This window comes from Vidua chalybeata, chromosome 2 (assembly GCF_026979565.1).
Source record: "Vidua chalybeata isolate OUT-0048 chromosome 2, bVidCha1 merged haplotype, whole genome shotgun sequence".
NCBI lineage: Eukaryota > Metazoa > Chordata > Aves > Passeriformes > Viduidae > Vidua > Vidua chalybeata.
In genome coordinates this window covers 12,808,254-12,880,342 of record NC_071531.1, presented here as the reverse complement: position 1 = coordinate 12,880,342, position 72,089 = coordinate 12,808,254, and the positions used below count along the sequence as shown (strand labels likewise).

General features: G+C 38.6%; 1 long non-coding RNA gene across 1 annotated transcript; it reads left to right on the top strand.

Moving 5' to 3' along the window:
- Positions 1-25,348: 25,348 nt before the first annotated feature.
- On the top strand, positions 25,349-47,333 carry LOC128784105 (uncharacterized). Its single transcript, XR_008429363.1, has 3 exons — positions 25,349-25,429; positions 26,229-26,314; positions 46,761-47,333. It is a non-coding gene; the product is annotated as an uncharacterized LOC128784105 (long non-coding RNA).
- Positions 47,334-72,089: the final 24,756 nt, after the last annotated feature.

The following is a 72,089-nucleotide window of genomic DNA, read 5'->3' as shown; positions in this document are numbered from 1 at the left end:
TCTCTCAGTTGTCATCCACAGACTTCAGAGCCATACCATCTATTTATAACACCTTTTTTTTTTTTTTTTTTTCTTCTTAACTTTCTCTGTTAGACAAGGTTACTCAGGTGACCAGTTTCCCATTTGTTGTGACCTACAGGCATAAGTCATCGTCAGTATTGGCTGCCACAGGATAAGGACAAAGAGAGATGGAGGGAATTGCTTTCCACTGCTGAAAAAGGAATGCCACCAGAATTCAGTAAAATTAATAAAGAATGTAATGGCGCTGTGAAATTTTAGGTATTCAAACCAGTCAGAAAATCCATGTGTTTAGGTTGCTGGTGAACTTTTAAAAATATGGAACTAGTTAATATATGACAATGTTTTTTCATATTCTGCCAGCCATTTTTCCTATTCTGCCAATCATTTTATGCTCTTTTACAAGCTTAGTGGTACCAACACTGATGATGACAGTCTGTAAGGATTATTTCTGTTTGTCATTCTGATCGAAAGTTTTTGGCAAATGATAGCCATTAAGACATGGACAAGACATTTGTACAATTTTTTTTTACCTTGTGAGGGTTATAAAAAGCCCTCATCATAAAAATGAGGGACATTCAACATTTCTGATTCCTGAATGACCCAGGAGTAGTGGAAATAAAGGATATCTCAGTGGTATTGCATGCTATGTCTGACCCTGAAAACTGCAGCCCCTTTCCAAAGATGTTTTTAGAGTGTCATTATTGAATGCTGTGTTGCCACAAATTCTCAATTGAACTGTCAATCCATGGCTGTGAAATACCATGGTTAGCAGGCTCTGTTCTCTTAGGCAAAATGCTTAAATCCTGTTTGGAGCATCATCACTTAAGCACCATTCCAGAAACAGTAGTGGCATTTCCCCCCAGCTGGTGGTAGGATGTTCAGGCAGGGCAGGAGAGGTTCATAGGCAGACACCCTCTTTTCCCTGAGGCATTTCAAGATTCCAGCTGCATCTCCTAAAGGGAAGGTCCATGGGGATTGCTTTCACTGGTCTAGGCTGTCAGCTGAAATACATGCTCACAAAACGGGTCATGATTTTTTGATGATTTATATGTTCCAAAATTAATCCCAAGCTTATTTTTTTTTTGTTTTGTTTTTGGTTTTGTGGTTTTTTTTTTAGTTTGTTTTGCCTGATGAACAAACACACATGCTTACATTTCTTGTTTTCAGTGTGAATCACTCTCCTTTTGTGTTTTACTCCCAACAGATTTTTTTGACAGCATCAGGTGATAAGAAACTCAGGCCATGTTTATTCCCTGATGCACTGCTACTTTGTTTTTAATGATAAATGTCAGGTATCTGCCCTTTTAAGAAAACCGTGTGAAAAATTATAATTCTCCATATCAGTAGGGGAAATACTTTGCATCTTTTAGGAGTGTGGTTCTTCAGTTTTTCAAAAATTAAAAGCTTGACCTTTAATAATGGCATCTTTTATTTGAGTTCCCCAGCTTGCCTTGAGTTTATTCTAGTAACAATGCACTCAGCATTGAGATACCCTGTGTTAAATGAACATTGAGAACTCTCATTTGAGCAGAAATACTGTAAAGCAAATATTGCTAAGGACCATTTGCTATGGAAAAATAGTTATTGGTAAGCACTCTGTATCAGCTTAGCTTGTTTCCCCTCTTTTCATGCTTTCATCTGAATTCTTTCCACTGAACTTTGGCTGAAGCTGAAAAACTTGTATGGCACAGACAACCTCACTTAAACTATGCCTTGTAACTACCTCAGCCTAGTGTATCTCAAAACTCCACTAAAATAGCTCCCAGGAGTTTCAAAAATTAGTATGATTGAAATAATGTTATTACATCTTGCTCTTTAAGGAAGGCAATGTCAAGTACATCTTGACTATGTTCCTTCTGAGTTATTTTCCCTAAATACTCCAAGGATGCTAGTCCCTGACTGTTCTCTTGCCTTCTCTTGTACTACTTAGTTATCTCAGAGTTTTTAAAGCGGCAAATTCCTGCGTGGAATTTGACCTTTCTATTAATGTCAACTCTGTCTTCATGGAGCCACTAGTCCATTTTGTTTAAGAGGGAGCAAGTAAGCCAGATACTGCCTGGGTGTCCATTTTTTGCCTATTTTCCATTTAAACTTCAATTTCTTATATAAGATGAAGGGTAATTGTGCACTTTATATGTTTCTTCATTAATACATGGTGTAATAGTAGTAATTGTGGGAAAAAGGATAAAAAATATTCCGGCTGAACTTTAGACCAAAGCTGAAATTATACTTTCTTATTTGGCCTCATAACCTTGTAGTTGGAATCTTTGTCTTTTGAAAGTGAGACAGTAAGGAGGTGGTGCAGTGAACTGCAAAAAGAATATCAGTGTGTATAAGAGATATAGTTTCTGAAACTGCAAGTGACTGCAAATACTGATGTTTCTGTACCTCTATTGAGTCAATTGCAGGATAAAAATCTGAAAGTAAAGGGGGAGTGAGAAACACAAACTGAAAGAGAACATATGTTTTTCACAAGTGCAGAGTCACTGACAATGTCAACAGTTGTTGAGAAACAAAAAGCTTTTATGAAAACATCAATTTGTTTATTTAGGAAAATAAATATGTGCTTAGGAGCTGAAGATTAGCCATCAGTTTTTGAAAGGTGTCCCCCATGGTCCATGCAGCTCTGTTCAGAGAACTGTGGCCTTCAGCATGCACTTCAAAGTATGGACAGCTCTACTCTGCTACAGACAGCAGAAGCTCAGTTGCAGTGGTACTCTGCCATTTCCCTCTGTGATATTTCCTTAAGCAACCCAGAATTCACAAGCAGTCTGAGTCTCAATAGGATGAGTTTGACATATATTTTTATGGATAATGATAACTTTGTATTCTCACGGGTTAGAGGGAAAAACAGTGGGCTTATGCTTCAGGGTTCAAAACGCTGGAGAATTTGCCTCTCTCTTGCTTAGAGGTACCTTGCATTTTTGGAAGAAAGTGGTTGCTGATCTGAGCTGAACACACAGATTTTCTACAAAGCATAACTGCAGCATCTTACCCCAAAGGACTGCACAGAATAAAAAGTGCTGGTATGCTGTATGTCTCATACTGCTCCACCTCAAATTTTGTATATTTATCAAGCTGGTGAAGAGGTGGGACAATATTTTTAATAGGTCACATCTCTTTTTACTATATTGGCTCTTTGGATTTTTATCCCATTATTTGAGACAGCTAAGAGCTCAGACATCTCATTGAACAAGACTTTAAATGTCTTACAATTCAGTTTTAATATCATATAAAAGCCTTGATAAATGTTCCAAATTAGGTTATTGCTTCCTTCATGACACTCATAGCCAAGTTACCTTGTCCTGTAAAACAGCTGCTGAGATTTGTGGTGGCCACAATCCTGTAGCAGAAAATTTGCCTGGATAGGCTGATAGGATATTGCTGCTTTTTGCAAAGTCATACCTATGTCCATTCAATTTCTTATGGAAATAACAGGAATTAACAACCCCCCAGCACCATCAGGTTTATATGAGTAGCATTTTGAATCTGGAAGTAGAGGAAGTGTCTTAGGTCTAATGTTCCCCTTCCCTTCTGCAGCAGAACTCCTATCAATAGCAATAAGTTCAGAAATCACTTGGAATTTTTTTATCCAGCAAGGAATCTGGAAAGTGTTTAGGGGCCCATTTGGAGATAGGCTCCTGCCAAGTCAAGAGTGGAGCATTTGCCTTCTGGAAAAGAGTTTGAAAAGGTCACAGAAAAGCTCCATTCTTCCTCCCCACTCCCATTTATTTTTAAGTATATTTGATCCTGCTGTGCATGAAGCCTCAAATCTATAAACAAGATTGAATGCTCTTAGACTCACTTTTCCTAACAGTAAGCTTTGGGTGGATTGAATTGACAGAGAGGTTTATTCAGAATAGCTCAGTATGAGATTCAGTTCTCAGATTAATGATTTAATTTCACTGAGGGACATGGAAGATCTTTTAAAATGTGTGTTCAGGCTCACAGGTAGCAGTAGGTCAAAGTATACTCAGGGCAGTTTCTAAACAACTCCTCCATGGTTTAAATTAAGCCATTTTACTGTGAATTGAAGGTACTATTACAAACCCTCATATTAAGGTGAGGAGCTTTCAGACCCGCTCCTAAATGAAAAAATTGACTTCAGAAAACCTGAAGAATCATGAAAGGACATCAGAGTGGGAGTACTGGGTGAAGGCAGTGTCAAAGAGAAAGAAAAGTAAGAATGAGCATTGTACTTTGATTAAACTTTTCTTCCCCTGCAGTGTTGAGGGCATATTGTGAAAAGAGCATCTCTGTAGGTGGGTTTTTTTTTTGTCCTGCAAGCTCTCACAGCCTGTGTTTAAAAATACCAGCTTTTACTTTAGGCAAAAGAAGAAGTATTTATGCTGTTAAAAAGATGAGTAAAAATTGTTGCTAGCGGAACAGACCTGAGCCATATCTCAGCAATGCAGCATCTGGTTTAAGTATAATAGTTAATGTGCTGGCTGTGTTAGTGGAGCTGCCTTCTGTACTGAAATGCTTGAGCACTTGCTTTAAATCTCAGACATCCCTGGGTGTTTTGAGCAGCAACATCTTCCATAATTAATTGCATGTGTAATGTAGCCCATTTGGGAGGTCTGTCATTAGTTGCCCGTATGTTCTTGAACATATTACAATACCAATAACTAATAATTTTAATTAAAACTTTGAAATGTCTGTGGGTTGAAATATTCATTAATATCACTTGATTATGTTGTTTTGTAATCTTCTGCACTCTCTTCATTACTGATTATCAAGACTATGCAAAAATATGACACTTCAAAGCACATACCTCCCCTGTAAGGGCAACAGTCTTCAGAGATGTGTTTTAATTTTGTTTTTGTTAAGAGAGAAAATAATCTCCTCCTTCTCAAAATACTAAGTCTCTGTAACACAGAGACAAACCCACCATCTGTCATGGCCTCAATCCTACAGTTCAAATGATCTTCAAAGGCTGACTGAAATGTAAGGCTCATGCAGTGGCTTGCTCATTTATCCTTTATCTCTAGATTTTTAAAAATTTAGATCTACCTGATGGAGATGGGACTGAAATGCTCATACAACCCAAGCCCTAATTTAAGTTAGTGTAATCTGAAATTCCACTTTCTTACCCTTAAACAAAAAGTCTTTGATTTCAAGACAGTACTTGGGCATCCACTTTTTTTCTTTTTTTTTGCTACCAGTGGCCCAAAGTCTCATTTTCTGAAAACTTTCCGGCTCCTTCCCTTGGATTTCTTCTTTTCCTTGAAGAAACCTTCTGTCAAACTTTTAGGATGGAAAAGAAAGTTTCAGTGAGTTCTGGAATCAGAAATTATTTAGAAATCATCAGAAATTTTCTCAAACACTAAACACTTATTCAACTAGAGTCATGAGAAGTTTTTAAAGAAGCATTTAGCCTATGACCACCCACAATGGTGGGTGGCACTCCATGGGCATTATCTAACAGATCATGGGCATCTAGAAAGCAACACAAAAGTAAAACTCCAACATAAATGGTCTGAGAAAAATGTTTTGAATAACTGCTGCCAATAAATAGCAGCTCTTTTGGAAGGAAGAATGACCTCAAAGATAGAAACAAAATGTGCTGATGCTCTACACCACAGAAGGTAAGAATCAGTTTGTCAGCACTACAGAAAATTCTGTAGCAGCTGATATTTTTATATGCCATATAAAAATAACTGCCATGGTTTCTTTGTCTCATCAGTAATTTTATTGCTTTAATTGTGATCATCTTGATAGCAGTTATTTCCACAGTGACCTGTGCAACAAAATATTAGGAAGATGTTTTTTCAGACTATTAAAGAGATAATTTAATAAGAATTGTCCACTGCCATGGCTTCGATACATAATATTGATAGAGTCAGCAACTATCAGATCTTAAGAGATGACCCAGGGCACATCACGCTGCCCCCAGACTACTCTCAAGGAAGGAATCTTCCTTGCAAGTAGTGTGGATATGTCCAGCCTGATGATATGCCTCACTTTTGGACAATCACCCTAATTTTTTTTGGCAATTTGGGATGAGCTGTAAGACATATTGACTATCCCAGAAAGCCAAGAACTTTTATGACTTGCCACAGTGCTCAAGGCTTCATGATGCAAGCAGCAGCTCATTGAGAGCCCGTGACAGTGGGGACACTGGTGCCCCTCTGGGGGTGGTGCATGGTCTGTCAGGCCCTTGCTTGAAAAGCAGGGCTGTGGATCTGAAGGCAATAGCCTGTAACAATCCCACTTAGACTTAAAATTGTCCAAAGTCAACATATTCACTGCAACACTATATTTCTGAGTACAGGTCAGAAATTTTGCCATAATGTATCGTTAGTTTTAATTTCCAACTATTGAATCTTGTATCATTGCCAGGTAGACAGGACAACCAGGTATTGTCAAATGCCTCTTAGGCACTTACATCTTTCAGATTGCCAAGTAACTTCCAAGGAGATGAATTGTGAGATTCAGGTTGTGAGTACTTAGACAGAGTTTGAATGCTCTCATATATCTTGCCACGCCTCCAGCTGCTCATTCAGTAAAGCACTGCTCTCCTGTAAGTACTGTGTTACTTCTGCCATCTCCTTCCAGGCATCTTGCATGGTACCCTGGCCAGCAGCACTTGTTTAGGACAGGTGTCACTGCATGGCTGAGATGTTCCTCTCCACCCCAGCCAGGCCTGTTGGATCTCTTCCAGATTCAGTCAAAATAAGGTGCTCACAATATTTCTCAATTTTGAACACCAGCTGAGGAATGAGAGGAATTATAATTTATGCAATAATGAATATTACTGAAAATGGAAGTAGCCTGCTAAAATGAGATTAAAAGCTACAGGCAAAAGGTTAAAATACTTGCAGTTGGTATGGTGATACTAAAAGAGAGTCAGAGATACCAACTGTATTCTGTGTGTATCAAAAAGTATTTGAAAAGGCCAAAAACTCCCCAAATATGGCTGAACAGCAGAGGTGGCTAGAAAATAGCAGGCATTAGACCAGGTTAAAAACAAAAGTAAAAAAAAAAAGCAGAAGTGGAATAAGAAAGAAGATTTTGAATGAGCTACCCAGGTTAAAATATACAGTTCTTTTTTTTTTTTTTCCCTCTTCAAACTGGTCAAAATGAAGCTTATCAGAGCACTTGTAGGTCAGACAGATTTTCAGGGCATAAATGGTCAGCCTATAGCAGAAAAGCCAAATTAGTTATTTGCCTTTATGCTTTCTACAAGACTACAAAGGGGATTTCTTGCAAAGAAAGAGTATGAGAAACCTTCTCAAAATGAAGTGAAGTGTCAAGTTGAATTTCTCAAACTGAAAAGGCTTTAGACAAATAGGTAAAATGATCAGGAATAAATAAAAAAACCCAGATGATATTCTTTCAAGCATTTGAACAGAAATTTGAAATTAAATAGAGAATCAATCCCAATCGTAGACATTATAATTTATATTTGACTAAATAATTTCCTACCCTAAAGAGCCATAAAGTAGCAAATGACAAAGGCAATGTAGAAGACTACAGACTAGACTTTGATATAAAAGCCATAATAAACAGCTGACTTAGGTAAATAGAATTCAAGAATGCAGCCTTTCTTGTATAGATATAAGAATGTGACACATGGCAAAAAATTAGCAAAGTTTCATACAGGGAAGGAATGCCTCAAAAATAACCCAGAACTCTTTGAAGGAGTCAGTGATATATGAATATAATTACCAAGCTGGTCTGCTTGGAGTTCCAAATAGCTTTTGACATGATCCTTCATCAAAAAGGTTTAAGAAAACTAAGCTGTCTTGAGATTAAAGATAATTTTCTCTTCTGGCTTAATAAAAGCAAAATTGATAGAAAAAGCAGAGATGGGAAAATGTGGTTATATGATTACGTCAAGGGAAACAAAAGGTACAGATAAGGAGAGGAATTACAATGGATGCTGCATTTCAGGAAGTTTAGCTGTTCCATATATTCATAAGTGACCTAGAAAAGAAAGTAAATACAGGGTGACAAAATTTGCTGCTGATGAGATACTACTTAAGGCATTCAACTCTCAAATTGAGTGCAAAGAATTACAGGAGGATTTCATGATACTGAATGACTGGACAGTAAAATAGCAGATGAAATTCAAGGTCAATATATGCAAAGAGATGCACATGGAGAAACACATCCTTAATTGTACATACAGAATGATGGTTTCTAAATTAGCTATTGCCTCTCAGGAGAGAGATATTGAAATTACTGTAGCTGGTGCTATTAAAACATCAGTTAAATTCTCAACAGTGGTCAAAGGAGCATAAAGTTTGATAGGAATGGTTAGGAAATTAAATGAGAACAAAATATAAAATATGATTAAGCCATTTGATAAATGTGTGGTGTACCACATCTTAAGCACTGTGTATAGTTTGTGTTTCTTGAAAAAGGGAAAGTGTAACAAAAAAGGTCAAGGGAATTTTATCACAGTGGTAGAATGGTTTCTTTCCAGGAAAAACTTAAACATGTTGGGAAGGAGATGACTCAGGAGGATATGAAATATATATATTTTAATGTGAAATTATAAATGTAATGGACAAGAATGGAGCAAGTTTATTTCTTTGCCTTCATAGTGCAAACAGCATAGTTTGCCTTCATATGATGGGCATGAATTAAAAATAGCAGCTAGAGACAGAAAATAAGCAAATGGAAGTACCTTTTTACACTGTGTGTAATTAAACTGCAGCAGTCCTTGCAGGGGAAGTTGTGATGATCACATGTGAAGTTGGGTTCAAAACCCACTGGGAATGTGAGCTATTAAACACCAGGATGCATCTCATGAATTCCATCAAGTGCTCTTTGTTGGGGTGAGACGGAGGTAGAGAGACAACACAGTCCTTGACTGCTCCTTTCATAGTTCCCTAACCAGCCATCCTTGAAGGATAGTGAGGAAGGTGTAGTTTACTTCTTTTCTTCCCTAACTCTTATTATTTATCATCTGACAGTACCACGAAAACCCCTTCTTACTAAGCACTATGCACGTAAAGAGTGAGTGCCTCTCCTTGCCCCTAAGTGCTGACTTGAAGACCTTGTTAAAAAAAAGATAAGGAAGTTTGTCTCAGCAAGATTCTATACCTTGTCCAAGATCACACAGGGAGCCTGTTGCAGTGTGTAGCTGGAAAGATCATCCTTGTACTCCAAATGTGGTTAGGAAATATGTCACAGATTTTAGTCATGAGCGTTTTTAATTATCTGGGCCTTGCTTGGATTCATTATTCTGAGTCATTCTGGGCTGTGGTCTTATTAATTATACAGCAGCTTTCTGCATTAAGTAATTTAATTATAGAATATTACCTCATTAAAGACAACAAAACTGACCAAAATAAAGAATTATTTAATAAACATAATTGAATCCTTAAGCTTTTAATCAAATTAAACATTGATTACTAATTAAGTGAAATGGCAAGCATTGTCACCTTAACTGGAAAAAGTGGAGACAAATGAACTAAGGCTTTCCATAGGCTGTCTGAAGCTGGGGGTATTGGAAAACTCATAGGTGTACCCTAGTGGGAGTAGAGTTCTGATGCTGTTGAGGCAGGCACAGGTCCAAAATGGCATGACAGGCATGGCAACCCTTTCCAGGTTCTCCTCTGTCCAACCTAGTCCCAAGCTGAAAAGCAGGGATCATAATTTCCAGTTGTTTCATCAGTGTAGCGTGTTTGATGGCACTTCAGCTCTTACAGAAATTATTTAATGAAGATCAGCATTTTAATTTTAAATCATTAGTAGGCAGGCTGTGCTGTTAAAAATGTATCTTCAGTCTCTTTTACCATTTTTTTTTCTACTTTACTTAGCACAGCATGGTTGGGATCCTATAATATCCCACAGTTTCTTCAAACATACTGTGTGAATTTTTGACCTTTTCCTTTCTACAGTTTCTAAGGCTTTTCTAGGATAGTGTTATAGTCTTGAAATTTCCTGAAGATGTTTCTCATGATGGAACAACATAAAACTTTTTTCCCGCCTTTATCTCCTTTCTGGTCCTTTTCCTTGAATATGCCATTGTCAAAATCAGTTTAACTTACATTTTTTTTTCTTTCCTTCTTGCCTTTTTCCCTTTTCTGTAGCACACACACTGTGAAGTTCTTTCTCATCCCTTCTGTCTCCTATCTTTTTTACCTTTGTCCTGATGCTATGGGAGCCAAGTGTTCAGTCATTCCATACTGCCACAGTGTTTTTTCTCTCCTCTCAACTTTGTTGCTTTTGAGTGATGCAACAGCTGCTGCATGGTACCTTTGCCCCATGAACCTCAGTGACCCAAAACAGGCCAGGAGAACTTGACTAAAGGGAGCAGATAGCATTGTATACCACTTTATCAAACAATTGATGTGTATAATATGACTGCACATTCAGTTCCCCTGCAATTAATGATGCAGATCAGTATGTTGAAACACTCCCGAGGCAGTTTTTGAAGCCAAATGTTTCTCTCCCCAAAAAATCCTGACAGAAGCCCTGCATGAAATTATAGTAATTCCAATCACAAACCATATTTTACTTCCTTTGGTTCCTGAATATGGAGTGTTGCCCTTGGCTGGGTGACCGGTTGCTGCCAAAGCTGTTCTTTCACTCCCTTCCTCAGCAGGACACATGACAGAAAATATAATGAAAGGCTTGTAGATTGAAATAAGGATGGGGAGACATCAGTTACCAGTTACTGTCATGTGCAGAACAGACTCGACTTGGGGAACTTAATTTAATTTATTGTCAATTCAATTAGAGTAGGATAATGAGAACTAAAACCAAATCCTAAAAACACCTTCTTTCACCTCTTCACTTCTTCCCTGACTTCACTTCTGATTTTGTGTGCCTCCTCCTTCCCAGTTGCATTGGGGGATGGGGAATGGGGACTGTGGTTAGTTTACTACCTGTTATTTCTGCTGCTGCTTCCTCCTCAGGAGGAGGACTCCTCACACTCTTCTCTTGCTTCAGTGTGGAGCCTCTTTGAGGAGAGGCTTCATGACTGTGGGCTGAACACCAGGTTCAGATCTAAAGAGTGAACTTTTCCTGTGGTGTCTTCATGTTGTAAGGGGTCCCACTGTAAGAGATGTCGTTGTTGCCGTGATTAATGCTCGTAAAGAATGGACTCAAATTTTGGTCCTGGTGCAGGAGTCAACAGCAATGCCAAGCTCATCTATTTTCCTGCTCAGAAAAGCACTACCTGATTTCAAATCAGTTATAACTTAGGGCTGAGTTTTGATTTGTAACTATGAAGTATTACAATAACCAGGTTGAAAACTCAGAAGCCAGCTACTAATATGATGATACATGTGCAAAATAGTAGTTTAAGGATGACATTTTACCCATTTGTGATGGGTTATGGAAAATGAGAGACGTGTATACTGAAATATACTAAGAAACATAGGAGAGCAGCCAAAGACACAAAAAAGATCACAAAAGAGCTGTCTGTAATCCAACCCATATTCACTCAATGGACAATAAGGGGTTGTGACAAATCCCACATCCCTCTAGATGTGAGCGGTGCTCTCTGAAGCAGTTGTCTCACATCCTTCATCATTCCTCAATTTTTTGCTAATATTACTTTTGAGCTTTGGCTGCAAAACTCTGCAGGCTCACATTGTTTCTTATAGGCTCTGTTGTCATTTGAAGTAGATCTTCTGGCAGCCCATCAGCAGAATCAAAAGGGTTTGCTGAGCTCCAAGGGCAACCTCCTTGGTCTGGCTTCGTTGACAAGGTGGCAGGTTTGAGAGAGTTAAGGCAAAGAAAACTCTGGACTGTTCTGGAATTAGTCCCAGGTCTGGTTCTTAGACTGATACCTGTAAATTGCCTTGTAAGAGTTAATTTTACTTCTCTAAGCACACCTACTGAAGTTTTAGGTGAACAGACTTTTGTCTTTCAAAAAAATGAAGTTGCAGAAAGAAGTCAGAGATTCTCTTCGCTGCAAGTCAATCAAACTGTAAATAGGGATACTCTTCACCAACTCCAACTCAGCAAAACAACCCTTCCCTTGTTTGAGAATCTACTGAAGGCACAACTGCTCAGGAAAGGGGGAGTTATTCCCATACTACAGTCCAAAACCACGATTTATTTTAAGCATTAAACTTGAAGCACAGATACCTCTTTTCACATGGAATAATTGTTAATAACAATGAAAATGTGAAATTCATACTTTTTGCAAGAGTTCTGAATGACATAAATTAGAAATATGCATCTAAATAAAATACATTGTATTAATTTGATTACATTGATATAACATTATTTCATGAGTTATGCTATCATTCTAGTATGATTTTAACAGCACTTATTTTTATACATACATATAAGCATGATGCTGCTTTCCTGGCATAAATCATGTTTTTACATGCAATTTGTTCCATCCTGGTCTCTTATTTGTATGGATCTTAAAATTTTGATGTGATCATTTCTCAAGTTTAAAGAGGCCAGCTAATGTGCCCACACAATGAACTAAATTAGAAATAAATTAAATCCTCCACTGCTTGTCCTTCTCACCACTTCCTGCTATATTGTAATGGCAGCATGAAACTTATTTATCACTGTAAGGGAACATAAGCAGCTATTCAGAATAAAGGAGACACCCTCCTTACCTTTGTGCAAACACAATTGTTGTGCAGCGTAGAACTGAGCTTTCTGCTCTGCAGAGAGGTGAGTGAAATGATAATCCTTTCAAGGCTTCTGCAGAAAAGCAATTGAGGCACAAAGAAAAGGAACATATGCACATTATTTCCTTAGTTAATTTTGAATATTTTGTGGTAAACTATTTTCTCTTTATGAGTACTAGAAATGTTGTAGTGTTAGCACTGCTGGAGCTGTCTTTCACTAAAACCATCAAGCACAGTTCCTGGTCATTTAGGCAGAGGAGAAATTAAAGGGCAATTGTATTTTTTTGGAGAGACTTGCATCCCAGATTGAAAAAATCAATCCATAAAAAGATAAAATCTAAACATTTTCTGATGCTGTCTTGTTTTGTCATATCATGTAAGAAAATTACCAGGTTTTAGTGGCTGGTGACAACTGAGGAAAAGTAAGCATGTCCTCCTTGAGGTAGCCTCCGTAACAGAGATCAAGATTTTAAAATGTTAGCATCTCTTCTAGAAGTTGCTCCAAAAATTTAAAATTAGAAACATTTCTGAAAGTCACATTCATGATCTATTTAATTCCAGTAGGTGCATTTAAATATTGTTTGTTGTGAAAAAGCCCTGAAAACATTTCAGTTGAAAATATTAGTAGATTGATCTTTATTTCTGTGAATGTCAATTATTTATTTACCAGTCTTCACAAAATAACTTTCAGGCTGCAAGTTGTTTACAGATTCCTCTCTGTAATCTGAATCTAGTTGTGCTGGTTTTGCTTCTTGCTGTGTGAAGAAATGACAGGTGACAACACAAAGCCCCCTGTCCCCTAAGCACACAAGTGACCTTTCCTCACATTATACATCAGTATGAGGTTTTACACATTCCCAGTCCACTATATAAATTAAGCAAAAATACCAGGGAATAAACAATATGTAAACACAAGGCTGAACCAAGAATTCATCATCTGAAAGAGTCAAGACTAATGTGACGATATTTAACCTGTTTTAACACAATGTAATGCAACAAGGATGCAATTTCTTTTATTGCATTCTTGGTACTTTTGCAGATATTTTGCAATGTCATCAAAACATCTGTTTATAAAATGGTATCTAGACTACCTATACAAAATGCAAAATAAAACAAGATGATCTCAACCCATCAAATTTTATGAACTGAAATACAGAAGAACAGTTCTGAGGAATAGCTAGGAAATGTATGTACTTTGCTGAAGGCCATATGCAAAAATAGCAAACAGAATGATGAAAAGAAGAGCAGGATTATCAAAACACGTTTTCTTGCCTGAAGATCCTGAACTGTGCAAAACTATTTAAAAAATATGCTTCGCCTGTTGAGTGGAAAACCAAAACTTTGAGTAAAGCACTTTTGGAATCTTATTCTCAGAGCCAGTCATGTGAGAGACATGTTATCTCTAAGCAGAGGAGTGTTGGGGTGGGGGGCCTGTGTCTGCCAAAGAGCCCACAGGACCATGGGAGTGAGAGACAGGCATGAGTTGGGAAGGACAAATGAGGCAGGTGGGTGGAGGAGCCAGTGCTGGGAACGTGGCTGGAGACACCACTGGAAGGAGAGTCCCCTGAGAAACCCTGACTGAAGCTGGGACACTCTGGGGGACTGTGGCTGTGAGCACACAGGGTCAGGGACATCCCTGAGGGACTGCAGCCCAATGGGACCCATGCTGGGGCAGAAAAGCAGTGAGAAACCAGAGCAGGGGATCTGGGGTTGCTAAGTCAGGAGAAGAGAAAGCTCAGGGGAGACTTTACTGAGGCCTTTCAATAGCTGAAGGTGGGTACAAAAATGCTGGAGAGGGACTTTTTACAAAGGTATGTAGGGATAGGACAAGGAGAAATTTCTTTAAACTGAAAGAGGGCAGGTTTAGATGAGATATTGGGAGGAAATTCTTTACTGTGAGCATGGTGAGACACTGGAACAGGTTGCCCAGAGCACCTGTGGATATCCCATCCCAGGCTAGATGGACCTGATCCAGTGAAGGCTGCTCTTGCCCCTGACAGGGAGGTTGGAACTAGATGATCTTTAAGGTTCCTTCCAACTCAAACCATTCTGTGATTTTTCAATGATTCTAGGACGAGAGAGGAGGGGGGAGTAGTAGGAAATGTCTGTGTAGGGCCAGCAGTTTCCAGGGCAACCCACTGTCTCTCCAAAGGCAGCAATGGGGCCAGCACCATGGGCTGTGAGGACAAGGGAAGGCAGGAAAAGAGCCATTGGTCTGAAACTGAAAAGAGAGATGGGAATGAGAGATTTTTTTTTCCTCAGTGTTTGTTTAATTGTTTTTCTTAATACTCAAATCAGTAATTAAAAATTGATGTTAATTGGCAATAAATTACATTAAGTGCAATTCCCCAAGCTGAAACTGCTTTGCCCACAGCAGGTCCTTATCCTGAAACATTTACTTCTGATGGTGCTACTGAGGAGAGGTTTTAGTGATGCACAGGGCAGACATGCAAGGAGGAGGAAGCTTCTTCAGAAATGATATGGTGGAAGTCCTCAAAGTGTTGGCGGAACATGCCCTTGAAACTATTACAGTACATGGGGTAACCTTTGAGGAGGGCTGCCTGCTGACAGTATTATTTAGAGTTTTGTATCTTTATTTAAGCTACATTATCAAAATGAATGTAAAATAAACTACTAGAATGCCCTGTCCTTTTCTGCACCAAGTGCATTTGACAGGGGAAAAGGAATCCACCTATTATCCGTCTGATGAATAAATGCAAAAATAAATCCTTATTATGAAGCTTTCTTATATAGATCTGTTCCAGATACTAAGCCACTACATCTTGTCTCTAAACTGCATTATTCCCCAGCGCAAACTGAAATTTTCACGAGGTGGCATTTCCTACTACACATTTGAATTTATGTATATGCCTTGTATATAGTAAGGCACACAGCATTCAACATATATCAGTAAAAGCTTTGATTTATTTTTCCTACAACTAGGTCACATAAAGCATTCATTTTAGGATGAGGATATATATATACCCACTTTTACTGGCATCTTTGACTCTGAATGAGAATACCGAGCTGTGTTAAAGAGATATTTGTCAAGCAAAATAATGGCTTATTGTTTTTCTCTGAGTCAAAGGTGATAATTACTCATGGTTTATATGAAGCCATCAGTAATACAGAGCTTCTCTGATATTGCTATCTACCCTGTAGACACCCCTGTAAGTTCACCCCCAATGCCTGTTAATATTTTGGAAGTGGTTGATCATCCAGAGAAAAAATGAGTTATGGTGGGAAATGGCCTCCTGTGTCTCAGAGTTCAGAACATTACCACTGCAGATAGCCACACTAGGTAACATTCTTCCTCCATCTCATCACTCCCCAGATGAAAACTCCAGTTTTGCTGAAACTCATTATTCTTCAAGAAATTCTCTCACTTTGCTGAAGAATAGAGCCTTATCTGAATGGAGTTGTTGGATAAATGTCAATGCTCAGTTTATACTCATTAATTCATGCACCTACGGAGACCTTTGTTTTAAAGAGCTCCACTTATGGTTTACCTTAAATCATGTACTTAAAAAGCACAAAACAAATATACTTCCAAACTTTATAAAATTGTCTAAAACACCACTTTTTTTTTTTTTTTCAAATTGTCGTCTAATAAAGTAGGCTTTTAATTCCCCCAAATAACTTTATAGCCTTTATATTAGCAATTTGTAGCCTGCGTTCATCTTTGAACATTAATATTCACAGTATTGCAAATGAAGTCAAGGCAGTTTGACTGTTGCTGAAGAATTTCACCTGAACCTCATCAGAGGACCACTTTTGCTTTTTTTCTTGCCTGTGTTACAGAAGTAGTAATTTTACGACCGATTAAATCAGCAAATGCAAATGTTAGTAATTTTGCAACATTGAGGAGGTAATGGATTTTTAAGAGGCTAGATTTAATAAAGAGTTAGTTCAGCTGTTCTGATTTTTTTTTTTTTTTTGGGTCCCTTTGGTGCCAGACACAGATGGGACTAGGTGCAGACAACACTTTGTAGGAAAGCTTACACTGATTATAACTGACTGGCTGATCTCTGTTAGTTAAAAATCTGGAGCTTTTCTCTTTGAGTTACTGTGAGGCACAGAGAAAATAACAGAATGCTCCAGAAGAGGCACTTTCTCAGAGAAATGCAAACTCAATCACTTTCCTTAACTGACCCTTCAGCCATGAAATAACATTTCCAGTCTGTTTCTAGCTGTGTTTGGCTTCCAGTCTTGCACTGACGGGTGGAGCAAGGCCTGTTCCCGAGGGCTGTTAACTTCTGCTGGACTAGCTGGTTTTGGGCTCTGCAGATGGGAATGTGACAGTGACATGTGGTAGGTGTGAGTGGATAATGCAGTGAGGCAGGGCTCCCTTTAAACTGGGATGGAGCTGAATAAATTAGAGAGCATACTGTTAAAACTCTAGCTTGTGACCTATTTTTCCTCTTGCATTTCATCAAGCACAGGACTCTATGAGTCTTCTTCAAGCTTTAACGAGACCCTGCTTTCCACTAGTTGAACTCTAGGAGGAAAGAAATAGCTTAGTGAATAAGTGCCAGGAACCAAGCTTTACTAGACTGAGTGAACGTTAAACTCATTTTCCTAGAAGGATTGATATTAAATCTCTATCGGGCTGTAAGTCTATTCACACTGGCACAGAGAAATCCAAGGAATTTCTTTTATCTCAGAAGAGGCTGCAGTGCATTACAGGCACTAATTTCACAGGAATGTTTTTGGGCTCTGCCCTATGGATAGGCCTGGGTAGATATAGACAGCCTGAAGGATATCTGTAAAGCAGAGGTGGAGCTTGGGTGTCCCATTGGCAAGAGCAACTAGAACCTTTCATATTTGAAGACTCTCAGGATGGATCTCTTGCCATCAAGTTTTACAGTGCAGGCTGCTTCAGTGGCAGCAAACAATGGACACAATAAACAGTGCTTTTAAAAGGAAATTTACTGCCATTTAGGCATGTGGTTTTTGGAGGGGGATTGGGAGAGAGAGAAGTTTGGAGACTATGATGTGTCATGTAGATGACATATCAGATCTTGGAGCAGAGACTTCAGAACAAAGGACACAGGTTTTTCCTTGTGACCACAGGAGGTCTGACTGTTTTGGCTTCCTTATTCTCTTCAGTGAAAGGCAAAAGTGAGACTGAACACACCAACTAGTAAGCAACAGAATCCAGAAGGAATGAGCTCCAGGTTCCCTTCCAGTGCTCACCAGCTCACATGCAGCATCACTGATCTCAGATGTGCAGCTAAAGAAGAGTGATGCATAGGGAATGGGACTTTCTAGAAACTGGCTGAATGTGGCTTCTCTTGAAATTTAAAAGTTTCCTTGTTTATTTTTGTGTTACGTGCTCCTGCTGACATCACAGCTGAGCAAACACCCTCCTGTCAATAGGCACGTTCTTTCCTTTTCCTTGCAAGGTCTGAGCTGGGAGAAATCCATCTAGTTTGGGGACCCAAGGGAAACTAAGAGAGCAGACAGCCAGCTTGCTGAGCTGCTCTGTCTATATCTTGGCAACAAAGAACCTTTCCTTTGCAAATTAACACAATTTTTTTTATAAGGGAGGTATTACAGTTGAAGATGGATCAGATTAATGAGGGGACTACAAGCTATAAATACAAAATGCAGTGATTATAGGTGGGCAGCTCAGTACTGGTTGTATGTTTTGACAATGGATTTTCACATTTTGCTTGGCTCAAATAAGAACTATAAAACTTTGTTGTGGTTTTTGTTATTTTTGCATTTTCTTTATGGCTTAATTACTTTTCATGTCAGAAATAAAATAAGCAAGCTGACAACAAAAAAGTTTGAGGTTCTAGAAAGATTTAGATATGGTTTGATTTGAATTCAAAATGATGATACTTCTGGGAAAATGGTGCTGTTCTGGATTGAGATATTTCCTAGTCACATTCAGTCCTATGACAGAATCAAAAATTTACTTTCATTTTTTTTTCTGGATTGCAATATATGAGTTAAACAAGCTCTTGAGACCCATTGAAAGAGTGCTCATTATTAAAATCCATTAATATAATACATCCTTTTAAAAGGTCCTTAAGTTTGGAGCTTTGCCTGCAATCACTCTATTAAAATATCAACCTGGTGATTAATCCAAATGACACTAAGCAAATGATTGTTTGTGTCTCTTCCTCTGATGCCCACACATTTGCCTGTACTGCTCAAAATTAGAATATTTCTTTCTTCCTTCCCTTTGTAAAGGTAATTCCTTTGCCAGAGAATGCGTTTCTCAATTATGGACAAACAAAAATCTGAACTAGCTCTGAATACATTTAAAAGTTACACACAGAAAAAAACCCAAATCTCACTTTGGAAAGACTTTCCATATAAAAAAAGCACAAATCACAAGATTTTGAGGGGTGGAATAGGTCAGAGCAATTGCAGATGAAATTCAAAGGTTTGCAGAGGACTTTTGAAAGAAGTCAGGAGTTGTACCATAGAAATAATCTTCTACCTATTCCTTTTCTGTCACATAATTGTGCTCCTTGAATCACATGCTCTTGAATTGCTATATATCCTCACATTGTTCTCTTCTTCACTAGAATTTTAAAGCTTGTATTTCATGGGCACTTAGTGCCCATCCTCTCTCTTCTGATATTTTTACTGTAATTGTTATGGTTTTAGATGTGCTGATCACTTCAGAGGGCTGGTCTTAAAAGTGTGGGTACACACATTCAATATTTATATAGCCTTTTATCAGGAAACTGAATTTTTTCATTCACTTTCTGTATCAGTCTAGAAATGAGAGGAATATTATTGCAGGAGCATTGGCTTTCCTCTTGTGTTAAGATTTTTCAAATGGAAAACAGTTACCTTTTAAAACATACCCTTGATAAGAAATGAACTCCAGATCTGTGCCACTTGAATTATTTAGCCTGTCACATAACAAATAGAGCAGCTTAAGTTCTCCATGGAAGCAGTTTACTTAAGAAAGAGGACACAAATCAAACTAGTTGCATATTTAAGTGTGACTGCACCAGTGTGTAAACCTCACCACACTATCATGTTAACTTTTGATAGCCATTAAATGAAGATGACATCTTTTCTTTTACCTTTGGTCATTTAGAAGGTATGTAGAAGATTTCCTTCCCCCTGCAAGCCCACATTATACAGTCTTGGGGTTTTTTTGAATCCAATCTGTCTGTGTCAGAAGCACAGCAGTAAGTCTGCTTCTCTGTATGAGGGAAATTGTTTTCTACTAACTGATGACCTCAGCATAGCAGTTTCTTTTCCAGCACATCAAAGCTCACAGTCAGACTTGCTGCAGCAAGTGCACTTTTGAGTGGCTTTATGACATATAAAGACCCTCTTTGGCATTCATACTGTGCTTTTCTATTGTTTACAAGCTAGCGGTGAATTATTTATGGAACTTGCTGGAGATGCGACTCTCCTTTTGCCCAAAAGCTGTATTCTATCTTATGGTGAGATTTTATGTGAGAGCTATTTTAGGGGTTTATGCCCTCTTTACATTTATTTGACAGGTTTTATGGTACCAATCCCTTGATTCAGTTTTTGTTACTGATAAAATCATTCTCTGAAAACGATTATTAAAAGCAGCATAGCTTTAACTCAGCTGATGATCTTTTTCTTTGCTTTTCTGTTTTTGAGTGATTTCAGATGTGATCATATTGAACACACACATAAATATTCTCAGGAAAGGAGCAGCTATTTTGTTTCTTCCAATAAACTTTAGATCTTGGATTCCTTTATAGTCTATGGTAAAAAATAGCCATTGAAATTAATCTGACTCCAAGATACTCAGCTGTTGGCAGCAGCACTTCAATGTTCATAGTGAAATAGTGAAAAATATGGCATGATCACATGATTATGATCATGGCTGATTGGATCAAACTTTTTTTGGGGTTGGCATAGCTTTTCAGCTTATAGATGTAGAATTTTGTGTGGGAGGTGTTTTGAATATATATAACATGGGATTTTCAGAAGTGGGTAGGACCATTAAAAATCTGTTCAATTTCATTATAAGAGAGCTGGATTGGCACTGAATGCTTTAGGATATACTATTTTTAGTGTGAGCTGTTCCTTTTCAGGGTTAAGTATTTCTGTTGGTTGCTTCTTGTTTCTCTTCTTTGAGGAAATATGTGATCTTTTGAAATACATCATGGCTGCCAAATTTTAATCTGAAGGACTCGGCTGAGCTGCCTAAACATTGGCATTTAGTCTTATCTGAGAGGCCAGAGGGCATCCCTGACATCTGAACAGGGTTGACAGATTAGTCAAGAAAGAAGGGAACTAGATGTACTGCTGGTTGAGCAGCTGAAGGCTGGCCAGCATGCCCTAGAACATCTCAGATGGCATTAGCAGGCTGTGCTTAGGATGTGAATCATGCCTTAATTTCCTTTGTGGTTTCCTTCAACTGTCCAGGTATGGTACTGAGGGAAAAGAAATTGGAATCAGCTTTGCTAATTACTTTTGCTGTAACAGAGGCTTAGTGGAGACATGACGCTTCCCATTTATTGTTACAGTAATTGCAGTTTCCTGTTTGACTGATGTCTTTACATGTAGCTTTAAAGATCTCCATGTGCAGGGACCTGTTTTATGGAAAGGCATTGGCACAGGTCTTGGCAACAGTACAGATATTCAAAAGCCAGAACATGCTCAACTGTACAGCATTGCATGTGTATTTGTCTCCAGAGGTAAAGACCCCACTCCTGCTTGTTTCTTCCTTTTGTACTTACATAGCCCAGCAAACAGAACTTGGTCTTTATCTCAGTAGCTCAGGGGCTGGCATTTTATAAAGACCTAGTGCCTCCTTGACTGACATTTTAAAATTTGCTTCTAAATCAAGGCCTCCCCACTCAGTCAACCACCCACAAAATGACATTTCAGAAATAAAAGTGTAACATCTCTGCACATATGTCCCTGGTTACTGAAGCATCTCTCTCAGTCTCCAAGATAATTACAGCTTTACCTGTGAGCTATGGTTCTATATGTGAAGCAGGACCTTGTCTCTCAAAATACCAAAGGCTTTGGAACCTCAAAAATGCAGATAAATTTTAGTCAGTGACTGTAAGACCTATTTTCTGCCTGAGTTAGGAGTCAATGTAGATATATGATGGAGCTAAACCCACTAAGGGATAAAGCTTTCTGGCCCTCAAGGGAAGTTTTCATGCTTGTTTATACCAAAGTTCTGCATACAGAGCTTCCACCACATTCAGCAGTAGCTGTATGTGAGGCAGATATCGATACAGTCAAATATTGCAACCAAAATTAAAAAATGACCAACCAGTGAAAAAAAGCTCAAAGTGAAGAGAAAAATACTGGGAAGCTAATTATTTCAAAGGAATTTTGAAATTCCAAAATAGTTAAAAAATTCCTTAGGAAAGCTATTTATTCTTTCCATAATGGGCAAAAGTATTCTTCATCTCAGCCAGTATTTGTCCTATCAGTACTACTACAATTACTATGTGCTACCACAAGTACTACAACAGCATACTAACTAGAAATATCCCTGGCTTAATTCACTTGATTTTCTGTACCTGTATGTTTTTCTTAAACACAGAAGGGCACAGTCAGGCCTATCATCTTAGAAAATCCTCTCAAGGTTTATCAGTAAAGAGTAGCCCTGTGTCCTTCACTGGAAAGCTGATTGTTTTGTTTAAACCACAGTCTATTGCTTTCCCCTTCCAGATTTCCACTGAAGAGCAGTGATGTTTTATTCTTAGTTCTTTAAATTCAGCAGACAAGCTTCTCACATCTGGTCAATTACCTGTGTCCTACTTGCCCTTTCTGTCTAATCCCCCTCTTATATACAAGTCCTTTATGATGTGACAGTTGAACATTAAAAACAATGTGAGGTTAGATCAGAGGCAAGCTGAAAGTAACCCCTGTCTGAATGACAGATGCCTGTACTGTACTTACATTTTGCTTCTCCAGCACAAATGCCCATGAAGATAATTCATATATGACTTTACAGAAATTTAATTTAGGATGAAATTTGTTAAGAGACCTTTTAAAAATTAAAAACATTGAAAAAATGAATTCTGCATAAATGAATTTGGTATTTATTGGCAATGTTTGTTTAAAGCTATAAGATCTTGTAAAATTCTTGTTAGAAATGACTGAACAAACCCTGGATTTGATGCTTGGGCAGTGAAGTAAAAATAAAGCACCTTAAATGCCTTGCGCTGATGGATGACACCTTTGTGTTCTGTTTATGAGTGACTTTAGTGCTATAATTTTGTGACATTTCAATGTGGGACATTTTTTAACCCCATCCAGAGATAAGTTAATTTCTCTTTTTTTCCAGTCTTTGCTCTCTTCTGTACCTCAGCCTTTCATACTCACAGTAAAAGCAACAAAGACTGTATTCTAACATTTTAGTTATGACCAAAATGTGCTTGGACTGGGCATAACAGAAGTGACCAAGAACATGTGTCCATGGAATAAATATTTCTGAATATAAGTTTTTTCTGAGGGCCATGGAATAGACTTAGCCAATTTTCTGGTTCTGGCCTGGACAGGGTTAATTTTTGCAGTAGTGGGAGGGGGTATGGCCAAGACATGGAGGTTATTTGATACCACCTCACTCATTGTCTGTGTCAGGGGGAAAGGAGTCTCTTCTGGGTGAGAGATTATCTCTCATATGTCCCATAAATATGTCCCATGTTTATATATATTTACATTATATTTACCCAGGAAATGTGCTCCTGCGCCTAAGTCACAGATCTCCAGAGATTTGTCTTACTTCTTCTCTTTACTGTTTAGTTAATCATAAATGATTTAAAAAAGATTTTTCCAAATTGTAGTCTGAGGATGGCTAGTGGATTGCAAAGCTGTGGAAATTGTTTTCTGGGCTAATTAAACTGTGTTTTCAATAGCAGAATTTGAAACATAAAGTGTGCATGACTATCTACAAAAAATGAAGAGAGCAAACAATGGCCCACTCCTTATTACCACATTAGTGTGTGATATATTCTGTCATTAGTGCAGACAGGGTGAATGAAGACTGCAGGTACTGATTCCCAGTTACAACTAATTTTCATTCTGGCTATTCCAGTTTGCTTGGCTTGCTCATTCTTTCAAAAGCAGCAGTTTTTCAGGCACACTGCATAATACTCAAGACTAATCTAGCACATCAATAACTGAAAATGTTAAAAATATATTTTAATTTTTTGCCAACACCAAGTATAAACCTTATGATAAATGAAGAAAGGATATTTATATCTGTGTTTTCAGAGCTCTCAGAGAACAGAGGAAATCTGTACATTCGCACTACAGTCCCCAACCCTCTGCCATTTCCATGCCCTTAACATGATATTTATTCATTGCAAATTAAAGTCTTATCACTTCTGCTTTCAATTCCTCTGTAATAGCAGAAGCAGCAATCTAAATAGGCTGCTAGATTCCAATGACATATTCATTAGGACTGAATTATTAGTTTAGCACATCCTGAAAATAGGGACTGCTTACTACATTTGTGCAGATGTCATTTTGCTGTGGGCACAAACCAGGAAAAGAATGACTACAAAACAAGCTGCTACAATTCTGCGCATCCCAGTTGTTTTGGTAACCGCACCCTTCTTTCCTCCTCCAAATTGTATTCCTCTGACAGGGTTTGCCTGGCACAGCAAAGGCACAAGTTTATATCTGGAAGTCAAACTAAGAGAAAGAAGGGGATTCAAAACTGTTGGGTGGAATGTTCTCTGAACATAAGACACATCAGAGAATAAAACCCACTTTCTGCAATATAACTGCTGTTTTAAAATGGTAAAAAAACCACATAAGTTCACATCGCACCATATGGTGTTGAGTTAAATCTGCTTCATAGTTTTGAATCAAGAACATATGCACCCAATGAAGTGGCAGTTGTTATAGAAAATATGACTGTTTTGTTAGTAAATAACATTTGAAAGCTACAAACAGTCCCTAGTTTTTTTCTTCTGCAGTAGATTATTATGCAGAACAGCTACTACCAGGAATGAGCACTTAAAGTCTATTGACTCCTAATCACTTTAGAGAGTGAAGGAGCTGGCTCGGTGCGAATGAGTCTGCACAAACTTGCTTGTCAGAGGAGATCACATAAATACATTTGTTATACTGCAGGTGGCATTTTAATGTTTCAGTGCCACCTTTTTGAATGAGGAATGATCAGGCTGTCAATCAGAGTGGAGCAAGAGAAACAGCCCCTTTTTTGTCAGATGCATTTTCCCATTTCATCCCATATGTCTCACATGCGTAAATCAAGACATGAGTCATGCTAAGTGCAGGCTAAGCCAGGCTACTCAGCCTTTCATGTTTACTTATTCCACTGGGGCAAAACTGGAGCTGTCTTAACATGGTGCTCTGAACCTGGTGGACAGGTGCTGGTGCTCTGTACTGGGTGGTGGTGAGCCAGTGTGCCCCAGGCACCTGGCAAACTGGTGACTTTGTACGCTGTCAATACTTGGTGACAGCTCTGTGGAGGACTGGGAGAGGGACAGAGAGCTGTAGAGGAAAAGACATAGAAAGAGATTTTTGAGGATATAGCAAGGACTCAGACAAGTCTCTGCCTTCTTGTTAACTGGTTTTACTGTGTCTAGTCCCATTCTGAGTTTGGAAGCAGTAAGAGGATATTTTTTGGTCCCTGCCAGGATTCACATAAGGAACTGTCCACACTCAAATACTTCACTGGCTTCAGTGCTAGTGCTATCTAAAATAGCAGCTGCAGTTTCTGAAGAGCAGCATATCTGTGTGCTGTCAGGGATGTGATAAAGGTTTAGAGAGAAAAGCAGTGTGGGGAGCCCAGATAGCACCCTGCCCTGCCCAGCTGCTGCCAGGCTCAGCCCAGGAGCCATCAGCCCACCTTAGGCCCACTTGCACAAACCCAGAGGAGCACAGGGGCACAGTGGCAGGTAGGAGTGGACCTGAACTGAGGATTCCTTAGGGACCACCACCTGTCTGGGCCTCTCCCAGGGCTGCCCCAGCAAAGCTCAGCCCCAGTGTCCAGGTGTGAAGTCTGTTACCATGGGAGCAGGGCTCTGAATCACCTTTTGGACTAAGAAGGCTACTGCCCAGGGGCAAGACCCCTAGTGTGATGCAGGGGAAAGGCAATTTGGCATCTCACAAGATTTGGGGGGAGGAATCAAAGGTAGAAAAAGGGAAATGTTTAGATGATTCAGGGAGGAACAAAATGGGAAATTTGAGGGTTATGCAACAAAAAAGGGCTTGCTGTATGTAAATTGTGGGCTGGTCAGCCTGTATGTCTGGCCACACCCCATGCCTGGTCAGCAGTCAGTCCTGTCTTCTCGTTAAATTGCTTTCTAACTGGGTCAGTGACCCTTTGTTCTGTGCATATATGTGTGTACAAAGCTGTGTACATGCATGGGGGTGTGAGTGCAGTGACTGCAGTCAGACCATGGCCTGGAGCAGCTCTGTGTCCCTGGTGCCCTGGCTGTATGAGTGTGGTGTGTCACCAGTAATGAAGACCAAGTTGGTGAGCAGGTGAAGAGGCCTGGGAGCAAGGGGGTCTCTAAGGGCCAACTATGAGTGCAAGAGTGCCTGTGTATCTCTAAAAGCTGGAGAATGGCTACTGGGACCTGGGAAGTGCCAGCTCTTTGTGTTTGTGTTTATGTATGTGTTTGTATATGTGTGCATGGTGATTTGCACTAGGAACTGGAGTGGGATCACAGCTTTGGGGTTTTTTATGTCCAGGTTCCAGTAGCTGAGGAAGCTGAGATCAAGGGATAGCTACTTGTCATACTGTCTGAAACCAGCCACTGACACACAGAAACACACAGGTATATATGGATATATTTATGTGTATATAATTGTGCATGTAGGTATGTATGTGGGGTGTGTGTGTTCAGTGTGTGCATGTCCCTGCTGGGAATACATCTTCAGCTTCACTTTAAATTGAGCCATGGGACATGGAGCAGCCTTACCTCTATCAGGGTTCTGAATCCAACATGATCTATTTTACTCTAACATATTCATTCTGTATTATGTTTATTCAACTGTTTATTTTGTTTCCTCACTCATCAGTCATGTTAAAAACCCAGTGTTAAAAGGACAGCTTTCAAGTGCAGCAAATGTCTTACAGTAGTGCTAGTGCTGTATTTTAGTAACACATATCTCTTTCTGAACCCATGCCATTAGAAGCAATTATTTAAAGCCCATCCTGCTGGAGCACGTGGATGCTGGGATAGACCCATGTGGTACCAAGAAAATGAAACTTTTTCTTATCTCACGAGCCACTGACCAGGAACAGAGTGCATGGAAATAAGCTCATGGCAGCTGTGAGTCTCCACAACTTTTGCTCAGCTCTCCATGGGGAGGAATGACTACCTTTTCTCAATTAATCCTGACAGAAGAAGGATTGGACATGTGACAGCTGCCTTGACAAATATCTTGATCATAGTGCTTAATCTTTCCTTGACAGTCTTCACAACCAATGAAACATAACTCCTCTCTTTAAGCTTGACAAGATCCTGGAGAGCTCAAACTAATTGGTAATGTTGAAGTTTAAAACCTTTGAAAAAGTGTTTACAGGTTATAGTGGCATATATCTAAGTACAAAATTCTTTAACACCTCCAAGGCATTGTGTTATTCTGTTCTCTGCTGAGGGCAGTTGCTTTACTTCTGCTTTTGCTGACCTTCCTTTCTCTCATTTTTGCAGTGCTTGCTCAGGTCTTGTTTTTATAATTCCCCTCCTGTACTGTAGCATGACTGTGTTTGAATTTACAAGATGATATTTGGTGAGTAGCTGATCTCTAACTAACTGGGGTGCTCATCGTAGTCAGCATTTTAGCTTTTAGATGAATAAAGCATGAATTTGCCTTCAAGGTTCTGTGAAATTCTGACTGCAATATTTAAGAAAACATCTTTGGCTTCTTTCAGGTCCTTGCCCCCTTTTGCCCAAAAGAGGGCACTCTATACCTGACTTTCTTTCAATTCTTTTTACTCTTTTTTTTTTTTCTTCCTTGCGTTCAATCATTAATTGCACAAAAGACAGTGCCACTTTTTATTTAGTTCAAAATACGTGGCTCTCCCTTGTTCATCTCTAATGAGAATTATTCACAAAGTAGGGAAAAGAAAAACATTCACTGTAATGCAGTGAATAATAAAGTACTTATTTCTTTTCAGTTGTTCCCCACATGTAAAAAACAGAAATTGGCTCACAGTCTGACCTATAGTGCTAATGAGGAAGCAATTTCATTGGGGAAGCAGAATTTGGTCTTTCCCATTGTGGAAGCATAAAATAATCCAGTCTTATGCCTTTGTGTGGCATCATGCTGGGCTTCTCTCTCTTAATCTTAGTGCTTCTTGGGACAAATGTATCATAGAATTGTGGAATCAGAGTACCAAGCTGGAAAATGCCTCAAGGATCCTCTGGTCCAACATTTCTCAGTAAAAGAATGGTCTGGAAAGATGGGTAGGCACCCTATCTAACTGAATTGTAAAAGAATCCAGTGTTGGGGAATCCTCCGCTTCCTCGGGGAGATTATTCCAATGGCTGGTTGTTTTCACTGGGAAAATTTTTCATGTTATGTCCAGTAGAAATCACCCCAGGAGTGACTGGTACCCATTACCCTTTGCCTTTTCCCTGGGACTCTGTGTAAAGGAGGAAGTTTCCGCCTGTGGCCACCCTGTAAGTATTGGAGCATGGTGACAAGATTTCCCTTAGGCTTTCTTTTCTCAGGGCTGAGCAAACCCAGGTCTCTCAGCCTCTGCTCATACAACATTTCCTGTCCTTTGGTTGTCTTTGTGGCCTTTCCCTGGACTCTCTCTGCTGTGTCCACATCTTTTTTTGTATAGCAGGGACCAAAACTGAACATACTGTGATCTGATCATTAGGAGGGGGATAAGTATTTCTTTGCCTCTGCTGGTGGTGGCATATTATATTAGGGTTTTACCTCTATCTATCCCTAAACCTCTCTCTATCTTTCTAACACATCATCTGTATCTGCCACATTATCTCTATCTTTATCCATATTAATATAAACATACTTTTTCTTTGATTCAGTTTGAAGTCTTGCAGATCATACTCTTAGAAAATCAATTAAAGAAAAAAAACCTATTTTTATACACAAAAAAAGGAAAGTTATTTTTACTTATTGCTTAAAAAGATATCAGACCAAATGTTTAACTCCACATATTTTATCTGCTGACTTTGCTGCTTCTGAGCACCAATGCTGTCTTAATAGCTACTATTGCTCAGTTCTCAGGGTCAGGTTTAACCCACCTCTACATCTCTTCAAGCCTTCTTGATTTCCATTTAATTGTATGTATTTTAAATCAGCTCTGAACAGGTCTGCCTGACTTTCCATTTGATATTCTGGTAGTCAAATCTCTCCTATGACAAGTGCAGGTGAAGCAAACCCACTTCATGTCTTCATGAAAAAAAACTTTTGACTTCAGAAATTATATTTGTCAGTAAGAGATTCACATGTATTTATATATGAAGTCATAGTTATATACACTTTTAAAGACTATTTCAAGAGCTGTAAAACATTTTTAGAACTGTAGACTCCTATCTCTGGCTGCTCAGCTACATTTAAAAATTTACTGCTGATGCTTCAGTTAAAGAATCTTTACTTGGATCTCAGTTGAAGCACTTGAGGCTTGGCAATCTCTTCAAGGAGTCTTTGTTTATGCCAAAAGGATGTTGTTTCCTTAGCCCAACGTGATTTCAGCTAAATGGAATAATATGCAAATTCATCCATAATATGGAGCGTTACCACTCACCATATATGCAGAGAGTCTGCCTTTCTCTGTGGTCATAGGCCATTCCAGATTCCCTCATGGAATTTCAACACTGGGACAGGAGTTAATTTTTAATCTAAAATTTCTATCCCCAAGTTAAACATCCAGAGGGTGGTTGGGCATTAGAACAGGCTCCCCAGGGAAGTGGTCACAGCACCAAGCCTGACAGAGGTGAGAAGTGTTTGGACAATGCTCTTGGGCACACGAAGACTCTTGGGGATGGTCTTGTGCATGGCTGGGATTTGCATTTTATGATCTGCTGGGTCCTTTTCAACTCAGTTTATTCTGTGTTTCTGTGATCATATTTACCTGAATAGTCCTGAAACAAAGTACCTTATACAAAGAAAAGTTTAGAAACTGATTGAGTTGAGGTATTTTATGTGCATATGCATACACACACACACACACAGATGAACACAAAGACACATACATATGTATATTTGTACATATATACACATCTTCCTAGAAAGAAAAATCATCCCCAAAATTGTTCAAATTTGATTTTTTTTTCATGAAAGGACATTTTCTATGAGAATAAGTGCTGATTAGATAAGAAAGGAATTGTTTAAAATAAAAGACAAGAAACACATAAAATCTGCTCCATGGTGCAGCATAGGATTTTGAAATTCTTTATGATGAGCAAAGCTTTATAAAGCATGGAGAAAATGAGTAAGGGATCAAACAAGATTGTTTTCTTAATTTAAAAAGTTGTGAGAAAGAGTAAATTTGTTACATTCAAATACAGGATACTAAAAATGTGAATGGAAATATATTCTTAACATAGTTAGGGATAAGGAAAGATGTATGTGAAAAATGAAAGTGACATCAGTTCAAGTAAACACTGTCATTTGATTCTAAAAAATACACTGGTTTATATCCATTTAAATATATAAATGGACTTTCATGTTGATGTAGGAAAAATAGGAGGAAACAGATAAAGGAATCAAGTTGGCACAGCGGTGTGTAATATTCAGGAGGCCTGGTGTTACAGTATTTAATTAAAAATTTAAAAAGAAATCAATTCAAATTTCCTCTATGGAAGTTTTCAGAAGTTACAAAAGGGATTGTATCAGGCTTTTTGTGATAAAGAGTACTGAATTTGTTCACCTCGGAGAATGATTCAAACCATAAGAATGAGGCTTCAGTAGGGAAAATTTTGCTCAAAATTACTCACATGGTAAGTGTGACTGGTTTTCTGAAATGGAACCCTGTAGGAAAATCAGCTAGAATTACAACCTGTTAGTAATATTAACCCTGTGGGATATATTATTGGGAAAAGTGGTTTTAATAAATAATACATTTTTATTCAAGGGACACTACACTGAAGATAAATGTTCTGAAACAGGGTATTGTGCATGTGAAAATCTTGGAAACTGGGATACTACTAGAATAATGCAAAAAAAAAAACATTAACTTTTGATCCAGCTGTCTTTTCATGCTCTTAACACTGCTTATGGTTTAATAACATTTTACTACCACTGCCATTAGAAAAAGTTGCCTTACTCTAGCTATGCCATTGCATGCAGTGTTCAAACACAGTCCTCTTAGAAGTTTTCAGTTAAAATACAATAAACAGAAATAGATGTGCATCTATTTTGTTCAATATAATTATATATTGTGACTAAATATGTAAGAAACAAGAAATCAGGAATACTATATATTATGTTCACTGTAGGTGATCAAAACATTATTTAGTGCTTCTATAATTATGATGTATTAGGAGAATTCACATTCAAACTAGCAACATCCACCTGAATGGTTAGACTAGTTAGAGTACACTGAGCTATAATAGAAACCATAATAGAGAACAGTTTAAAACATGCTAGCAGACTTTTCATTGATAATGTATTCAGCTAAGTTTGTTGTTAAAAACCCACAGGTGTAAAGCACATTAAAGTGTAATTGCTCTGACAGTTCAAGGCAATTGTTACATATTACATATTAAGGCATATTTTTACTATTTACTTTTAAGATATTTATGCACCTGAGAAGCCACATCTAAAACATCATAAAAGAGGAAATGGTAAAAAAGGAACCATAAACCCAAATGACAAAGAGAATAAGAGTTATGAGCACAGTTGGTGAGAACTGTAGTAAGTGTATAAATGTACAATGAACTGCTGAATGTTCTCACAAACACATTTTCTACCATAGAAAGAAATCAAAATGCACTTACCCACAGACTGCTGAACACTACTGAGCTTTCACTAATCTCCTGGAACATTAATCACTTGCAAACTTTAAATTGTTAATGTGAATAGAAATGAAAGAAACAATCTCTTTCTCACAACACAGTTTATTTACTTTTCTTAGAAATTATTCATCAGTCTGCAATTGTTTATCTAGCTCTTAAGAAATGTTCCCTCAATCTTAATGACATCTCTATCTCCAATTTGAGCCAAATGAATTAGAAATTGCAAAAAAATAACTGGATTGTGAAGCTAGCAAGCTACTACCATACAATTACAGGGGAAAAATCCCCCTGCTTGTACTCTCAAAGAGAGAAGAAGTAGAGACTTCAGAAAGCCTATTAGGCACTAGATTGTGGTTATTGATTTTACATAGAAAGCAATCAAATTCACTTGTAAATCCCCTTCAGAGATAATTCTGTTTGAAGAGCAGACAAGTCTAATTGTTAAAACATACTTTTCTTGTCTACCTTTAGCATGTAGCACAATCACATTAGCTGCTTAATTAATGAAGGCTGTCTTAGAGCAAAGTCCAATGAATTCAGAGACTTCAGTTTTGGTGTGAATCACAAACAGATTCAGAGAAAAGCCACACATAGTACCATGATCATTCACAAACTCACTGAAAGATTTCTGCCTGCTAGATTGGGATTTACACATTTATAACACACAGAAGTTCCCAGAGAAACTTGTCTTTTCTATCACCCCTTCAGGCACAGAGAGGTTCTCTTGAAAACCTTGTGGTTGGCAATCATGGGTAGCACATGCAGAAATGCCCATGCTGGAGAAGAACATTCCTGACGTATGGACTTTTGCAATTGAATCTCAGAAGGTGGAATGGTGTAAATGGACATTTTTCCTTCTGAGGACAAGTGAACTGGAGTACAATTCTGCCAAAATACATGCATATGTCCTGAAGACTCAGGTGAAGAGCAGTGGGAGCAAAACCAGCTCTCCATCTAGCAGCTGGAATTGGGCCTTCTTTACAGAAGCTAAAAATGAGAGAAGAAAAAGTTAAAGGAGGTTGTCTGTTGCTCAGAGGAAGGATGCCCAAGTGTGGTCCCACAGAACAGGCTGTCCTTGCCTATTTCCCACAGCTAGTGTCACAATAAAGCCTACACACTCCAGGCAGCAAGACTGAAAATCCCAGTTCTCATCACTTGATAAGAGTGAGACCTACTCCTACTTCTGGCCATGACTTGCCCCAGCCATGACTTACCTCATTGGGAATGCATGTCTTCTGTGGATCTGTTAGTGTGTTACCTTTCCTCATACTTCTCCTCAGCTACTTCTCTGTAGCTGAGAATTTCTAAACCCCATGTCTTAAAGCTGGCTGGCTGAATACCAGTTTCTGTAGCCTGTCACTTTCTCACAATTCACAACAATATATGCAGTTCTGAAGATTCAAGGGTACACTGGACAAATTGCAAATGTAATTTAGGTCTAAACATTTTCTGCTAGCCCTGCTTGCTAATGATGCCAGTTAGTTTTCTGTTCAGTGCCCTTTAGTATAGCCATACACCAAGTGCTTCCTTGTATGAAGCACTGAAATGAAAAAATCCATCTTGTAATATCAGCAACAGAGACATGACCAATATAGGAGGAAATGGAGTATTGTTGCTGGAGCACAGCAATTTTTGAAAACTGTTCTTGGCCTGCTGATTAACAATTGCTTCCTGACTTCAGAAATATTGCAGCAAACTTGTACAAACTTGTACATCACAAAAAAAGCTTTTTTCTTCTTGATTTTACTTTGGCACTTTTTGTGAATCAGAATCTCATTGATCTGCTCATGACTTGCATCAGTTTATTCATTGGCTCATTATATAACTGGTTTTGGAGATGCAAATTCAACTTTGTTAGAGGAAAAGGGGACTTGTTTGAATTGATCCAAACAGTAGTAAAAAGTAAGACAGGAAAATAAGATTTCTTTTGTTTTATTAGAAAAGTGTAGTGTTCCCTTACTGGTAATAAAAATTTAATGAAAAGCAATTAGCAAAATAAATAATTTTCAATAAAGGAAGTAATGTTCTATTAAGTCCTACTTGATAGCTCAACAGAACTGTGTTTTATATTCAGTATTAAACGCTACGGTAAAGAAATTACAGAAGTTCTGCCAGGCATAATATGATTTATTCACCATGAACATGCAATAGTGACTGGTAGTATCTTTTCTGTGACAAGACTAAAATTAAACTCAGGACTTTCAGCAGATAAAAATACCAAAGCACTATGAGCCATGAAGATCTCTGTTGGATCTTAACTCTGATGGTGATTAACATCCTGTGATGGAAGTCATGCTTTATTTCAAGGTTTCATTTGTAAGTGTTGTACAAATTCATAACAAACAGACCTTTCAATTAGTGCTTTATCAGTTTTTAATGCCTTCTGGGATGATGGACTGTCTATAATAATGTTTTATTGGCCTCTATTGATGTGCAGTCACTATCCATGAAATACTACTGTCTGAAATAAGGAAATTATGCGTATTAATCACATATTATCCACTGAGAATACATCCAATACAGACATTTGTGGTGATGAGATTATTCCTTCTTCATTGTGCTCTCCTTCAGCAAAATGCCTTTGCCAGATCTGGCAGCATTGTTTCCCTAAATCTCCTGTTGCAGGCACCCTCAATGCAGTGGTAATCCCTTCTCATTTCAAAAAGTTCATGAAGAGTTGAAATTACAAATTGGTGTCTGTCTGATTGAAGGGCCTTATGTATGCGATGATGATATTAACTCTCTTAGCAATCAAAAAAACAGCTCCAAATCTCTATATGCTTTATCATTCCTCTTAGCAATAAAGATTGAGGGGAGTACTAGGAGAGTAAATGTTTTTAATTTGGCTCACTCACTACCAAGAGATTTTTAAATGGAGCTCTATGATCAGAGGAATGAAGGAATATTGCCTTCTCTGTTGCTGATTTCCATGGTTTGAGTAGTGCAAGTTTGGAGGGAAGATTTTACGTATAAACAGCTGATGTCATCCAGGCTTGTCCACTGAAGTTTTTATAGATGGACAGATAAAATAAAATAAAACCAACTATCCTTCTGTGTTTCCAGAATGATTTTAGGCTATTGAGCAGTAAATCACTTAGTGTTTCTGTGATTTTAAGTATCTTTATTTTTTCAGAAATTCTGAGCATAGTCTTATCCCATTTCCAAAGTTCTAATTCCACTCCTGCTTGGGAAATATTTCAAGTGTTATTTGGACTTCCTAATTCTATGTTTAATGTCTTGGAGAAGGAAAGAAGAATGTTAAATGTTAGCTGGCATGAAATATAACAGTTATTTATCTTGTGTTGCTTTGTAGAGATAGGTCAGGAAAATAGATACTGGTTGGAAATGTCAGAGAGGTCTAGGAAAGAATTCCCAGTCTGGCAGAAGAGCAGTGGCAGTGCTGGGAAGGCAGGAGCATATCACTGAGTGTGGTGACATGCTGGCAGTGGAAGGGATGCTGGTGATGAAGATGCTCCTGAGAGCTGGGGTGAGGAGGGACCCGTGGTTGTAGCTGTGTCAGCCTGTGCCACAGTCACCGTGTGCTCCTGCTCAGCCAGAGGGAGCCAATGACCACCGAATGGGAGACTCGCAGGGCAGCTGCAGAGAGCAAAATTTCCATGTCTTTCAGTATGATACAGCAGGTATCTGCTCCTGGTGTCTGAGGAAGTGTTAGCTACTATCCTATGTCGTCACCTAAATCCCTGGAAAAATGGAGTAAGGAGTTCCTGGCTGTGGTGTGAGAAGGAGGCAGTAAATTCTGACGAGAGCTTGGTGAGTGCCAGGGAGTGCTGTGGGCCTTGACAGCCTTTAGAAGGATTCTGCTTTTCACCAATGGCAGCTGCTTCTATCACTTGGCTCTTCTACCGATTAGAAAAACTGGAGCCAAAATTCCCAGCACAAACCACATTTTCTTAGGTCTTCTCAGATATATTGCCTCTATTTAAATATCCTGGTGGGTTGAGGGAATGCCTTATCTAATGGAGTGGGACTGTCAGTAAATAAAAATCTAAATTAAATGAGGATCCATGACAGGAAAGGTGAAATGAGAGCTTCTCTAATTGCAAAATAATTTCATTTTGCCACACTAATTATTGAAGTATGAGCTTCATGTAATTATACATGACTGGAAACAGCTCCAGCTAACGTTCACTATGTTTGCCCAATTAAATTTTACAGCATTGTGTTTGAATACAGCCAGTTACACTCATTAATAAAACTGCAGGTGACAATAGACACGAAGGCCTTCTGAAAGGAAGGTTAGCATTTACTCTTTCTTTTGGTGCTGTGTCCTGCACATCTGTGCAGAGGAAGGGCTGTACAGCACAGTTCTGTACAAGATTTGCATCGTCATGTACACACAGCCCTCCTGTCTGCTATCCACTGGGAAGGCCTTGCTGTCAGACAACTTTGCTTAGGTTTGTAACAGAAAAGAGAACAGCACAGAGACTTTTGGGAAAAAAAAAAACTCCAACAAAAAAACATTAACCTGTAAGACAGAACAAAATATTCAGCAGAATGACCTGAGAAAATCTCCTGAGACTGAATGATTTCTAAATATTTTTCTCTCTCTCCTTTCTCTGAGCCTCCATCACTTTTCCATTGATTTGAGAGGTCTGGAATAACTCCTTTCTACTTCTGAAACATTTTCAAATTAATTTGATGCTAACCTGTTTTTACATTATCCTATTTTTCTTCAATATTTATCCATTCTCTCAGGTCATTTATGTCTGTTTCTGGTTTCTATCCCAGTCCTCTCGGATAATTTCAATGCAATTTTTTTGGTGTGTTTTATCTTTCTGTCCCCTCTGTCACTGGACTCATCCCATGGTCTCAAAAGTGTCAGTGGCTCCCTCACAAGTCTTTTGGTAGATATATATGCACACAGAGACACACACACATAGAGGTTGCAAAAAAAGGGAAAAGTCTGTTACTTTTTTAGCCTTGTTCTTTCCTTCTCTTTTCAGAGTTATGAACTCCTTTTTTTTCTCCCTCACCTTTCTCTTTTAATATAGTTCTTTTTGATATTTAGCAAGAAAGTTACTTTCTTGACCTTCATTCTTTATCATTGAGGCTGACTGCATAGCATACATGGCCCTCAAAAATACAGTGTTAAATATTAAAGTGATTAAAATGATTTTTCAAAGAGAAAGCTACATTGAACATTTCTTTAGCCCTCAGACCAAAGACCTATGTATGCCTTATATTCACTTAATTAGCTACAAACTCAGTGAAAGAAACCAATAGATTCAGATTCTGTGAATTCTTTGGCTGGATTTTTTTTTTTTTTTTAATTTCCTGTGATGTGAAGTCTTCATATTGAGGACCAATTTTCACAAGTTTCAATCACCAACATGTATTTACACAATTTGCCATCTGGTTGACATTACTTGAGGAACCTGTAACTATGGGAAATTTTGTCTTGGAAAAGGAGCTGGAGGTGGCTGAGTCAAGTTAATAAGAGGTATAATAAAAGCAATATGTTCTGTATTATCTTGTTCTTTCAGTGAGGTCTGTGCCTACTGTACTGACCCTGCACCTCTTCAGCCACACAGCATTTTTAGGTGGTGATTAGAGGCTAAGGCTGTGTCAGAGACTGTAATCATGATCCTTCAGTATTACAACAATAAGCTTAAGGCTAGAAGAGAGAACTTGAGAGAGACAGAGTAAAAGGTTCCTCCAGCTGCTAACCCCAACAAATAAACTCGTTTTAAGCTTGATATTCCAGAAATTATGATATTTCAGGTCCAGCTTATTAAAAACTTTCACTCACTGCAGTCTCTGTGCTGGAGACATGGGACACAGAGGTGCTCAGCACTTCTAATCATGTGCATCTTCCCATCCCGTAGGTAATATGTGCTCTCTAATTCTGATTACCAGTGGGATGGTGTGCACAGAGAAATATGTGCTAGCAAGAACTGTAGGAATTCAGCTATAATTGGGAGAGCTGGAGAGGTGTGGGAGTCACCCACCCCAGGTGACCCACCCCAGTAAGCCAGTGCTGTTCCCTCAGCAGCCTTACTGTGTTCACAGGGAGATATGCTCCAAGGAAGGAGCTCTGCTCCAAGCACAACACCCTGCAAAGAGCATCTTTTGCCTTGACAGGCAACTGCAGCCAGTGCTGTGCTGCACTGCCTGATCCCTGACCTGCATTCCTGAAGGACCTTCCACATGGCCTTCAGTAGGTTTGCACAGAGCCACCTCTCCAGGCTGCCACGGTCCCTCTGGCTGGCATCCCTGCCCTCCAGCATGTCAACCAAACCACACAGCTTGGTGTCATTGGCAAACTTGCTGAAGGTGCCCTTGGTCCCACTCACCAAATCCCTGACTAAAATGTTAAAAATTGCTGGTCCTAATACTGTCCTCTGGGGAACACCATGTGTCATTGGTCTCTATTTGGACATCAAATCAGTGTCACAAATCTTTGGGTGTGACCATCTGTCCATTCTTCATCCACTGAGTGCTCCACCCAGTGCTCCATCAGAGCGTGTCTCTCCAGTTTAGAGACAAGGATGATGAGTGGGACAGTGTCAAATGCTTTGCACAAGTCCAGGTGGATGATGTCAGTTACTCTTCCCTCATCCACCACTGCTGTGACCCTGTCATACAGGGTCACCAACTTTTTTAGGCAAGATTTGTCCTTAGTGAAGCCATGTTTGCTTTCATCAATCACCTCTTTATTTTTGTGTGCCTGAGCACAGCTTCCAGGGGAATCTGTTTCATGATCTTGCCAGGCCCTGATGTGAGTTACAATTTCATATTTGACACAAAAAACAAGGAAGCATGGTTTAATTCCTACTTATGTCCCTGAGAAATAAAATAAAGACATCAATGCTGTAGGTGATAAGAATTAAAAAAAAAAAAAAAACCAAAAACTTTTGCCTGCCAATGTGCTCACAAAGCACAGAACTTCCCTGACAGCATTCAAAATAGATCCTGAATGTAAACTTAGCCCCACCAATTTCATGGTATGCTTGCAGAGTACTCCTTATCTATGTTTGCAGAGTACCAGGTGTATGTATAAATAAATACATATTGCTATAAAAATTCATATCAGCCTTGTTTTTTAAAACTTGGCATGTATATTATCTATAAATTGAAAAAAAAGTTATTAAGCAAAAAAGGCCATGCTTAAAAAAGTCTGTGTTATTTTTATGATATCTGAAGTCCCAAGACAGACTTGCTCAGAATGTCCTTTAACTGCTCATTTATGTGATGTCTGTGACAGTAAATGGAAAAGTGGAGGACCACAGTCTTTCATCATGCCTGAGTAAAGCAATATTTTACTGAGCTTGTTTTGTGCCATCTACAGTTGACAAAACACTGAGATTGCTTTGTAACATTTGATAGAAATAAATCGAGAGCCTGAAAGATATCTTACATCAAAAAGTCCTCCCAGAAATGTGAGTTTGTATCCAAAAGTTAAGTGCAGAACAAGAATATGAGTTAGATTTCTGTTCCAGAAAGACAGAAGCAAGGGACCAACAAAATTGTTGGTGACTTCAAGGACCAGATCTCCATGGCTCTCACCTGGAGTGCATGTGGAAGGAGTGGCAAGCACAGAAAGAGTCAGGGAAGAGCTCTGCTGCTCAGCAGAGAGCAGGACTGCATTTAGCAGTTACTGCTTTTGTTTTTTCCACTCTGTTTACGAGAATTTGTACAGTAAGTTTCCTAAACAAACCTTCACTTTTAGGACCAAGGATCACTTTCGTCAAAGAAAATAGACACTGAGAATCTCGAGGCCTACTGAGTCAAGAATCCAGTGCTTAAAACACGAGCCAAAACCTTAGAGGTTAGATTTCAAGCATGGTGGCTGGATAAGTTGGGGAATGTATTTTTGCTACTGTGGTACAAAAGCAGGGGAAAAGAAGTTAAAATTCTGACTGTGTTGTTTCACTCTGCTTTCAATTTCCTGAAAATGAAAGGATTCATCTGAATATATTTGACCACCCGAGGAAGCAGGTTCTCCCTTTGCTTTAGTTCTTGGTGTGCCCTCCTTTGGACATAGCTGATTGTGGCTTTGGAGAGTATTTTACAGGTCCCAGCTGACTCAGACACTGTTTGGCAGAGGCTGATCAGCCTTTTCTGCTATTGTTTTTTATTTCTTTTTGTGCTAGCTCCATCTCTAAGTGTTCAAAGAACATGGCCCATTACACTTGATTACTAAGAACATCTTGCAGTCTCCTTTCAGAAGAAAGCAATGAAAGTTTTACCTTACAAAGCAAGAGCAGGAAATAAAAGGCTGTTAAAAATTAGAGAAAGAAAAAAGACAGGAAAAACTGACTCAGTAACATAAGTACTGCATAAAATAGCAAGAACACAGCAATGTCATTTGAAGTTATGATTCAGACAAATATGAAGCATTTGCATTTTCAGCCTCAAACATGTAATTTCTTAATCACAGCTTTTTTTATGTGATTACAGCTGCAAAACTCCCAGAGGCTCTTTTTTAAAAGTTTTAATTGTTTTATTGTTTTAATTTTTTTCAGCTAACTACAAATGGATTTGGGGGGAATTTTAAAGATGAGAATTTGTGTTTGGCTTTGATCACTAAAACTTTTATTTTTACGCTTTTCAGGGGTGTGTTAGATAAGAATGCAAAGTTTCCAGTTGAAATGTATTTACAGTCAGTTTCTTTACTTGAAAGAAATGAATCCAAAATTTTTTGTCAGTTTTATGAAGAGGAGAGTTGTTTATTATTTCCTGTTCAGCAGTGGAATTTATGTAAATATTATACATTTTAAATTTTTCTGTATATTCGTAACTGTGCTTTCTGTTACTAGTTCCTTTGCATCTCATTCCTCCTCATAAAGTAATAGATTAGTAGCAGTATGCTTTTTTTTTCCAAACCAAATGTTTAAGTCCTTCAGCAAGTAAATAAAATTTCACTCAGACTGTGCTGAGTGGAGGGCTGATAAATGAAATAAGTGGAGCAGACATGGAGTATGTATGACTTACTGCTGGCTAGAAAACGAGAAGGACAGCATTAGAATTCTGCCCAGCTCCGCAAACCCAGCCACATCTTGGTTGCAAAGACTGTCCACATTATAATTTAAACTTGGATCTGGAGTGTGCTTTTGAAACAAATCTGATCTATTTAGTGTGGTTTTGTTCACACATTTAAGAGCAGGTTCAGAGAAATAGGTTCCTTTCAGACAAAACAGGCCAGATGGCCTGACTTGTGTGCTCCTTCTACTAACACCCATCCAGGCTGTGAGCGTGGGTTACAGATATTCTGAAGCAGAAGATGCCGAACAAGTGTATTGTGAATGTTGGATCCTCAGCATTGTGTGTCTCAGTGTGGCTGTTTCTTGCATCTTACAGCTGCAGATTCAGCCAAAGTCAATGATCAGTGTTCAACAACTTGGTGGAAATCAGAAAGGGAGAAATCTTCAATTATATACATATATATATATAAATAAAAATACTTTTTATTATGAAAGTACATTTATATTTTAAATCTGGAATTTGGCTAATGGGCACGATTTTGCCACAGAAGTGAAGCCAGATAAATGAGAGAGAGTCAAAGGAGTTCCACATGAAACACTGGTGCTGTAGAAACTGAGGAATATAATCCAGAAAAAAGATAATTTGAGTTCTTACTAATTTATAGGCTGTCATTGTGAACACTGTCCAAAGCTTCTACAATGTCACAACATTGTACAAGAACAATTTGACCTTCCTGAGAAAATTTTATTCTATATAACTGTTTTCTAAGATTCTGCAGGTGAATTTTGGCTAGTATTACACTGTTAGAAACCCTACTCCAAAGGTTAATTCTAGCTCCACAACACCTTCCAGCTTTACATCTCATGTTCAAATGAATTATAATTCAAGTTCCTATTTAAACAGATCCTTTCATTAGCTCTTCATCTTCTGAAATAGATTCTTCCTGTAGAGAACAGACATAGTGTTGCAATTTCCAGGACAGTGCTGGGATACTTGTACCCAGAGTAAAGTTTGGACAGCTTCCCATGGTTTATCCATGAAAGCATCCAAGGTATTTTCTGGGCTATCCTGCCTCAACCAAAGAAAGAAGCCCCATCACTTGGGGTTGCTAATGGGTTGAACTGTAAAAAAAGTATGTCAGCATTTTATTCAGGATGAAGCAAATGTGCTAAAAGCTTGCACTAATAAACAGGAAACATATGTTTGCCTAAAGCAAACACAATTTTTGCTCATGCAAAAGTCATGAGTATGTGCAAGGAGTCTCTGAGGTTTTTGAACAGTTTTTAATATGAGATGAAGCAGCTAGGTAATAGACTTTGGTAATGCTGAGAAGAGGAAATGAGAAGAGAGTCCATAATCTTTAAAACTATCACTCTTCAAGTATCTTAGAAGAGAAGAAATGGGAATTGGCTATAACCTGGTCTTGTGTGTTAGCAGAGGTACAATTGCAAGCAATATTATTAGCATACAAATTGATATTGTGCAAAAGCAGTCTTTTGTTTGAAGGTAATGGCCACGACACTGCAAAAAAAGAGCAGCTTATGTTCTAATGTAGCAGAGGAAGCAAATAAGCAATTTACACTGCAAAAACTTGTTGTTCCAGAAATGTGACTGGAAAAATTATCAGTTTGCAAGCAATTTTTACGTTGATTTGGGAAATTTTTGAATACAATTGATTTGTTCATCAGTCCAACACTGTTTTCTGTTAACACACTTGTTCCTTTTAAAGGGTCAGATTTTGACACACTGGCAGAAATGAGAGTATAAGAGGATCAGGATCTAAATGCTGCAATTGAGATTTTGTTTTTATTATTTTCAATGACAAGACATTAAGATGTATATCCCTGGCATAAGGAACACCTGCAGGTCCTCATTTCACTGATGAATAGCCAGAGAAACACCCTCACCCAGCAACAACTTGTAACGTTACTCATCCAAAAGGCAGAACCTTAAGAAAACAAAGTCCGAATTCAGCAGTTGAGAGCTCTGAGTGTATCTCTGGAGCACTGAGTTAATCTTTATTAACCCACTAGGGGAGGATCTGTAGGACTTTTCAAAGGCTTGGACATTGGGCATGAGTCTAAATATCTTGCTGATCACAACCTAAATGAATAGCTAGGCAGTGCTTCTTGATCAGAGCCATTTTGAGGTGAGGTGGATGTGAAGCGATATGCAGAATAAATAAAAAGACTCTACAACCTGGGGTAGTTATGAAGTAGGTATGTATTGTTGGCACCTGGCACAAGTGAGATAGCTCTCTGAAAACTTGTGCCCTGAGCCTCAGTCTGAGCCACACCTGTATTTCCAAAGATGTTCCATATGCAATACATTACACAACCTTTCCATGCATATTCAACCCCTGGCCCTGCCTCTCATGCTAAATAGGTCCACACCCTTCTGGGCCTGCATGGTTTGCTGTGGTGGTCCTGCGGGGGTCTCTCGGTGGTCTTCTGAGGCTGAAGACTGTGGTCTTCCTCATGATTGAACTTTTGACTTTTCTCCTTTGCGCGTGCGCTTTTGGTCTTTTGGTGCTTATCTGAGTATGTCTGCCAGTCTTGATAGGCTTGGAGACAGAGGAGCCTCTTTATCTGGGTTCTTTGCCTCCTCTGGTATTGTTCTTTTTGCGAGAAGCTTCAGAAATTTGCATCTCCTATGGCCTTTGTACTATGGCAGAGGTTTCTTTAAGTAAAAGACTAAAATTCAACACATAATTTTGCAAGCTAAAATTTAAATGCTTAATTCATTTTGTTAACTCAAGTGAACTCCAAAAATCTCTATTTTAGATGTTTCCACAGTTAAGCAATACATGGCACTGTGCCTCTGCTGGATCTTTACAGTGCAAAGAGAGTGCTGCTTTGGGGTGTTTATGAAAAACAGTAGTGCAAGCTCTATTAGGCATCCAGTTAGAGGTAAAAACATAAACTCTGTGTGAAGATTATCTGGGTAATTAAATTACTAAGTAAGCATTATGTCAGGTAGGGGGAGGATATTGATTATATTAAATTTTGACAGCAGAGGGCAGACAGGTGTCTTTATTCCCCTCCAGATGATTATCTCTTGATAAATCAAATTCCCCTCAGTGGTCTTGTTGCAATTTCAGAACAGGCATATTATTAACAATACTGGCTTGTTCTATATTGGAAAAGATAAACTTCAGCAGGCTGAACAGGACTGCCAGCAGAGCTGCACAAATCCTGTGGATCATTTGGACTGTTAACCAGGACTTTCCCATTGCCTATTTGCTTCTGGAATGTGAACTTCCAGTGGTCATTTTCAATGTATATTCTGGTGGGTAAACCTTCCTGAAAATTTAGTTAAGTTTAAGAAACTAAAATTACTATGAAGCTAAGAATAGTCACCTTCTCCTCATCGTTACCCACCCCTGGTGGCCCACAGTAGTCTCTCTTTAAACACAGTAATAAACAGGGCTCCCCAGGACAAACCAGGGGGTCCATGAAGCAAAGTGTGCACTGTGTTGGGTACAGATTCCAGTGGAAAGAGACTGCCCCATTACCTACACCTGAGGAGGCAGAATGGACTTTTCTAGCCTGACAAGCAGCACATCTCCAGAGCCCTCTGCTCCCGAGGGCTGGACACCTGACCCTATAGCTGGGAAGATCCTGGTGAATGGAGAAATATTGCAGGGGACAGAGACAGGAGGAGGTTTCTTGCAGGACACAGAAGTGTTCAGAGAAAGGGGCCTACTTCTCCCAGAGCTGTGATGGAGCTTCAGAGGGGCAGCACAGCTTCTATGGCACAGCCATTTCTCACTCACCATCCTGGCTGCAGGGAGTTGCTCTGGGAAGTTTCCTTTCTTGACTGAGCTCTGGGACTGCTGAGTTGTCTCAGGTACAGATGCCAGCAGTTAAATCTTTCATTGCTGTGCAAAGCGTGGGGTGTGACATGTGGTGCTCTGCTGGGCATCTAATCCTGACACAAAGGACACACAGTTTTTGTTTGTTTGTTTGTTTGTAAGAATATTGCAGACATCAGTTTTCCTCTCTTCTCACTAAACAGAGAAAAGCAAACCCCAAAACATTTAAATGACATAGGTTAATCTGCTCTTGTGTTATTGACATGATGTATTAATACAGCGATATAGACTACTTTCTTCCATGTTTAGTTAGTATGGGCATGTAGCTTTGCACATATACAAAAATAAATCTGAAAATAAATGGTTACTATTTTAGTTTTAATTTATACTCAAAGACAAGAGGTATGGTTTCTCTGCAATAGTTACATTTCAGCTATTTGAAGCCAGCTGAGCACCAGCTGTGTGCCCACAGCCTCTCAAGGGTGTGATTATTTAATGATAAAACTAATTTTCCTCAGTGCTCATGATTACCATTGCAAAAATTATTTTAACACAAACTGAAGTGGTGAATTTTTGAGCTGTCAGAAGGCAGGGTTGGTTACTCAGAATATTGAGCAGCCTTTTCAGCAGAGCTGTGGAAAGTTCCATAAAATAACGCTACCTGTCAAAATCTAGGCTGAAGTCTAGAGTCCAGTTTACGTTAGAGAGGCAAATAGTCTGTCCAGCTGAAAAAGAAAAATTTCTACTATGCCATAAGACCATAATTTCTAGTTGTCTTTTCTTTAAAGACAACAGCTATTCCAGGTCAAATGGGCTTTATAAGCACTATTTTTGGCATCCTCTGATGCCAAGACACTGCACTGGGAAGAACTTTCTCTTCACTCATGTTCAGAATGAGCCAGACATGGTCCTTTGGATCGCAGAACCATAGAATCGTTGTGTTGGAAGAGGTCTGTGAGCTCATGGAGTCCAACCGTGCATGAAGATGAAGGCTGAGGGATGTGGTGGCCCTTGAATAGGACTTTAGAAAATAGGATGAAATTTTGAGGCAAACAAAAAAAGCCATTGTGGTGATTCTTATGAGATATAAGGCGCTCTCATTTTAAGGAAAGCATTTGCATAAATCACTAACTTTATACTTTCCCTTATTTTCCAAGTGGATGCATTCCCACCATTGAAAGGGCTACCAAGGACCATCCTGTCTTCAGTATTTGGAAAGGCAAAGGAATGAACGACATCTAATTTCTTATTTTTCTCCTGTCAAATTGGATGTTATATACTAAAAAGGAGGGAAAAAAAAGAATTTTTAACTTTGTGAGATAAATTGTTTTTAAGGTAGACCAAAAAAAAGCTTTTAGGTGGGACCTTTCCAAAAATGGAAAACTATAAAACACTTTCATTTTTAGTTGCATCTAGAACTTGTAGATCTTGATGCATAATTTTTTAGATTTCTCTAAATTTTAAAAATTATTCTAAATTTCACTTTCACTTTTAATTTCTCATTTGACACCTGATACAGTTGCCAAATTTAAAAAGAGAAAATCTAGTTTAAAACATATTTTGGTTTACAAATAAAATTTTTGTCTTATTAAAGTAAAACATTTGATTTTGAAGCATTTGCATTTTTCATATTAAAATATGTTTTTTATTTATGCCTCTCTAAAAGTTTAATATTTGGATAACAGTATTAGCAGGTAGGAAAAAAACCCAAACCCTCTAATTTTTGTGTTCATTACCAGAATCCACCACAGACTAATGGTTCCAATTGACGAAGACAACATAAGCCTAGAAAAAACACCATTAGTCATAAGCATGGGTTTTCTCTGGAGGATTTCAACCACCCTCTCTTTGGGAGACCTTGCCAGATGGCAGATGATAGCAGTGCAAATTTTTAAGCACAAAGTAGTACCAGCATTTGCTGTCTGATAGCTGCCCAAAAATGCAGGATTAAAATTTCTATATTTTTAGGTGTACTGCACTGAAAGAAGCAGCCATCTTAAAATTAAAACCAAGGGATAGAGTATGGGGTACAAAGACTATATCTGAGGGTTATTATTACCATGAGTTATTATGTAAATGATTCCCCTTGCTCACAAATCCACACACACTTTTTTTCATCCTGATTTAAGACGTAATTGCAGTCCTTGACAGATTACCATTGATTTTTTTCTCATAGAATGAATTAAAATATTGAAAGTAGAAAAGGATAGAATGGAACATTATGTCCTATTATACTAATCAAATGTACTAAAACTAACCCCTCCACCCCAAAACCACCTCCTGCTGCCATCTACTGCATCAAAATGGGTTATGAATGAACAAATCCACTTGGCACTTTACAAAATGAGGTCAAGATAAGTGCATGAAAAAAATGAAATCAAAGCCCTTTATAGCTGGCAGGATTCTGTCTTTGTAGCAATGAGTTTAAATCAGGGCAGCAAGATGATCATGATAATTTTCTGTTTCCTGACTGTCCTTTGTAGCTGTTGTGAAAGTTTGTTAAAAATACTTCACTTCTTCCCGCAGGATGTTGCAGAGCCAATAGCAGAAGTTGACTGGAAAAAGGAACTATCATTTGTCAGGAGGGTAGCTCCAAGGAAAGCTGCAGAAGAAGATGCACTGCATGTTACTTCAGAGGCAGGAAATCCCTCTGTTCCCAATGGTCAAAGGACAGGGCAGCAGAAGGCGGCAAAATGGAGCAGCATCCACCCCTGACTTGGAGCACCCATGATTAAGACCTCTGTAAGACTTGCTTCCCCTCCACAGCCTTTCTTATGGGATCCCTTCTGCAGTTATATTTAACTCAGGCTGTAACAAAAGGATGCTGGCACAGGTCCTTTACTACTGAGAAATAACCCAGGAGTGGGAATATAACTCACCATCTTCAGAGGGGCTGTTTTTATGTACTGTAGCAATTTCATTACTGTGACAGTTAGTCAATGCAATAGAGCCCTTGTGTAAATGAGCAGGAGATCTTTTTCCTTTATAAATTAACACTAAAGTATTTCTCTTCATTTAGGGATGAATGAACTTGACCCACCTCAAGCTCTTTGTGCACTGAGTTTTTTGGGACATGAGTTCCAATCCAGTTCTGAGTACTGTCTTCGTTTAGTAGCCATATTAAACCAACAAATCTAAATAAATAAATAATTGACTTTGGCTTTGAATTGGTTGGAAAAGATTCCCCTACACACATCTGGGTATGCCTCACATTTATTGTGATATACACTACTCAATAACATTTGGTACATTTTATAGACCTTCCTGTAGCAATTCCCCTCCTGAATGCTTATGCTGTAAACAGTTCCAGATTTCTGAAAGGTCTCCCAGGAGCCCATCTCTATTTCCTTTCACTTTCCTTTACACACCAATGGAAGGACCTATTTAGCACACTGATCTTTGCATCACACAGCATTTGCTTAGGTCAGTGATTTCTTGTGGTATCACATCCTGGAGCTGCTCCTCTGTGCTAAGTACAGCTTAGTGCTCTGTCACCTTTCAAACCATTTGAAAATGCACTTCAGATGTGATAACTAATTTGCATAAAGAAAAGACATGATCTAATGTACGAACCTGAAAGGATCTTGTGAAGAATAATTTCAGAAGTTTGCATATATTGAAGCATTAAGAGAGATGTTCTTCAGACATTTAATGTGCATACACATTTTCAAGAATGGTTTCTAAAAATGTGACTACTCAACACATTATACCCTCTAAACTTGTAGTCTGAGTAATTCAGGTATGATTCTATTTCAGTTTGCAATGAAACGAAGAAAAAAATTATTAGATGTAAAGATCACAGAGGTTACACTCTCCTCATAGTGATGCATTTTTGACTGCGGCAAGAAGAGAAGTGCTGGACTAGTTTTTACATATTAAAATTTAACTTTGTGTTTAGAATTTGCCAAAAGAATTTTTATTATGGTAAAGACTGATATTTTTTCTCATGAATGACTTGAAAAACTGGCATTTTTTTGCTGCTGCTTGTTATCTATGATGCCTTAACACAGACCATTTTTACTAATTTAGACCTTCAAGGGGTGTTCCCACCTGCCTCCATCAAAAGGATGCAAGTTCCTCCTGGGTCCCAGGTTATATCTGCCAACATTCATGGATGCCTCAGATATCTGAGGGGACCCAGAATAGCACTGTGGGTTTGTGCAGAGGCAGCTGAAACACATTTTAGCTGTGTTAAAGTTCTAATTTGAAGTTACTTTTACATATTTGCACAAGCTATTGATTTTCCCTGAGTAGTTCAATATGGGCATTCAGTTCATTGCTTCATATCTTGAAACTTACGTGTTATCTTGAAGTTACGTGTGCCTTGTAACTGACCTCTTATATTAATATTTTCCCTGCTTAATAATTCGACAATAAACATTATTAAATTCACTGTAACCAAGAAGTGGCATGCAATTTTGGGGTGTTGGTTAAAGTAAGAATTATCCAATCAGGACTCAAAAACTAGACAAAGTATCTTTGGTGGTTTGTTATAAATTCCTGGTTTGTCAGCTATGTAAATGATTAGTTCCTAATAACCTATCTTACAAATATGTAATTTTTAAAAAGCATAAACAATAAACATGATTTAGACTAATATTCAGGTTCCACTGTGCTGGCTGTTTGGGAATAATGACATTCCTGCATGAACTACAAATACTCAGCTCTGTGCTGACTGCAGGATTAGTAACTATATTAATTAATATAAAATTAAAAGTTTGCAGTTGACATGGTTTTTAGCTAGCTTAAGCTAAATACTGACTTTTTGCAAGTTTTTGCATTAATGAAATTAAAGTACCTCATCTGTATGGGAAACAAACTTAGGAAGAATTGCAAACACAGTAAAATGAAAATTCTCTTTTGAGAATTTTGTGCTCAGACAGTATGGAGATGGGTAGCAGCATAAAAATCTTCAAACAAATTTGTACAAATGTTCAAATATTCCCCCAGCATGCATTTACAATATTTGCAGCTAGTCATCCATTTCCTACTGAATGCTGTGTTCTGGAAACCAAGCAAAAAAACAATAGTAGAGAGGCTAATTAATCATAAATGAGTCTCATACTTGAGGATTTTTATTATCCCTAAAAGACCACTGTAACAGCTCCACCCTATGTACACAAAAAGAATATAAAATGCTTATGGAGTTACTGGGCTTTTTTTACTGATTTGCTGTTTTATACTCTAGGGAAGACAGAGTGTGACCTTCTCAGAGGCTCCTTACATACATTGACCAAAATCATAAGCTTCTGAAGAGGTGTAATTTTGGTAGATAACATCATTTTCATTTTGTTTCTTGTAAAATGAATACCATGCAGATACCCTGTATTTTATTAAAATATGAGTGAAACACATAAATAGTTATTAATGGGCATAAGGGAATTATTTTGATATTTCCATGTAATGGTCTTGGACAGTAGTTTGCCAGGCTATCACATGCAGATTGAACTGCACAGAACCATAAACTTGGTACTTAGTGTACTAGTAATGTCTAATTATGAAATTTTTTTTTAAGAGGTTATAAATGAACATATGTAGGCCTACTAAGAATTCTGTACTGACTTGCAGTTTTTCTCTCCTTGAAGAATAGGTTGTATGAGTGCCTGAAGTATCTGAACATTTGAAATCTCTATCATGGTATTTAGGTTATTTAGGAGAGCAAAATAGACATCTGTCTCCTGAGAGGGATTTATATGACAATAAGTAGGATGCAGAAGGAAGCCAGCTTGGATTTTCTGCTTATTTGAGTATTGCTTCAAGAAAAAACTCAGTTCAGGAATATTTAGTAAGTAAATGTTACACTACCTGAACCAGAATAGTTTAATGCTGGTCCATATTTTGATTATTAGGAAGGATGAGTTTGCACTGTTTTAGGCAGTGCTGTGTTCTTTCCAAGGCAATTACTGCTATTTCTCCTCTTTTGGGTGTGAAAGTAAGAGCTAAAGAATTAGGCTTGTGGAAAAAGCCTATGAAGGATGAAAACAAGGGGATGAGTCAGAAAAATTGAGCAAAAAAAGTGGCTGAGGAGTTAGTTCCATGTTTTAGATGCTCTTTATTTGCTCATTTCTCTGTTGATTTTTTTATTGATTTAAACATTATTTGGTTTTAAATTTCCCAAACAATTTAAGAGGGAAAGTCTATGGCACAGTGTCAATAGAAGGGTTTTTCTGGGTGGGTTAAGTTAATTTACATGGAAAAGTACTTCCATTTATAGTACAAATTAGAAAAAATGTAGCTGAAAAAAATTACTCCTGTTAAAAACTAATTATAAATGAACTTCAGTGGAAAATTTATATGCTCATCTGAGAAGGATCTCTGGCTTTTGCCTTGGAGTGCTGAATGATGATTAGAATAAAAGGTATTCCTGCAGTGGAGCCAAATACACTATAAAGGCTGTACTGCACAAGCCCCAGGTTTCCATAGTGTGAAACTCTTAGGCATCAACTCATGTTTTCCAGTTAAGACTGACTAATATTCCTCTATATGTGGCAAAAATATAGTCAGTCATTTATTCCTCCTGGAAGCATATGAGCAGAAGCCACCACTAAAGTTTTATATATATATATATATATATATATATATATATATATATATATATATAAACATTGTAGTTATTTTGTAGTTATTTGCTATGATTGAATATATATCATGCTATTTTTTTACTGAAGACCCCCCACCCCTGAACTATTTAGGATTCATTATAGTATAGAGTGAGGTTTAGCCTATGCAAAATGGTTGCCTGCTGAGTAACAAAGACAAGTTATGAAGAAATAACTGAAAAAAAAAAAAAACAAAAACTTAGTAAACTATCCATAGCTTATCATGCATAGCTTGGATCATAAAAGATTTAACCAAAGGTTGGAGCAGAGTTGCCCCAGCTCCTGCACTGAGTCCCAGGTAAAGTCTGTCACACAATATCTGGGCTGAGTGTCCAAGTATATGAGTATGGAAGCAGTAGTAACTCTCTCAAACCTTATCTGAGCTTCTGGAAGCAGAACAAAAATTTTTTATAGCATTTTATATTATGTAAGATAATTTAAACAATATTTTACATAATTGACCCTGGACACACTTCTGTCTTTTGTTTCCTGGATGACCTTGATGATGTTCCCTAGATGCTCTTTGCTTTCCAGTGCCAGGATGAAAATGGTAATGTGTGACAGACAAGGTATGAAAGAGTGATCCCTCTGGAGGCTATGGTGTTTTACAATCCCTGGAATCATAAAACCCATTCCCGACCATCAGCTTTTAAAGGTGGAATAGCTGATTATGCAATTTTAACAAAATGCTTTTTGCAAGGCTCAAAAAGTCATGGAGTGTAGCAGGCAGAGGCCCTGCAAGGTCTCCCTGTCAGTCACTCGCCTAAGATAAAAAATGCATAGTCATGATGACTGGGCCAAAGTAGCCTTTCTTCCACCCTCAGACCCTTGTTATCTGTAGGGCTATAGGTCATACTCTCCTCAATCCTGGCCATTGGACAATTTTCAACACCCCAGTATCCTACATAAACCCCATCTCTGCCCAGTTCGGCAGAACTATCACTGGAAACCTTCGCAGGAGCTGCCAATAAAAGACACCGCTGCGGAACTCCATACAGACTTCCCCTCTCTCCATCCCTGCATCTGCCGAGGCACTTGTGAGCACAGAACGAAATCACTTATGAGCTGAATTCACCAGAGCTGAAATCACTCCAGAGCTGCTGGCTAAGTTGCCTGCAGCTGGGAGCCAGCCTGGGGAACCCAGAAAGGCTGAGCTGATTAGCACCGCGCTAGCCGGAACACCTACGGCAGCAGCTGCCCGGGGGGCCGGACGGATCCCTGGGACCCCAGGCTGCCATAATGGAAAGTAAATGCAAGCACAGAAGGAAGAAAGCAGATTGAAGACTTCCTCCAGGTTGGGACAGGAATTAGGCCTGGGGATCTTTTTAGAAATGACTGACTCATAAGCATTAAGTATAAGAAGTAGATATTTCATAATATGTCTGCATTATATACTGCTTTGCCTGAAATTATATTCCTCATAGAAGGTATTATATTTATTACCACTTTTAATGGGAAATGTCAGAAAGGTTTGTAAAGCTCACTTTCCCAGAATTTTAGAACTATTTCTTCCTATGTTGCAGCATATTGGATTTCTTTTATTCAAACCCAAGGATGTTTCTTTTTCCTCCGCATGATTGGCTCCTATTGGAGGAAGCTAGTGCTTAGCCTCCTAGATGTCGTCCTTAGATTAGCATCACAAAATAATACATAGCTTGATTTTAAACAAGAGCAGATCAATTTCAGACATGTTGAAGGGGTAGTGAACTTTCTCTGGCTGCCACTTCAAATGTTCCTGAGCATCCCACTGTGCCTTGATTTCCTCATCCATAAAATAAAGATAAAAATAACAGCCTTTGGCTTAATTTTTTAAACCAAAAATCTCCAAAATCTCTTGTGGAAGAATGAGATGTATAAGCTTAAAGTTCATTACTCACTTGAGCTGGATACTGTGTTGACCCTGGATTTTCTTTAATTTTTGTTTTTTTTCACATGGTGGTTCTTGACCCTCTGAACAGTAAAGGCTAGAGCCTCTTCAGGAGAGTAGGACGTTCCTTCTTGCCTTTCAAACTAGGAATACTGTCTGTAAATGTGTCAAGATTGATCACTCAGACATTAATATTGATAATAAAACAGTTAAGGAATAAACTAGAGGGAAGAAAAGGAGCAATAGATGGTAATACAAGATGGTCTCTAACAGGTTGACTAAAATGACATGTGCCTGAGCTCTGTGCCTTTTCTAGCCTTGATGGTCTTTAAATGTCTCTGTGTCAGCTCTGAAGTCAGTTGTCCTAGAAGAGGGAGCAGACTCTGGTGGCAGTGGGAGTTTGCTGCTGCACACTCACCCAGGACAGCTCATTGACTGCTGACAGCTTGTTTCACATGTGGTTTATAAATGAACCCTCAAAGTCATGATGTTTGGAAATCCAGTTGAAAATTAATGTTTCATCCAAAACCCTAAACCAGATGGTACTTGGCCAGTACTGCTGTTTGGAGCATTTCAGTGTATAAATAGCTGGCCAGCTTCTTTTGCTGAGGGTCCTCTTCTGATTCAATAAGCTATAATCGTCTTTTTAATACTTGGACAAATCATTCACCAAAGTCATGGCAGGAGGCTGTGATTAAATGTGCAGTTCTACACAACTCCTAGAATTCCTAAAATACCTGGCTGAAGCTAGGGTCTGATACACACCAGAAGCTGTGGGAAACAAAAATAGTATTTTTTAATCTCAGTGACAGGAACTAAATTAGAGCTCAGAAGCCAAACACCTTTACTGGAAATAGTCTGATACCTGCTGATGCCAGTAATTGCAGCTAGTCTGCTAGAATGAGCCAAAATGATCATTGTCACAGGCAGTCTGCTCTGAGATAGCAGCTATTGCAAGCAAAGGGCTTGATACCAAGGTAGAATGTGCTGATATCACAAGATGACATGCACAATTTCTCTGGAGGCTTCAAGCACATATCACACACCTGGCATGCCTTCCCCATGCTACATCTGCAGGAAGCCATTTCCTTGCTTTCTTTCTGTGGTGGACTACTTCTTTATGGGTTTGTGCCATACTCTACATTATTTGGTTGTAGAACAGTTTGGATTCCAGTATTTTGCTCTAAAACATGGTTCTATGCCAGATCTTTCACTTTAATTGTACACAATTTGTTTTAGTACAGAGAAACAGAGGGTTGAGCTGCTTTGAGCTGGAAGTGTTGATAAAAAATCTGGAAGAGTCTTTTACCTCATTACAAAGGTCTTTGGAGACATTTTATTCTTACCTTCAGTTTAACAGTTCAGACTTTGGATGGTATGTGCACTTAAAAATGAATACCTTTGGAATAATACAGAAGGTGATGAGATTTTTGGAGACAATGAGCTATTCTAGCTCTGTAATAATTTCACTTTGCTCAAGGAAAAAGGGCTAATACAGACAATACTTGGATTTTTCCAGCAGCATGTCTCATGCTGCAGCATGCCAGGAGGAAAAGAAGAGCCCACGCACAGTGCACCAGATGTGCACTACAGTGTGTACAGAAAATAAATCTTCAAGACAGGCTGCAGTAATGTATTTTTCTTCATCCCTTACAATGTGCTTGAGAAGAGTGCCTTCTAGGCAGAACTCTGAGAAGGATGAATATATATGATCCTCAGTCTGAAATGCTTGTGTGGCTGTGCTCACCCTCTGTGAGCTCCTCAGCTGAGCCCATGCTCAGTCCTGGAGGTGATGCTGCTGCCTATCTGCAAGGCACTCTGCTGGCTGCTTCCTCCAGAGGACATCCCTTTCTCATGCTATTCATGGGACTTCTAAACAATGTAATTTGCTACTACATAGCTGCTCAACTGCAAATAACCTAGTGTTAAATAGTTCTGATTGTTTTTAATGTTTGTGTGATGAAGGAAAGGAGACTTTGCAAACACTGCTGGTATGACGGTTCACTTGACATTGAGGTACCACAGCTGTATCACTTACAACCATTAGGAACTGAAACTGTGCTCTGGTGGCAGTCAATAAGATCAGAATAAGACCAGAATAAATACCTGTTGCTATATCCTCTGATTTATTGCTTAATAGCGTGATCATATTTTTAAAAAAATTATTCTACAGATTATTGTCTGCCTAGATATTACTTTGTGTTTTTTTTTTTTTTTTTTTTTTTTTTTTTTTTGTAAAACAGTGCACAGTGAGGAATTTATTCTGGAAGAAATTTCTTAAACACTGATAGAATGCGAGTGGCACCTTTATACTGACTGCCTTTCATTATTCAAGACAGGAATGCTGCATTGTGTTAGCATGTTTTAAAAGAAAAAAGAGGAGTTTTTTTACATGCCTGTTTTTTAAATGTTTAATATGGAATTTGAGTAGTGGTTCATATGGCATTAATGATTCTGAAATATATACTGTTACTCAATATGTATTTGTCCTTTCTGATGTTAAAAGCTATGGATATGTAAAGCAATCAAGATGAATCCTACTTATTGCTCACTTTCACAAGTGCAAATCCATAGAGCTCAAGTTCTACTATGAGCAGCTGACAGCTTGTAAAAATAACTCTCAGTTAAAACTGTATGTGCTTAAAACTGTACCTGCCTGCAAAACTTCTGTAAAACTTCATGCTGAATCTTGTGGTTCCACAAAGATATTTTTCAATAATGAAACAGAAGATGAAATGCCTGAAAAGAATCAGCTCTTGCTGACACAGGGCAGAGATGCATGTATTAAAATGGTAAAACCCCCTAGTCTTAAGCCTTCAAGTTGAGTAAAGTTTTGAAAAATTTACCTAGCAGTGGGAATCTTGAATGCTTATAAATAAAGTGGTGACATTTTTAAGACTGTTGCGAAATGTTACCGTCGTGTAGAAAGAAGCTATTTTGTGCTCTGATTCTATTCACCTCTCTGCCCTTGTTTGTGGTTCAGTTCATGGGGAACCAACAACCTGTGATACCTCTGCAGGCCACATTTTTTATTCATATAGTCCCTACTCAGCCACAACTTTGCTGCAGTTTGGTTACACATTCATTTTGACAGATGCATTTCAAAGTTCTGTTCAAATTTCAGCAATAAAAATACTCCTCATCCAAGTTACAGCTCATTATTAGTGACTGTTTATGTTATCTCAGGGCTTGCTAGACAAAGAAACTGCAAACACTACACTGAGCATTAATCAATGTCTAATCTTATGCTTATGGCTATAGTGTTGCCTATGAGTCAAAACACATCAAAGTAATCTTACAATAAAGTGGCCTCAGCCTTCAAAAGCAGTTTTATATATGATTAGGATAATTTCCATCAGAGGATTATATTCCCTCTTTGGGAAAGGTTTGTAGACAGAGCTGGAGGCAGTGGAAGGACTGTGCCAGAGGATGCTTAGATGAGCTGGCCTGAGTGCCAATTCTTGTTTGTCTCTGGTAAAAGCTTGCACTTTTTGGATTACAACCTTATCCAAGTGTCTGGGCAGAGGGGTGGATAAGCTGTGTGTGTGGTGGCTTGCTTGTAACCTTCTTCCACTTACACTGTTATAACCATGTTAGGCCATGCTGACATCAAACACTTTTGATGGAATTAAATTTGTATAGATGGTAGATTTAATTCTTGACATATAAATGAGATTTTTATGCATAGAGGGCATATGAAATGCATAAAAATGCATTTCAATCACTAACAATCTCTGACAATATGGTTTAGAAAACTCACGTGTGCCAGCCAGAGGAAAGTGAATTTCTTATTACTTTTCATAGAAAACAGGATGAGATAGAAACGGAAATCTGCAATGGTCAGCCAGATTCCAGAGGCATTGCATTTTCCTTTAGGAAATGTGTGGGAGAGAAGCATTTTCATGGCTCTTACAGCGCAGCACTTGGCACTTGTAATAACGATGAAGTGGTTAAAGGTACAACAGCATTTAATGGAGCAACTGTTTCCACCAGCTCTGCTTCTGTATTTGAAGAATTCAGTGGTATCAGGGAATCCTGGCTGCCTTAAGCCCAGAGAAACTTTTTCCGGGGTCCTCTGTGCTGGAAGGCTTAAACTAGCAAGGAGTGATGGGGCTTTGCCTTCTTGAGCTTCTTAAGGTTTCATGGTTGCAGAGGCAAAGTGACTTACAGCTCTCCTACAGCCTTTAAACCTTTTTATGCATATAAAATTTGAAGTGCTGAAGTGCTAAATTGGCTGAGCACTAAGCCAGTTTACCTCTACATGCATAATAGTTTAAGCAGTTGAACACAGACAGAGGTTCCTGTTGAGGACAAAGTGCCTGCAAAACTTCTGTGGCTGGTAGATTTCCTGTGCTTTGCTTCATGTCTTGCTGGCCATAACCTGTAGCCTGACATAAATGCAAAGACACTGTGGCTTCACCAGGAGAGATAAATCTGCTGGTTTGAAGGCTATTGTATGTTGAATTTATTTTAGAACTCACTTCTCTAGATATCTGCTATCCATGTATCAATGTGGTTATCTAAATAAATTTGTGAGTCAAGGGACAGGGCTCCCCACAATTTTCTCTTGAAAGGTATGGCAATATTGAGCTTGCTGTGACATGAAAAATATGTGTTTTAAACAACTGGAGCTATGGAATAAATTCTTTCTCTCAGTTACTTCAATATTTATTCACTCAGGAATTAACTTCTGGCTTGGTAGCCAGAAGTGCAGAAGGAGGAAGATGGGCTTCCTGAGCAGCAGAATGAACACTGAACAAGAAATTTGAAAGCAAAGGATAATATTTCTAAGCTTATTACCACCACCTTCATGATCAATAAATGTGCAGCTAAGGCCCAGCTAACAACTCTTTTCTTTCATATGCAGAGTCACTGTGTCTGATGGCACTGCAGCAGCTAGAGACAGATTAGTCCAACTGAGGGGCTTTGCTTGTTTGTGTGTTTTGTATTTTTTTTTTTTTTTTTTAATTTACACAGAGTGAAGTTAAGTAATGAAATGCTAGGTTTGTCATAAAAATGCTCAGATTCCTCCATATGAAAAGCCCTCAAGAGATCCAGGAAAAACTAAGAAAGCAAGAGTGACAAGGTTTTTTTTTTTTTTTTTTTTTTTGCAAGCAAGGAATAGTGGGTCTACAGCTGCTTTTTAAAGTGTGTTCTGCTGAATTATGAAACAAGATGAAGCTTATTAGCTTTCAGACATAAAACTGCATTGTATGGTTGACTATTCTTTGCTGCTATTCTTTCAGTTTTCACATTCATACATGAACGAATTCTTAGGACTGAAATATATACTATGGAATTCCCTTTAGCCTCACAGGCATTTGTTCCTTGAGATCACAAACTCAACCAGGCTGCCACCAATCCTGTCTCCTTTAATGACCTCATCCATTAACCTTGGATAATTCAACATGCAATATGAATTTATTAAAGATTCAAGAAAGTTCAGAATCCAGGTTTAGTTCTGTGTTTTTGGAACAGTTGACTAATATTTCTAAAAAGCTAAGCCTGGAAACTATGTCCAGTGTTCTTCAGGGATCTAATATATAAACAGGAATTGTGCACTTCTAAAAGTGCTATAAATAAGCACTTCCATGCACTGCTAAAATATTCAGCTCCTTAAGACAGGTGAATTTCAAAAGACAAGCAGGAGCCCTGTGATGCTGTTGTGGAGCTCCAGGTGTACCACTACCACATTTTGAGACCACATGTGAGTCATACATGGTCCCAATCACCCATTTTCCAACACCTTAGTTACAGAATTTTAGGCAAATATTAGAATTCATAGCGATATTTTTGCACCACTTTGATTCAAGCACAGGTGCTATTCTCAGCTTGTCAAAATACCAGCAAAATAAATGAAGCATAGTGAGGGAAAATTTCAACACAGCTCAACTTCTTAAGTGTGGTTAAAATATTCTTCAGATAAAAATGGTGCAAATAAGCAAATGACCTTTCAATTTAAAAATACACTTGCTCTTTTAATTGTGCTAATTTGTTTCTAGCTAATATTGAGAGAAGACATGACTAATGCCTTTAATATGAGTTTATGGTTAATAAATGAGGAATCCTTCTCAATTTATTAGCAAAATAATGGATATTGTTGGAAAAAGAGAGAGACAAATGCCAGCATCTCAGAAAAAATATTCATGAGAATTATGATTCTGCAAGGCTCTATTTTTACTGTATGATTCTTTTGCCCCTACTGAAAAATTTAAGAATTGCTTCAATTTTTAATACAATAGTTACAGAAGATGATATCTTATTTACTTTAATTCCTTATTTAGTTAGGTAAAATGTTCAAGATTATAATATTTCGATATTATATATTATTTGACTTCTGTGAAACATGGACGAAAGGACATGGACAAAATTTCCTAAATGTCAAGGAAAGTAATACCTTCTGAACTAGTAACCTGAATTTGTTACTCCTGACTGTGAGTAAAAAATAAAGCAAAAGCTTAAATATTTAAGAATTTTAGAATATATTCTGTATCGAAACATTTTTTAAGCTATAAATAATGCTAGATAAATTTGTTCCTTGCAATGAAATGTGATAATTTTTTTACTATAAAATTAAAAATATACCCAAAGGAAAGGCTCCTTTGTGCATAGTCTATACACTCCTTATAGACTATACCCTTTGTGTATAGTCTATACACTCTATAGACTATACACTCCTTAGTGTATAGTCAAAAGACAATCAAATGAGTAGGTGTTGTAACAAAGAACAGGATGAATTTCTCCTAATTAAAAAGTCAGATAGCAGACATACCAGATATTTAAAAATCAGAGACTCTTAAACTCCTCATCTCATTGGCACACAAGAGCCAACAGAGCTGCAAATGGAGCAAGCACCTGACCTCTCTAATTTCTATAATGTGACAAACAGAGTAGGGACTTCAGAGTCCCTGATGAGATGGTGTTTCCAAAAGTGATGTCAAAGTAATCTTCCACCCTGCCCCTTAATGCAGGCAATATGATACTGAATCTCTGCTGTAATCCAAGTCACTAATTGTTCATCCTCTTCTATGCCAGACTGTTTTGACAGTGAATTCCTAGAAAAGAGGCAAAAATCTAACCTTCACTGGCAGAGAGAAATCTAATATGAATTAAAATTTGTTAATACCCTTGTGACAGTTTCAGAACTGCTCTTTAGATGATTTACCTTTAAATGAGGTATAAAACTGTCTTCATTTAGATAAAGCTTAGTTACGATTATTTCTCCTTGCCAGATGGGATTCACCAATATCTCTTGTCTTTGTATAGAAGATATTAGCAATATAGGATGGAGCAAAGCAGGGCTTGCTGCTATCTTCATGGGATGAATTTCTTTTTCTAGCTTATTTAGACTACAGTCTCAAACACACTGGTCACTCTCAGAGATATGGTCCTTGTTAAAAAGAGCATAAGGATGAATCTATATATAAAATGATATGTTCTTCTTTTCCTTCCAGCAAAATATTCATAATTAAGAACAGTTGTTGCTTAACATACTCTTAATGATAGCGTTTTCCAAGGTCTTCCACATTGCCAAAATGACACTGAAGGAGTTAACACTTGTTTCTCAACAAATTATGAACCCCAATCCTTTTACTTACTGGGAAGATAAAACTAAATTATCAGGGTACTTTCCAGATAATTCTATGTTCCAATCTCATTTAGAGAGGGTAACAATTGTTACGACCTTACAGTTAATTTAAATAATGAAAAAAGCAGCTGTGGTTTAAATGAAATTGTTTCTAGAAAAAATGAAATGAGGTATTGCATTCTATCAATTTCAGAGTATTCTGATTTCCAGACAGACATCAAGAACTGGTGTGCAAAGAAGAAATCAGGGTCAGAGTGAGATAGATTGTGGATAAACAAAATTAATGTGGACTCTGGGCCAAAGAAGTTGAAATAAAAGGTAGTCAGAGATTACACACAATTGGAGACAACAGTTAATACCAAAACTGTATCAGAAAAGGAGGGGTAAATTAAGATTATCACAGGGCAGAATTTACAGAGCTGCTCCAGAACATCATTGCTGTGAACAATGTCATTAAAACAAAACGTCTCCTATGGATGTGTCCTTTATCCTCTCTCTACACACTGTAGATCCCTCAAATGTGAATGCTCCTGCCTTCTTGCAATTCAGCCAGTTCCCTGGGCTGTCCCTTCCCTCTGCAGCGTCCTCTGCTCTCTAGTCACCATTTGGGAAAAGCCCTGAGGATGTCAGTGCTTCCAGGTTGTTACTGTGCTGCTCAGCTGTGTGTATTTGCTGGCTAGTGTGTATTTGCTAAGCTGCCACCAGAGCAAAGAAAATAGATAATTGTTGAAATTGGGTGGCAAAATTTGTGTTAGATGAGGCACCAATTTGTGCTGCTCTCTCTATTCAACTGTCTGTGCTCATGACAGTATTTCCTTTGAGACTGTGCTCTGGCAGATTTGTTGGAACTGGCTAATGACTTCAGCAGCTAAAGGGGAAAGACACTGAGAGGCTTACAGAGAAAAGGGCAGGCATACGGTATTTTCACTCCTTGAGAAGCTTAGGGGAAAGAATAAAACTATTTTAAAGAAATTCTTATATTCAGCATATGATTTACTGATTTTTCATATCTTAAGGATAGTGATAGGGCAAAGCTTCAAGTATTCAGGAAACAGATCCAGAAGTAAGTTTTTCCTGTTCTCATCTGTGCCATTAGAAAAGAAGGTTTAGTGTGAGTCCCCAGCTGAGCAGACAAAAACCTGCACACCAGGGTAAAGTCCCTTAGAGCAGATAACAGTACATAAAAGTACATAAGAGCTACACTGCACCAGACAGGCTGAGGACACTGGAGAAAGAGAAGAGAGGGAGAGGAGGAAGAATTTACACAAAGCAAAGTAATCTGTACTTTGTAATACATGGTAACAGTCTTATCTTAACAAATAGTTTCATAATAAAACCACCAAGTACAGTACAGCAGTGGTCATAGTCCCTCAGGTCCTGATTTCACCTGGTATAGAGTTCATTTCCTCAGTAGCTAGTACAGTGCTGTGTTTTGAATTCAGTAAAAGAATAATGTTGATAACACATTGACATTTTAGTTGTTGCTGAGCAGTGCTTACATTTAATTAGGCACTTTTCAGAGTGTCATGCTCTGCCTGTGAGCAGGTGCACAGGAAGCCAGGAGGGAACATGGCCAGGACAAGTGACCCAAACCATGCCAAAGGATGCTCCATACCATAGCAGGTCATTTCCAGTATTTCACGTGGGGGGAATTGGCTGGGAGGGGCCAATTGCTGCCTGGGGTGGCTGAGCAGAGGTGAGTGTGTGGAGAACAATCGCATTGTGCCTCACTTGTTTTTCTTGGGTTTTATTCCTCTCTCTTTCTCCTTTTGATTGCAATTATTATGGTTTGATTACAAGTATATGGTTATTATACTTTTATTTTAGTTTATTTCAATTATTAAACTGTTCTTATCTCAACCCACAAGTTTAATATTTTTTTGTTTCCAGTTCTCCTCCCCATCCTATTGTGGCAAGGGGAAGGAGTAAGCAAGTGGCTGTGTGGTACTTACTTGCCTGCAGTGTTTAAACCACAACCATTTTCCTGTTACTTTCAATTCCATAATGTCTCTAATATTTGCCCGGGAAAATCTGTCTCCAATCCATCAGACCCTTTGTTAGCTTCCTACCAGACCACTGCTGTCTAAAGGGGGAATGCCACCAAGACTCAGGGGGACACTGAAACTCATGAGGTAATTCATGTAACCTTACTTAGTCTCAGAGTACTGGAAAAAGCCTTAATGCTTTCTCCAGTCTCTCCCAACAGACTGGAGCATGCCATGTTTAGTGCTCTTTCCCCAAGTGAGTTCTCCCATCCTGGAGAAAAAACATAATGGCCCTGAACAAAGGGATTAAAAAAATTGCTGAGCATCAGCTGGCAATTTCTGTGGCAGAATTACATTTACCACAGGGTAGAGTATCTTTTCAACTCATGAGTAGGGAGATTGGTTAAAACATTTTTTTGTGTGTGGGTGTGTGTGTGCCCACACGAGGGCTGACATTTCCCATTTATTCTGCTTCAGTATATGCTGTTTGGATTCCCACATATGAATATCATCCTCTGTGAACATAAATGCTGTCATTGTTCTTTTTGGGATTGTGTATGAAGTTTGAAGGCCTTGATAGTTTTATCCAACTTTCCAAAATTTTACCCTTTTATCTGCAGCTATAAAATACTTTGAGAAACATCCTTGGTGCACTTGAATTAGAGGAAAGATTCAGTTTCACAGCTCTGGTTTAATCCAAGCTGTTGCACACTTGCCAGTGGCAGCATTTGAAAGTCACACAGTTTGACTTTCGGAGACTGATCATAGACTTACTTAAGCTGTCTAGACAGTAGTTGTCTGTTTTATACTCCAGCTTTCCAAAATAGGTATCTAAATGGTGCTTTCCTTTTACCCTGACTAGCAAGGGAGAATAGTAGAGATTAGATTAATAACTTAAAAGACTTGAAGAGGCCATGACTGCTTGCAAAAATGAAAATAACAAGACATCTCCCAAGACTGATGGACTATTGCTTCTCAGGCCTTAAATCCAGTGCATTTTGTTTGCTCTGCTGATATTTCCAGTCCATTTTAGCAGCTGTCCTCTCCCTGGTACCCTGTTTCTCTATGGTAACTGAGAATTCAACATATCAATTTTCCTGTTATAACAGGACCATGTTGAAAAATAAATAAAAATACATAAACTGAAAAGCAACCATGAACAAGACAGAAAAAATATACTAGTCCTAGATTTTTTTTTTTTACAGAAGTAAATACTCCCCCAGAGTCTGAAATATGATACAAAATAAAAAGGATCTTTTAATCTGCAGGATAGGGCTGTGCAGAAGAGTGACAATTTATGGCAGTTTGTTTTGTGGTAAGTGACAGGGCAGAGCAGTGAAAAAGAGATCCCTGTTGAGCACAGCTAGGCTCCATCATGCACATCTCATCCTGCAGTTACGGATGCCCAGGCTGGCTCTTGGTAACTGGTGTGTGCTCTCAGCACTGAGCTGCTACCCTGGCCACTGCCTGCACTGCCAGATCAGGGCAGCTTTCCACCTTGCTGAGAAGCAGAAGTTTTACCTCACCACAGAGACATCTACACAGCCTCTGCTTTGAGAGAAATGTCCATGTTTCTCTGCATTGTGGAAAACACACTGGAAAATCTCTGTTTATCCAGGAATGGGCTTGCTACTGGCTTGATTGCCTGGGAGTCTGGCTCTCAGACAGGTTTTCTCATCTTGCTCAAGTCTCATCACAGGAGCCAGCACATTCATAAATCTGGCAGGATGTAAGACCACAGGAGCTAAAATTGGGACATTCTGGCACTCTGGTGTGATGCTTTGGCTCTAAAACCAGGTTAGAGTCTGGGATAGGGTAGAGCCTTCTCAGGTTCATCAATTATCTTCCTTGGAAGGAAACCTGTGGCACAGTTAACAAATAAAATACAGATACTGCAGCAGGAAGGTGCCTCTGGCTCCAAGTGTGACGCTGGACATGCCAAGCACACAATGAAACACAATGCTTCTATCACCAGCTTCTATCCTCGCCTCAAGATGCTCAGGCTGCAGAGAGAAAGCAGCCCCAGACTTCTGATTGCTAGCTAGATTCACACAAAAGATAGGGCAGTGTCCAGCAGAGGTGGATCAACAACTTGCTTGCTCTGCTAAAAACACTGACTACTTTACCCCAGGGAAATTGGACACCACGTTGTGAAGCTGAGAAGAAACAACTTTCAAGTGAAATTCTGCCTCCATAGAAGAAGTGCCAGGGTACTGGCAGACATTGCTTTTACTGCCAGTTTCATATGAGTGGTATTCACACCTGTAGGATGGACAAAGAGATAAAATTTGTAAGATAGACAGAAAAAAATAAATAGTACAAAAGCAGAGACTACTACAGTACTCTATTCTACAGTGAGATATTTCTGGTAAGAACTGAAAGTTCATACCATGGACAGCAACATAACCATGACTATAGATTCCTATCTCAACAGCACTCAGAGATGTAATTTGGCTTTACTAAAGAAAAAAAGGCACGTTTCCCGCTTCTTTAAAAATCCAAAATTCTTCCAATCACAACTATCTTTCAGTCTGTCATTCTGATATGCAAGTGCAATTATTTAGCCAGAAAAACATTTTGTGAACAAAATGTTTTTTAAAGAAATCATCAACAAACAATTAATGGAAAAAATATTCAGCAGAAAATCTTTTTTCATCCTCTCCTCTTGATACTTTCACATTAATGTGTATTTCTTTGCATTTTGTATTTTAGATGAGGGCAAATTCTGTTGGATTTTTGGAAAGTCGGGAGAAAAGCCTGCATCAGAAATAATTGTGCTGTACAAACAATTATCATAACTTTGGAGTAGTTTTTATTGTGTCTTTTATTAATGCAAGCACATGTGTTTGATTCAAATGTGAATTACCTTGTCATTTTTCCCAATATTTTTTAAAGAACTTGTTCAGATTAGTTTATTTACACTTATTGTATACCCCCTTAATGGCATAGGAATTTAGCCTTGGCTGTAGAAGCATGGTTTAGACAGATTATTTGGATTTTGAATCTGCTCTGACCAGCCTGTGAGCATACAACATGAATCTAAACATAGGAAGTCTGACCTATTGCGGCGGCGGTTTTTGCTCTCCCCGGCTGCACGCAGCTCTTGGGAGCCCGGCTGTGGCGTAGCTTCCACGTGCTGCCGGGGTTTGCTGCCGCGGGTTCCCAGACACGGCTCCGTGTCTCGGGCGCGTGGGCCGGCCAGTCTCTGTTACCGTGCGCTAGGGACCCGGTAAAGAGGAAGGAATTTGTCCATTTACTCCGTGCTTGGCAGGAACGGTTTATTGGTCACGTGGCGCGGTTCGATGGAAAGACGCGACCGCTCCCGGCACCCGCATGGGAGCAAATGGCGTCTGACTGCCGGCGGGATAGGGCTTTATGGAGGGGCGGGGCGAGAGGATCCACGGCCTGCCGGCCAATAGGGGCGGCTGTCGTGGCGGTGACGTCAGCAACAGCGACCAACCAGAGAACCCCGCAGGGGCGGGCACCGAGCCAGAGCGGGCTGAGCGGGACCGTGTGGCTCGGGGCGGCCAGCACGGGGTTTCCCGGGGCCGGACGGCAGGGTGCTTACAGGAGCGGCACAGGGGTAAGAGCCGGCAGCAGGCAACATGGGGGCAGAAACCGCGGGGGGGAACAACGCGGGGGAAACGCGGGATTACAGCACTTGACTTATTTTAACAGAAATTAAAAACCCTAATCTAAACCCAAACTCCGGGATGCAACAACCTATCAAATGAATACATGTGGTACAGATGACCTGCATGTGCAGGAAAGGCTACTTGTTGGACTAGAGAACATTTGGAGAGGAAATGCATAAGAGGTAATAAATGACAGATAAATTTGATTTACTGCATTTGTTCTGCCTAGAATTTTTTTGTTTTGTGTTAAATGCCCTGAATTCAGAACAAGTCAGGTTCACTTTGCCTGTTGAGATGAACTATGCAAATCCCAACTGTAATTTATATTTTATAGCTTGGGTGTTGCTGTAGAAATACAATTCTTCCATCCAGTCTCTGCATGTATTTTGGCATCTATTTATTGCAACTGTCTAACAAAAAAAAACCTCTTTGTTTTGCAATCACATTGACATACATTAAGGGAAGCATATTTGTAATTTGTCTCTTTTTAATGATCTCATTAAAAAGGATGAGGATGCTTACCCAATCTTCATGTCAAAGTTGATTTAAACTCTGTATACAAGGTACAAGACATTAGATGCATTGGTATATGGCAAAGACCATTTAGACTCATTCTAGATGTAGGTGTTGTAGACATCCGTTTGCAGACTTGCTGCTCTAGACCAGGCTCCTGTTACAGACATGGAGAAAAATTCTAAAAGAGATCAGATGTCTAATGCCTACAAGTACCTGTTTCTCTGCACTAGCTATAAAGGGAGCTCTGCTGTGTGATGCTCAATTGTACAGGTCGTCTTTGAAGATATTTAAAGTTCCTGCTTTTTCAGTATTTTCTGTAGTAACAGAGGGGTTCACGTCCCTGGCAAAGAAGCTCGGTGCATAAGATGCAGCTTACAGACACAACTTGCATTTATAACATAAATGTCTTTGTTGTTATCCATTATTACGATCAGAAACCTGGATTTCTGAAGTAATTGAGCCGAAATATTCTCTGTTTCCTCAAGACAACAACAAAAAAAGATGTTTAATCTCTAAATTTAGAAAACATTAAGATGGAAACTGTAGCCAGCTATGAGGAATCAGTTTTAAAATCAAGACAACCTAGTACAAATTCCAGAGGCTTTAGAAAGAGGTTAAGAAAAGTAGAAACAAACAGTTGTTAAAATAGTTTAAGATTTAAAGGCACAGGGCACTATTGAAATCTGACAATACCAATTTTCATAATGGCCTTCTATTTTTTCATTTCACACAACTTAAAGTCTTCCCCCTCCCATGCTAAGTATGGAGGATTTATGATTGTAAAATATTACATTCCCTTGGTGATAATTGTAGTTTGCCATTTATTTGGCAATAATTGCTTATCTTTCTACTCCACTTTAGGGAGCATCTGAGGACACCAGCTGGCTGTACATTATTCTCCCTCCATCATCTGTATTTATAGACAAATAAAATAAGCCTTTGGGAAGAACTAATGGTTTCTTTTAACCTTAAAGTGTGCCCCTTGGGATAGTATGACCCTTCTTTTTTAAATCCCATGCTTCTTGCTCTGAAATTTTCATGACTACAGTATAGTTCCCACTATACCAGTATGTGTCCCAAATCATTCCATCTCTAGATCAAACATCAGGCATTTTTCTGCACCCCAAATTCTCCTTGCTCTCTGATATTAAGTTGGAAATCTAATAACATTTTTTCGCTTTTAATCTCGGTGAAGTGCCTCCACTGCAAAAAGACAATAAACCATTGTGCTAGTAGTTTGAACAGTCATTTGTCATCCATGGAGCAATTATGCTCAGAAAGAGTTGACAGAATGGACTGCTTTCTGCTAATAGTGGCAACACTGCTTTAGAGTAGAAACTACCCTCAACCAAGCCCAGCTAATGTGTATGTGTCAAAAATGATGTTTCTGAAGCAAAATCTCAGGTACTTAAGGTATTCCTATTTCCTCCCCCAGACATCTTCTTAAGCTGATGAATGAGAAACTGCCACTCTCCAGTATAATTATTGTCTGAAACAATATTTGCTGATAGCTGACTGTCCTTAATATTGATTACCTGGAAAGGTCAGAATGATTCCTTGGTATTTTATTAGCTTTATAAATAGAAATGGCAAAGGCAAAATGTGAAAGGTAGAAGTGAGGAGATTAAATAGAATTAAAAGTGTGAAAATGGGAAAGGCAAGTGAAGATATCTCAGGAAAAAATATCTGTGCAGAATAGCAAGAAAAATTTATTGGTTTTATGTGATGTATACACATAATTTAAAAAAAGTGTTATGAGGAGTAAGACAGAAAGCCAAGAGAATTGAAAATATGCCACCAAGAATAATCAAGAAAAGCTCACATTTTCAATTAGATTTAGAAAGCATCTTAGTTGCAGGCATAAGAAAGAGACAAAATGTGATTGAATTGGTGCATATAGCAGAACCACACAGGTATTTTGAGCTACATGAAGTGCCACAGCTATTAAAGTTAAAATGAGAATTTCAGTCAGCAACAGCATTTTCTATGCAATAGTCAACAATACTCTAGAATTGGCTTAAGTCATAAATGAGCCTGTGTCCTGGTTCTGGCCAGGGCAGGGTTGATTCTTGCAGAAGCCAGGAGGGGCATGGCCAGAGCACAGAGGTTGTTTTACACCACCTCACATCATTGCCAAGGTGAGGAGAGGGGAGTTTTCCCAGGAGAGGGGGTTTCTTCTGGTCAGTGACTGTGGCAGTGGGAGTGCTTGGGTGATACCGGTTCAGAGCAGGGGGGAGTGGGAGGGAAGTGTGGCTGTGGTTGGGCTGGGTTGGGTCAGGCGCTGTTGTGACCATTTTGCATGTGAATCACTCTCTCTCCTTTGTACACTTTTGTTATTAACATTGTTCCTGCTACTGTTTGATGTTTCCAGTATATTTTTTCTTATTTCAGCCTGTGACCTTCCCCTTTTGTGCCTCCAGTTCTCCTCTCCAGCTTGACACAGGGGAGAGGGAAGGTGGGTGAGCGGCAGGTTTGGAGAGTCTCAGTGTGAGCCCTAAATTGGGGAGCACCATTCCTAAACCCCAGCCTAATAGCTCATCCTGGTTCATATTTTGTTCTCTCATAATTTATACTCTTTCTCAAAGTTGTCATATGCTCTCTAGAAAGCAACATGTTTTACCTCTAAATAGGAAAAGATGCTAAGAGATTTTCTGCTAAGTGGCACTGCCAAAGTGCTGAAGACTTCATGCTTGGAGGTCTCTGACCCTCGTAATATGCAGATGTAGCTGAGAGTTCTTAGCAATACACAAAAAAAGAAACAGTCTTTATTAGTTTTGCTGAACCTGTCACATGTCACCACCAGCTGAAGTCCACTGCCACTGACCAATTGCTCCTGTCAGTCAGGGAAATATATTTGTTCCCTTTGTTGCTTTGTTTTCAGAAGAGGCTGGAAGGGAAGCCCTACTATGAGGATGCATAGCTGTCCCAGTTTACCTCACAAGCTGAAAGCATTGCCACCTAAGGTATCATTTTATTATCAATTCTGTTATCAAGATGCATCAAATCACATCTCATTGTACTGCCACTAAGCAAAACTAGGACCTAGTTACTACACAGTGTGTACATTTCTCATATTATTGCAATTTTTAAAATTATCTATAAGCTATGAAGAAATAGTTCTGAGAAACCATCCCTCCATGCCAATAAATTGTTTATGCTGCTTTAATTTGCATCAAATGACAAGATTGAAGCAAAGAAGCCTAAGTATTGATGGTGTTAGGATTGTCTTTTGGCCTGGTACTCTCCGTGATAGTCTTTTTGCTAACATATATAGTTAACACTCCAAAGGGATTCCAGTCCTCTTACACCACTCCTATCCTTTCTCACTAATCTGGAATAGGAGAACTGCAAAAAAGCCCCAAAACCCAAAGCCAAACTCTCCCTGTCTCTGACATTGAGACTCTCTTCTTGAAACTATATTAAAAAAAAAGATTCATTAAAGCTTTCCATGAAAGAAATGACATTTGGATTAGGTTGTTAATTTCAGTTTCTGGTGAAGAAATTTCAGGTCACTTAAATGTGGTGTTATTTTTTACTGCTGGCTTTCTAGATATTTATAAGCAAGTTTTCCCCTGAAATTGCTAGAGGAGTGTGTGTGACTTCAGGAAAGCAGTGCAGAGGTGACAAAAAGATCATGGTCCTTCCTTTATGGGAACTAAATGCAACACCTCTCATATCACACTGTTCCTCAGAGTCCAGGATGCGCATGGGTGCAGGAGATCTGTAATACAGAGCAGATCTTCAGCTGAGAGGCGAAGCAGAGAGATGAAGGTCCTGGCAAGATGTTTTTTCTGCCCAGTAGCAGGACTATTTTTCCTTTTCTCCTTGCAGAGCCCTGCAGCTTCAGTTTTTGAATCTTTCCATGACTTGAGGATCTCAAATGGCACAAATCATCCAAGCATGCCATCTTACATTTGCATCAGGCTAGGTACTTATCAACAGCCCTCTCAAAATATTATTTTACCATTGCAATTATCTAAGCTCCCTTAACAGATCAGAGTGCAGCCATCTGCTCTGCACTGGGCTAACCCTGAAGCCTAAGAAAATGTTACAGCTCATAGAAATCGCAGCTGCTTATTTACTTAATCATATTAAATGTAAAATATTATCTTAGTTCTTTCCCAGATGAATGAACTTCATATTGTTTTCTGGAAAAAATTCAAGATGTTTGTATCAGACTTTGGAAAGCTGTATTGGTGTTAAATACCAAAAAGGCTATCACTGATGAAATTACAATATAATGAAAGTAATATTCCCAATTTCAACACCAGGTGGTTGCTGCAGATTTTTATAATTGTAAAGCCCTTGACTGGGCTTGATTCAACCTTTATATAAATATTTGATAGAGCTAGAAATTTTCTGAAGGGCATAATGAAAGGTTTACATTTTCAAATGCTTGTGCTCTAGAGAAAACTACTTATATGAATATTTATTTTTTGATAACATTTGGTTTTATATTTATTTTTGGGGTAAATGAACAGTTCATATGTAGTGTACATAAAAATCAGTAAAATGTACACTTACTTCAAGTAAATTGAAGAATCTTGAGGCAGTGTATTTTCTCGACTATATTAACATTAACTAAAAATTAAATCCTTAGGCACTAAAAGTTTCAAGTTACTCTAATGAATTAAAAACAACAGGCAATGAATAGCTGGACAGTAAACTCCTGAAAAATGTCAAACAGTTTACATTTGGATATTTAAATTCACCGGACGTAAAGTAAGAACTTTTTGCTAAGAAACTTGAACCCAAATTGCAAGAAGTTCAGTACATGAAATGTTTAAAGAGGAGGAATTAATTCTCAGATATTCCTCCCTGTTCCTTTCTATACACTGCTGTTTTCTTGTCCTGAGTCAGACTTTTTTGATATAAATGCAAATCTGGAAACTAAGAAGTATCATGACACATATGTGGAGAAATGAAATAAGACTTTGTCTCAAGTTCTTTACAATGATGGGCTCTCAAGGGTGATTCCCAACCAAAGTGAAAATTATAAACAACAGTCCTAAAATCAAAGCAGTTTTTCTTCAATCCCTTTCACTTGTTGGATTACTTTTGCTCTTACTGTTTTCCCACTACTGTCTCTACATTTCCTAACATAACTATCTTTAAAAATGTTGGGCCTGTTTTGAGTCTGCATCTTGCTGAAAATAACACTTGCTACACCTGGCAGAGTCAGACAACACTTCAATTTTTGACAATGCTTTCTTGTTCAAAATGGGGTTTGACAGTGTATTGGACAGGGGCTAAAGCCAAAGGCAGAACTGTAGGAGCATAATTTCTGAGCCACCAAGGATAACTACTAATCACAGCCTCTGAAGGAACAGATGGAGTCTATTTGGTATCAACTGACAGCCTAACATTAGCTCAGACAAATTTCTTAACCTGGTGAGAGGCCAAAATAAAGATGATGGTGTTCAGGTGTTACAATTTGTTGAACAAAGGCATACCTAAGTTCACAGTGCTGTGGGACTCATAGTATTGACTGTGCATAGCTCTGCTTTTGGACCATAAAAATATGCTGCTTTGTTTAGCAGAGAGCAAGGTCTGGGACTTTTGAAGCCAGACATAGTCTGTGCAAAAGAAATACTGGAATACAGAAGGCAGAAGTTATTGGAGATCCATTCAAGGATTTAGCTACTCAAAGACATATCACAGTTTT